General features: G+C 36.4%; 1 protein-coding gene across 11 annotated transcripts; it reads right to left on the bottom strand.

Annotated features, from left to right (window-relative positions):
* Nucleotides 1–11,843: 11,843 nt before the first annotated feature.
* On the bottom strand, nt 11,844–21,377 carry HEB1 (ARM repeat superfamily protein). Of its 11 annotated transcripts, XR_016068727.1 has the most exons (9): nt 21,158–21,377; nt 19,577–20,769; nt 17,543–18,007; nt 16,297–17,367; nt 15,894–16,002; nt 13,751–14,774; nt 13,500–13,594; nt 12,623–12,843; nt 11,844–12,523 (listed from the first exon to the last, which is right to left on the bottom strand). XR_016068727.1 is itself a non-coding variant. In XM_010242525.3 (7 exons), exons 2-6 carry the CDS (start codon nt 20,657–20,659, stop codon nt 13,789–13,791), a joined length of 3,714 nt encoding a protein of 1,237 aa, XP_010240827.1. In that variant the 5' UTR covers nt 20,660–20,769; nt 21,158–21,377; the 3' UTR covers nt 13,319–13,594; nt 13,751–13,788. The 11 variants fall into 11 exon arrangements, 3 of the variants coding, with proteins under 3 accessions (XP_010240827.1, XP_010240826.1, XP_010240828.1); XR_016068723.1 differs by having other exon boundaries at nt 13,500–14,774; XR_016068728.1 differs by lacking the exon at nt 12,623–12,843.
* Between the last annotated feature and the right edge of the window lie 39,571 nt (nt 21,378–60,948).

The following is a 60,948-nucleotide window of genomic DNA, read 5'->3' as shown; positions in this document are numbered from 1 at the left end:
CTACATGGATGATTTCAGCACGGGACAAGCACATCATGCACAACATCAAAGTAACACCAGAGAACAACAGATTTGGATGTGGCATCGCCGGTTAGGACATTCATCATTCGGTTACATGAAACACTTATTTCCGGAGTTATTTACAGATATATGGCCTCATGATTTTCAGTGTAACACTTGCATCTTAGCTAAGAGTCATAGAACTATTTATCCCTTAAGTATGAATAAGAGTAGAGTTCCATTTGCTTTGATTCACTCGGATGTGTGGGGGCCATCCCCGGTAACTACAGTGTCTGGATTTCGCTGGTTTGTAATCTTTGTTGACGATTGCACTCGCATGACACGGTTATATCTGCTGAAACATAAAGATGAAGTGTTGATTGTATTTCAATCTTTCCATATGATGGTAAAGACTCAGTTCACATCACAGATCCAGGTACTCAGGTCTGATAATGGCGGGGAATACATGAATCAACGGTTCCAAGATTATTTCAAGATTCATGGGTTACTTCATGAGACTTCATGCCCACAAACTCCACAGCAAAATGGCATTGCTAAGAGGAAGAACTGGCACATACTCGAAACTGCCCACCTTATGTTACTTGGAGCACATGTACCTAACCGACATTGGGCTGATGCTGTTGCTACCGCCGTGCACCTCCTTAACCGAATGCCATCACAGGTCTTATAGTTTAAAACACCATTACAAGTTCTTTCATCACATGTCTCATTGCCATCCATTTTGATGATTCCACCTTGAGTTTTTGGTTGTGTAGCGTTCGTGCATCTACATAAAAATCAACGCACAAAACTGGACCCACAAGTAGCTAGATGCTTATTTTTGGGGTATGCGCTACACCAGAAAGGGTACCGATGCTATGACCCAGTCACCTACCGCACCTATGTTACCATGGATGTTACCTTTCGAGAATCAGAAACATTCTACTCTCCTTCCAAAACCAATTCTTCTCTTCAGGGGGAGAATCAGAGTGAAGAACAGTAATTGGTTTTTTCCCGACTGGCTGAATACGAGTGCTTCAACAGAGACGGTGGTCAATGAAGCAACCGGTAAGACACCTACAAAGACAGCACCGGAGACATCTACAGAGACCCCAACATCTACATCACCTCTCCCAACAGAAGAAATAGAGACCCCAACCTCCCCAGTACCGGAAGGCCCATCTCTTGAGGATATCCCGAAAGCCATCCCTGAGGTAATCTCTCCTACCACACCTTCAAGCTCTAATGATATGAATACTTCGGCTGGTTACACTTTACCTTTCAGGCATAATCGTGGCAAACCGCCAAATAGATATTCTCCAGATGTCGAGGATCGGAGGTCAAAGTATCCAATTTCCAATTATGTATCAACAAGGAGACTCTCCAAACCTCTAAAAACATTTATGCAAGAATTGTCCTCAAATCATATCCCTACTAGTATTCAAGAAGCTTTAACAAACCCGAAATGGACTCAGGCCATACAAGAAGAGATGGAGGCACTATTGAAGAACAAAACATGGACTCTGGTTACCTTGCCTGAAGGGAAAAGACCTGTAGGGTGTAAGTGGGTATTTTTCGTTAAATACAAGGTGGACGGGACAATCGAGAGATACAAAGCGAGGCTGGTCGCAAAAGGTTATACCCAGACACAGGGCTTAGATTATCAAGAGACCTTCTCACCAGTGGCCAAGTTGAATACGGTCAGAGTTTTATTATCTCTTGCAGCAAACCTTGATTGGCCACTGCACCAGTTCGATGTAAAAAACGCCTTCCTCCATGGTGATCTTAAAGAGGAGGTATACATGGACATCCCACCTGGTTATACAGTGAATTCCAAGAACCAAGTTGTGTGTAAGCTACAGCGAGCACTATATGGACTGAAACAATCACTGCGGGCATGGTTTGGGCGGTTTAGTCTCGCGATGAGGAAATATGGCTTCTAACAAAGCAATTCAGACCATACACTATTTTTGAAACACCAACGAGGGAGGGTGACATCTCTAATAATATACGTGGATGATATGATTATCACAGGGAATGATTCAGGAGAAATAGCAACACTTCAAAAGCAATTGGCAACTGAGTTTGAAATGAAGAACTTAGGTGGGCTCAAGTATTTTCTAGGAATTGAAGTTGCTAGATCAAGGGAAGGTATATTTCTGTCTCAACGGAAATACACCTTGGATTTTCTCTCCGAAGTGGGACTGTTAGAGTGCAAGCCGACAGACACACCAATTGTTCAAAACCATAAACTTGGAGAATACCCAAACCAAGTACCTACCAATAAGGAGAGATATCAAAGGATGGTTGGTAAACTTATATACCTCTCACACACTTGTCCAGACATCGCCTACACTATCAGCGTAGTAAGTCAGTTCATGCATTGCCCAAGCGAAGATCACATGAATGCTATAATGTGAATTCTGCGATACTTGAAGTTCTCTCCTGGAAAAGGACTTATGTTCTCAAAAAATAATCATCTAAAAATAGAAGGCTATACAGATGCAGATTGGGCCGGAAATATCTCAGATAGAAAATCCACCTCGGGTACTTTATATTTGTCGGTGGGAATCTGGTCACGTGGAGGAGTAAAAAATAAAAGGTGGTGGCCCTATCAAGTGCTGAAGCTGAGTTTTGAGGAATGGCTAAAGGGCTTTGCGAGCTACTCTGGCTTAGAAGCTTGATGACTAAAATTGGTTTCCCCCCAACCTCTGAGATGGACCTAATCTGTGATAACAAGGCTGCCATAGACATCTCTCAGAATCCCGTCCAACATGATCGAACAAATCATGTGGAAGTGGACTGACATTTTATCAAACAAAATATCGAAGACAGAATCATTCGATTTCCCTTTGTCAAGTCTGAAGACCAGCTGGCAGATATACTTACAAAAGTTGTATCCAGTAAAAACTTCTACAACTCACTTGGCAAGTTGGGCATCCAAGATTGGTACGCGCCAATGTGCCAATGTGAGGGGGAGTATTGGCGTGAGTTGTAAACTAGGAGAGTATCCCTTAATTCTAGGATAACTCTTATCAAAATAATTTGTATGTAACTAGGAAAGGAAGAACAAGATGTTAGACAGTTTTGTATGCCCTTAGCTTCAATCAGAATAATGTACTTTATGAGTTTATTGTAAATGAATAAAGGTGCATATTTGATTCATGTTCCCTTGGTATGTTTCTGTGTAATACCCTTTAACTGGACACTTAATGAGACTCGTGTTAGTTTAGAATGTTCACAGCCAGTGGATCGGTCTGGGGAGACCTATCCTGACAAGGCTGACATTGTGGTGCCACCAAGTCGGTTGGGGTGGCCTGTCTCAGCTGCCAGGGTGAGACCCTAGGCACATACAGTGTAGGATTAATTGAATCTTTAAACTGGACCAGATTTCCAGTATTGCCCTGGACCTTGGAGATTGATGGGCAAAACTGGAAAGTTACACCCGACCCCTAGACTCGATTATGATACTACACTAGGTGTCGGATTGGGCTATCTTTGATGTACCAATCAGTGAGATCCTTAGCGAGGGTCAAAACCTGGGTATGTTGGGACAGTCCGAGAATTCATCTGAGTGGGTGATCATAGTGACAGGATCAGCCCCTTTGTCGGACAAAAGTAATGATCGGGGATGCACTCTCACTAATGGAAACCAAGACTGCCGGCAGCCGATTTCAACCGTTGAGATTTGTTTTGCAAAATATATTTTATATAAGATATAAAAGTATATATATTATGGTTTCTAAAATGTTTGCAAGAAGGTTTTAATTCCCGGGATCCATATGAGTGGAGAGTGCAACACTGTTCCTTGCAGCCGAGGGAGAGGTCCTCTCTTGTCGGGCAGTGTATGATCATTATGGGCTGAGAGGTTAAGTGTAAGACCATTGAGGATAATACCTGATGGGCTAATCTTGCATCTGCCCACAGTCCCTAGGTGTTACAAGGTGGCTTGGCCCAGGGACCTCTTAGGGTAAGTGTTGGGCCCGTAGAGCCCATTTTATGGGTTTCAGGGGGTGCATTGTCTTTAACAGTGTATTTGGCCAGGCCTTGTAACAAAGGCTGGGCCGAACCCATGTGGCTGATGTGTAGATCAATGCTTGGGTCCCACGCCATACAAGGAAGCCCAACTGGGCAGTAGTTAAGAGGGTTAAGTGAGCACATAAGCTTAATGGGCCTAAAGCCCAATTCAAACTGGGATGTTTATTTAGTTAATAAAGGAGCGAATTCTGAAGTGGATCAGCTAATAGGATTGGGCTTAAACCCTATCCACTTAAAGAGTCCAAGATCTGAATAAGATTTAGATCTGGAAACCTCCTAATTAGATTAGGAGATGACTGATTTGATCTCCAGATAAGATAAGGATTATCCCTTATCACTTAAAGGGACTTCTAACCCAAATGTGATTTGGATTAGCAACTCCTAATCTGATTAAGAGCTTATCCCTTTAAGATTATAAAAGAAGAAGGGGGCGACAACCTTTAGACAGATTATCAGGTTTTCTTTAGTTCTGAAAAGAAGAGAGAATTCTGCTCCCTACAAATACTCTCTTGCCGCCTCCCTGTTCTTGCTGCCCTGTTTGCCAGTTCGATCTCCAGTTGTGGGAGAAGTCAAGATTGGATCTTGACATCAGTTCTTTGAGAAATGATTGAAAGGAAGCTGTGCTCACGTGCCATCTTGTTGATTCTTACGAAGGACAGAGTTCTTGGAGAAGAACACTGCTAATTCTGCTCCACCTGCACTGCGCCATCTTCAGTGGGAGCAGTCTTTGGATCATTCCTTGGGCGTGAACACCTTCGTTGGGAGATTCTACTTCTCCGTATCAGGTATAATTCTCTCCTATTCCTTTTGGTTCAGATCTGGTTCAGTTTAAGGTCCAAGAATGATCCTTGAAAATATGATTTTCTAAATAGGGAATATGATTCCCAGTTGAAGGGAGAGAAAAATTTTTGAAATTCGCCCCTTATTCCGCAATCTTTGGGCGTCCATGGGATGGATCTTTCATCCCTTCACAAGATAGTTTGGGTGTAACTAGGAGATGTGTGTATATAACTCATTCATTGCAAAGGAAAAAATAAGAAATAAGAAGAGCTTTCTCCTTCTACTCGAGTTATTAGAGGTTGCCTGCTTACTTGCACCTAGGAAGGTGATGAGTTGATGGTATTGTTCAAGAGATAGTCCAAGAACAGGGGAAGTGCCACTACCAGCCCCAAGAGCGGGAACAGAGGATGTCTGATTCACAGAGTGTTTGGTGTCTTGGTCGTTATTTGCTCTATTTGCCTGTGATTTGCCTTTTTCCCATATTGGAGGGTACCCAACCAGTTCATAACACCGATCCTTGCTGTGACCCTATTTCTTGCAATGGTCACAACGAATCTTGGACCGTTCTTTCTGTCTTGTGGATGCATTCTTTGAACCAGAAGAAAAGAAAGTAGCAGCTTTGGAGGTTGGAAAGCAAGAAGTGAAGAACAATTAATGGTTCTCTTTTTGGGCAATCAATGCATAGACCTTGGTGACTGGTGGTAATGGCTCCATGCTCAGAATATTTGGTCGTATAATATTAAAATGATCTCCGAGGCCCATCAAGAATTGATAAACCTTTTCTTTTTCCTTTTTTTGCAATGAGATCCTTTGCTCCGCAACAGGCGTAGATTGAGATTGGGGTATAAATAGAGAGTTCATCCCAAATCCCTTTCATTTTGGTGTAGTATGATGTGACTGAGAGATTTTCTTGACACAGAACAACCAATTCGTGCTTCAAATGAAAAAACCATAAATCATTTCCCTAAGAAAATCTCTGCTCCAGGTCCAGCCAGATTTCTCGTGCGGTTTCAATGTAGGCAACACTTTAGTGTAGTTCTCATGCCAGGGCATTGAACAACCACGAGACCACCATGCAGTTGCATTTGGACCAAGCTCTCAATTCCATCGATCTGGTGAGGTCCGGCTTGCTTATCATACCATCCACAAATCCAATCTTATTCTTGGCGCTAAAAGCATTGATCATTGCACGTCTCCAGGTTGGATAGTTTTCTCCATTTAGCAAAAACAATACCGGTATTGTGCTGGGATTATCCGATGGATGGAGAAAATACGATGACAATGGATCTATGAATGAATTGTTGTCACCGCCATAACTCATTTCTATAATCATCTCTGATTATAGGAGGGAAATAAGAAAGGAATCTCAGTTGACTATGGGTGAGAAAGACAAGAAGGAAAAGAAAGATTGTCGGTCAGGGATGGAAAACCAGGTTTTACAATCCTGACACACTGATTGTGAAAAGATGATTTGACTCAAAAAGAAGGTGATTTATTTACTTGGAAAAAATAAATATATATAAACGATGGTACATATTGCAATGAAATTTCATCTGCGATGAGGTTACATTTGTGATGAAGGTTGGTAATTCTGTTGAACTTTCCAAAAGACTATGAACCTCCCAAAAGTTTGATTTTTTTTCCTTTCTCATACTTGGTCACTACTTAAATCCATCTATCTTTTTCCTCTTGTAATCTTTACAAGTGGTCAAACTGTCGACGTTGTTTTTCTTCAGGTAAGTGCTTTCACCAAGTTTAACCCTGGTAACCAATGTTGTTGAACCGTCGTTGACCCAGATGGTCGGATCGTTCGGCCCGAAAACTGTCCAAGCAATCGGTTCCGTTTTACCCCTAACCCATTCCTGGTTCAATAACCACTGACTTCGTCAGAAAACTGTTGGCCTAGATAGTCGAACCGTCAACTCATTTCACCTAGACAACGGTTCTGACCCATGAACTCTCTTCTTTATCAGAAAACATACGAACTCAGATCTGAGCTGATGTCTCAGTTGTCTCAGATCTGAGGAAGAAGAATTAGAGGGAAGAAGAAGATGAAGAAGAAGATCTAAGAACTCATATCTTAGATCTGAGAACTCAGATCTGTGTTTGTTGCCGCCTCCTTGCTGTCGCCATTATCGTTGCTGTGAGCGTCGAACCACCCTCCTCTTTCTTCTTCTTCCCTCCTTCCTTTCTCTTCTTTTCTTTTTTCCTTTCTCCTTTCTTTCTTTTCTTCTTTTTTTCTTTCTCGGCCGACAACATCTCTTCTCTCCTTTCTCAAATCTCATAACTCATATAAAATATTTGCCCTAATATGTAAACCGTCCAAACCATTCAATCCGAACGGTCAAACCGCTGACCCAAAAACCGGTAACTAGAACGGTTCTATTTCCGGTTCAGTTTTTAAAACCTTGCTAGTAACCTATGTCTTTTTTAGCTTTCGACACCTTTTCAAATTTTACCGCCAACTTACTGAAGCGGTGGTCTCTTTTTTATTCTACCTCTTCTTACCGGCTAACGACTTTACCTCTTACCTTCTCCCTTCTCCTTGTGCTGTTGTCCCTTCCTCTTTGAATCCATCTCCCCCTATTGGCCCATGCCCATCGACCTCCATATGTCCGCTTCATCAATCTGCCACCTCATCCCCTCCTTCCACGTGTGTTTTCTTTTTCAAAGATTCTGCCAGCTCATCTTCTTCTTTCTCTTCCCTACGACTCTTCGACTTCTTGGGATTTCCTACTCGTTTTTCCTACCCACTCTCTACCCGCCGTGAATTGGAGTCTCACATCTCTATTATGAATTAAGAGATGTGTGGATCATCCAATTCACAGGGGCGGGTAGAGAATGGGTAGGAAAAGTTTGTAGGAAATCTGGGCTCCTTCTTCTCTGGCTCCTCCCCTATTTTCCCGCCCAGCCTTTCTCCTTCCTCCTCCCTCCCCCTCCTTCTTCCCTACTTTTCTCGTACGCATCCACCTTCACCCCTTTTTCCTTCTCTGTACTGCAGTACATACCATTTGTTCCTTCAATGAACAGTTCGCCTGCAAATAGCAAAACCATCTACTTTGGAACATCCGACGGCTACTCTACTATTACTAGAATCCTTGCCATGTCCATTTTCTCCCATTTCTATTTCCTATCATCCGATTGTACGAGTCTTCCACAGGATTCTGCTATTTCCTCAAACGTGTTGATGCACCATGCCTGTAATGGAATCCCCACAATATCTATCCACACCACACATTTTTGTCCTTGTTCTACAATTTTTCTACTATGAAACATTATTAGTACTAGTTCTGCTTGCAGTTTCCTTGCTCCCAGGACCTTTTCTCTCCCCCATTCTAAGGTCGCCCAACTCTCAACTTCTCTCCAGACTACTCTACCTATCAAACCTGCTCAAAGAACATTCATTCTCTCTTCCAGCTTTCCTGATTATCTCACATCCACAACTACCTCCAGGTTGAACCAAGATTCCTAACCTCTTCTCTCTTCTTCTTCTCTATCAGTAAAAGAAAAATTGATCATGGGGGATTGTCACTCATTTCCATGCTTTATTTCATAGCTAAAGTCTTGATCATCTCCTCTTCTTCTCACATAACTTCTCAAATATTCCTCATTACTGGGTTTGAATTTCTATGATTTGGTTGGGTGATATTTTCTCTCTGTTATAAAAATCTTGGAGCTTAAACTTTTGATTTCCTTGGTTTCATGCTTTGTTTAAGAGGGATAGAAGAACAGGGGAAGAGCCCCTTGCTGTGATAAGCAAAGACTGGAGAAAGGGGCATGGTGGATGAGCGGATGGCCATTGGAACTGAGAAATGGTTTAAGGAACCCACGCTTGTAGCTACAATCGGTTTTCCTGCCAAAAACGTAGCTGTTATTGTTTAATTTTTATTTTCTTATTTATTGTTACTTTTAGATTTTTGAATATGTCCAAGTTTTAAATTTTTAGGGCTCGTTTGGTTCGCGATCGGAATCGGAATCTGAACGGCCTATTTCACTTGGTTGTTTGGTTCAGACCGGAATCTGAATTGAATTCTGATTTATGCTGTTTAGTTCATTAAGAGGCTGGAATTGGAATCAGCCATGATTTCCAATTTTGCCCTTAACAAAAATAAAAAAAGCAGAAAATGCATGAAAATACCAAAAAAATGTAGAAATTGTAGAAATTTTGTAGGAAATGTAAAAATTACAATAATTTTGTAGAAAATTCAGAAAAATGCATGAAAATACTCAAAATTTGCAGAAATTGCAAAAGAAAAATGTAGAAATTTTGCAAAAAAAATGCAGAAACACCATTTGCAGAAAATGCATAAAGAAATTCTATTAAGAGGTGTCTATTAAGTGGGGTCCATCTTGTCTCATAGTAAGTACCACGTGGTAAGTATTAACTCCAAGTGGGGAGAGGAATCGTTGGCTGTACAGGGTCCAATACCACCAGCTCTTTGCAACTACAAATGTCTTCAACATCTAGGCCCCGTTTGGTTTCTAAGAATAGGGGTTTGGAATTGAAATCGAAATGGGCTATTCCGATTCCTACTGTTGGGTTGGGCGGAATCGGAGTCCTATGCTCATTCCTGTTCGAATGACATTCCCTCATTTAAAGGAATGGCCATTCCCTGCCATTCTCTTGGGAATCCCATTCCTGTCTGAACCAAACAGACTATGGGAATAGACCATTCCGATTCCAATTCCGACTACGAACCAAAAGGTGATTGCGGGTGTGTATGACATTTTGGTAGCATGAAACACGACATGGGAATGGCACCCCCAGAATGGGAATGGCATTCCTTGGGGTGGGATCGAGATGGGGGAATGCCCATTCTGCCTAGAATGGAAATGGAATTCCCATTCCGTTTAATCAAACATCTAGAATGGGAATGAACCATTCCGATTCCGATTCCAGATTCCTATTCCTTCGAACCAAACAGACCCTTAGTTGTTGATGCTGGAGCGTACAATCTGTTGCTTTATTACCCTTGGGCATTATTCTAGATCCAAGCAATCATTTCTCTTCCACCAGAGTAAGCCAAATTCACAAGATTCAAGTAACAAACTGGAATATAGCTACCATGTTTCTGTTGGATTTAGGTAAAGAGGGGGTGGGGGAGCTTAAACATGAAAACATGAGGTTCTCATGCAGCTTAGATCTGTTTCAATATTCGATAATTTCCTTTTGTGCAAATCTGTTTCAATAGTTGCAATAGCATAAAGAAAACCATGTACCTTCATTCCTATGCACCAAAAAAGAATAATGCATTCTAGTTTCAATTCCTTATAAATATTGGGGCATATCAACCCTAGTGGAAGAATTGTACACCACAATTTGAATAAATTCATGCATGCTTATGACTAAATTACAACAATACAATGCAATTTGGATCATAGATGATTTTTGGATCTCTTTATGTCATGTTTCTCGTATGGTGTATCAGCAAAACTTCTGATGCAAGCCCTGCACAATGAAAATGTGGTAGGAGTTTCATTGGAGATGCAGAAACTATGAAACATAGATGGAACCAGCATCTTTTTTTTTTGAGCTAGCTGTATGCTTTCATAACTGGTTGGACATTATCTTCATCAACCTAAACTTGAGTGCTCATTCTTTTTACACTAAATGCTCTACATCTCCTAGTTCCACTTCACCTGCTTTGCTTTCTCCTTCATTCTGAAATAATAATTCTATCTCCTCTAAGAGACTTTCCCTTTGTTTCTGGAACAAATTTGCTAGCAAAGACAACAGAGAGAGCTGAAAGCATGGAAAAGATGAAGAAGATTCCCACCACTAACTACAATGGCATTGGAAATAAAGAGGAAGGACATGACAACAAAAAAAAAGGGGTCAAAGGGAAGTTATTAATGACGCACCTAATATAAAAAAAAAAAAATGTGAGGGAGAGAGAAATGTTTTAGCTTTTACCTTTATAATAATTAATAGATAAAATTAACTTACAAGTTAAGTAATTTTAGTTTTATAATTTAATGGCCTTCTTCACTAAAAAAATTAAGTAATTATGACTCTGATATTTAATACCGTTCTTGGAGGGAAAATTTTTCCATTTTGGATTTGGATAAGTCAAATATTTGTTGATTTTTAAATTTTATTGTTTTTCTAAAGGAAAAAATTATTTTCTTGTTAGATTAATTTTGAAAAGAAATCCAATTTTGCACAAGTTTGATTTTATTTATAAGGACATGTAAAATAAAATCGAAAAAATCTTATTTTACTTAATTTTCCGTTTTGCTAATTGTACAAAATTCTAATTCTAAAAGTTTTTTATAGCAAGTCATCCGGGAACAATATATCTTTGTCATTAGCCGCTGCGAAGCAAGGGCCCCCTTAGCTAGTATCATTAGAAAGAAAACATTAGAAGAGTTTTGAAAGCATGCCAAACAGAGCCTAAATAGCTGTGTAACAAACATGGAGAACTCCGGCCTTGACAATCAAGATGTCATCACTGCACTTAGAGGAGGAACATTGTGAGGTTGAACCAACATACAGGACCCCCAAATGGAGGGTATATTTGACAACTACTCTGTCAAGCACCAAATTATTACCCCAACACTAGTTATTGCTTCTCAATTGCTACGTGCTTATATTGCATATATTGTCTTTTGGGCTTTGGCTTGGGCTTTGACAAATCTTCGGTTCCTAGACCCTTTCAAAAGCGGAGTTTTGAAGTCCAACAAGTTTTATTGAATTTTTTATAGGGCAAATTTCTTAAAGTATCCTAAGATTTAACTAATTAATTAATTTTATCCTTATTGTTTGAGTATGTCAACTCTACCCTTATTGTGAACATTCATTAATATTCCATCAAAAACTATACTCGTGACATGTATAATTTTTTTAAAACTCAATTTTATCCTTCATCCCTTTCCCTCTCCTTTCTTCTTCTTCCTTTCAATAGCAAACCCAATGACGGTGATAACCCCCTCCACCGACGTTGTTTCCATTATAGTCGACCAAAGCAATGACCGTTAACCCAATTTCACCACTATTTTATAGAAGAAAACAAAACCAGACCAAATTACTTTGAATCTTGATTATCCCAACGATCGGAACCTAGTTTTCATAAATTTCAGTCAAAAACAGAGAACGTCAACCGTCAGACGAAAACCAGCCATGATGCAACGATTGGAAAGCTTTCTGTCTCTTCAATACAAGATCTCGGTTCATCGTCAGGCCACTGCAACTCCCTTCTCTGTCAACGAGAACAGGGGAGCTGTAGCAGCAGAGCTCTCCTCTTGATGGTGTAGTTGGAGAGAACGATTGTAGAGGCAGAAAACAACTGATTCCCGGAGCTATAGACAGGGTTCTCTAACGCTAACAGGGTATTATGTATCCCAGATTTTGGATTCTCCCTCACATTCACTCTTCCGCCAAGCCCTAGACCAAAGCACGCTTCTCGGCGATCGGCAACCCCATTGAATGCGAAAGCCACTGGCGGCGACACACTAAACCGAGCTCTTACTGATCCGAGCACCCATTGTTCCGAAGCCGACGACCAACAGCCAATGCTCAAAATGGACAACATTTCAAATCTCTAGCTCTTTGAACTGAGTACCAAAACAACTAGATTTATCTTTGAAAGTTGTGCAAACTCTTTGGATTCAAATCCTGGTGACCGATCTATGCATGGTTCCGTAATGCTTGTGATTAATTATTCAGACCCCTTTAACCACCTTACACTTAAACATGGACTTCGATCTGTCGATAAAAATGACAAAATGTAAAGATCAGTAGGGGCTCGGTTCAGTAATACAAAAAAGAAGAGGAAAGAACAATGGAAGAAGAAGAAGAACACACCAGAGTGTTGCAGCCGGTGGATTCTGTGTTCAATGGGGTCACTAGTCGCCAGAAAGCATGCTCTAGTCTAGGGCTTGGTAGAGGAGAGAGAATCCAAAATCTAAGGGATCGATAATACCAATAGTTATTGTGTCCGTTCAACCGGATTCTTTCACTAACAGCCCTCTATCTTGTTAATATTAGCGAAACCCGAGAACGTCGACATGGACGTTTTTGATAGCCTGTGAACCCACAGGAAGCAGAGGAGCTCAAAATCGAGAAAACGAAGGGGAAGATGGAGAGAAGGGGCCGGAAGTGGAGGGGTGAAGGTGCAGATGATGGATATAGCAATGGAGGTGGCGATGAAAATTTTTCAACAGTTAAGTTTTATTTTGAAATTTTGAAAAATAATGGAGGGCAAATTTAACATTATAGTTTTTTTCAATGGTGAGAATTGTCAGAAACAGTAGAAATAATACTAAAATAGTAAGAGTATAGTTGGTCAATTTCCTTTAGAGATTGTCTTCTTTATGCAGGTTGCCATGGGATTTTGAAGTGGCTGTACAATAAATATTCCTTGGTGTTGTCTTTTCAGAAGTATAACCTGCTTGTTTCACAAATCAGTGTGTGCAGCTTCTTGTGAGAGCCCCTCTTTCTATTTTTCCTGTGATCTTTGAACAAATTCCGACATCTGAGAGGTGGAAGCAAATAATGAAATTGTGAAAGGGTCAAATTAGTTTGCCGTCTTTTTTGCAATTTTGAAACGTCACTTTCAGCCCTATTATTCAAACACATTTTTGGTATTATAAGACAGCTAATTAAGGCAATTAGAATTTACAAATAAAAAGAAAAGGCATGGGCCATAGAGACGGCCACCATTGGTAAGTGGAGCGGTTACCGTGGGAGAAACGCTATTAAGCAACGCCAACCAAGTGATAATGAACTTGAGGTTGATTACTCTAGTGGATCCAAGTCGGCTCAACTTTCTCGTTTCTGCAACAATTGGAGTGACGAAGTTGTAAATGTTTGTAGATGGATGTATACTGAATAAGTGAATATCTTGTAAATCTCTTATATATGGGGACCTCTTCAAAAATAGATAGAAATAATCAGGGCTTTCCTTCTATATTTTATACTACGAGAACTTACTGATCAACAAACAGGCCTGAGCCCCATGAAGTTAGCATCTAATCTTCCACCATGCACCCATCATCATCTTCATAAATATAATTCCTCCAAACAGGTTCAAGTAACCTCATTGCACTCTCTAATTGTTGCCTCTCATCCTCGTTTATTCTTGGATTCCTAATGTGAGCATCTATTTGAGGGTAAAGCACTTGCAGACAAGCCAACATGAGCCCCAGTTCTTCCCACTCTCCATGGTCAATTCTGGCCAATTTAACACAAACAAAATGCACCAATCCCAGAACCAACCCAAAATCCTTCCTTTCAAGCCCAACTGCTGAACCAGTCAAGAATATAACCCCGACTGCATCCAGTACTTTTGGATTTTCTCTCAAAAGTAGAGCTACCTTTTCCATTAGTTTCTTGAAAACCACAAAATCCTCTGGTTCATGAACCTTTTCAGTCTCCTCATCTTGGTTAAAGTCAATTATTTCACAGAGCTCAACCTTACCCAAAATTGTGAGCCATGATGGGAAACGATGCTTAATGTGATCAGATGCACTGGAACAACCTCCTTCTTGTGGAGCCTTTGTCATAATGTGGTCAGATCCTAGTGCTAGGATTATATCAGGTATCCATGACTTCACTGTAGCAACAAGACGTGTGGCATGGCCCGAACCCAAGTATGATTCAGTTGAGGCAATCAAATCAAGCATGTCATTGGCAAGACCAGAGACCTCCAGTGGTGGTGGTGAAGAGTCATTGCAATTTGTGAGAACTATATTTAGCAACTTTATTGCATAGGTGAAGGAACTCCTGAGGCAAAAGAACACTTCTTTCAACTCGTCTTCTTTGAATTGTAGTTTATCATGGGAATGCTTCCTTAGAGTTGAGATGACATGTTGAACAAATGCTGAAGTGAACTGCAAGCACCTTTCTTGATTGTGAGAACCAACATGTATGGCCATGGCATCAACAATAGACTTGAGAACTGTGGTAACCATTTTCAACATATTTGATATCTTCCTTTGTTTGGGTAAACTGGATCCTGCGTGTAAGTTAAAGGAAAGAAATAAGAGAATGAAGAAAGATAAGTATATACTTCTGAACAGAGGAAAACATCCAGTTGGGTAGTGGAAATGTCCTTCACATACAGGGTGGTTCAGCACTCCCAAGTCCCAATTGAACTTTACTGCAATACACGTTTGTTTCTAATTATACAGGGTGCTTAAGTACTCAATTGAACTTTAATGCAATAATCATTTTCTTTTTCTAATTGCTGCTGAAAATAATACTGAGATTGAGGGTGTGCATGCATCCAATTGATATCGGGTTGAGAGATACAAATAATGAATCAGGAAAAACTAATCAAACTTGCTAGTCAAATCATTTAGTGAAGTCAAAATGACCCAGGAATCACACATGTGGCAACTTAGTTTGGCACCTAAAAGGACACCCCATCCCCCTTTTGGACCCAATATAAGTTGACCCATGGAAGTTTCCTGGGTTATTTTGGCTAGCTAACAAGACAATCCAACTAACAAAATCTTCCCATTGTGTGTTTGGGTGTATGATATTCTAGAATACTCTAGAATATCTTACTAAATAGATTAATCCCCCTAAAACAAATTTAGAAACCAAAAACAAATAAAAAACAACTCCCTAGATAAAATAAAAAATTTGGAAAAAGATTCAATTCCCAACATAGCCCAACTCCTTATTGGTAAAGTAGCCATAATTCTCTAAAAAATATGTAGGAATTTATAAAATCATAACTTTCATTAAATAGATAATTGTATAACCGTTTTAGATGCAGCCAGGTGTAAGTATCAAGTGTGGGTACTTACAGGAGTTGAACCCTATGACCTCAAAATTTTCAGATAGACGAACTTGGATAAAAGTAATCTGCTAATCAATATTAACATATGGACTCATGAACTGCATGATAAATATTTAATTTCCAGTGATGCCAGTAAGCTATGTACTCTTCAAATGCAATCCATAATTGACATCCAAAAAGTTAAAAATTATTGGTAACAAAAAACAGAAGCAATAACTCAGGCTGAAATATGAAAATTAAAATTCCAAAGTGCAATAGTGTAAAGAAAATCCACATTTTATGATGTCTAAAGGCCATTCTTGGTTTAGCATTATATATGCTCATCACCTTGCTTAGAATTTAAAGGCAGTGATCTACTTTCTCCAATGAGCCTTGCATCAATTAGCTTCTCTGCACAATTAAGCAGATGATTCACTGACTGGTCCAACTCTGTTAGCTGAAAAAGAAAATAGCAGTTAGAATAAATTCTGGAAATGTAAGATAATGCTTTGGTCAGAATCAAGCTGTGCTTCAAAACACAGACTAAAGTCAAAAATCAATACCAGAAGAAGGAAAGCAAGAAAGAATTACCAACTCCGTCAAAAGAGACACTGATTGGTTTTAACATTCAGATGTTGTTTCTTTGATATTAATTAAAATAAAACTTTAATTAGGCAATTGGCACTAAATAAAAACTGCTAGAAAAATTAATGCATTAACAGAAAGAAAATGAAGTTAAGAAGAGCAATACCTCCAACGATGTAGTATCCAACCCGTTGTTCTTCTTTTCATCAGGACTGGTTTTATTAGTTAACCCAATTTTTTGAAAAGTCATGTTCATGGCAAGAGCTGTGTATGCAAGAACTGGTGATGTTTCCAGGAAATCATAACGCATGCATTGTTCAATAATGACCTCAGAGATGATCATCAAAGCTGAAAATGCCAGTTCCAATGTCTTGGACTTTAGCATGGAATTTCGTGTATATACAGACATGAGCAAGTCTTTTATCTGCCATGCTGCTCCTGCAGCAATAAGGCAATCTTCCTCAAAACTGGAAGTATCTGAACTAGAAGATTTTTTTCTGCTGGCATTTTTCGCTGAGGTTTTCACAGAAAACTTAGTTTTTGTCTGTCTGGTAGATTGTACACTCTTAGCGGGGACTTCTTTTCCAAATCTAATACAAAATCCAGAGGCAATATTTTGCAAGAGGCTGGTTAAGGATGCAAACATGTCATCAAATCTACCACAGGATAGCAACAGCTTATGGACAGAACTTATCTCTGCCTGCCTTTCCACATTTTGAGATAAACCACTGCAATTCATGATAAGGCCCATGCATTCTTCAGAAAGGATAGCTACATCATCTGGAGATAAAACAGCAGCAATGCTGAACACAGATGTTCGAGCACGCCCAGATGCAGCAGAAGTAATCAAGGACTTCAGCTTTCCACCTGAAAACAATTCCTGTAAAGCAGCTTTACAAGATGACTCGGTAACAAGAATGTTGCAAAGGTTGGAAGCACCAACAAGTAAACCCTCAATTTGATCAGCATTTAGATCATCAGGTGACAGGGCCAAATTGATAAAGACTCTGGCAAGCTCCAAGAGAGACTTAACAGATGACCCTTCTGATAAAGCAAATTCACAGAGCCTTGCCCCAGCCATAGGATACCTTTTTATAAGTGTGAGACAACGATTACATGCCTCTTGTGATGTTACTTTTGCAGGAAAGTATGATGGCATAAGGAGCCTTGTGATTTTCTGAGCAACAGGTGGTTGATCATTGGCAAGGGCAGAGAGTATTATATCTAGGTCCACAACCTAGGAACAAGAAAATGAATCAACTACTTCAAGAATGAAAACCATCATGATAAATTTATATACAAAACTTCAACAATTTGTGAAATTATATAGAAAGACCAGAAATTTGAGGGGAGAATCTTTACACATAAGGACTACCCAGTACAAAGTCCAGATCTAGGAGAGCATCATGTACCTTATTAAATGGGAAAGCCCGAATACTTTTTACAGCAAGGAGGAGATCAGTAAAAGATTCTCGTACAGAAAGAACAGAATCATGGAATAGATGTCCCAATCTAGGAAGAAGCACTTTAAGAATTTCATGAGTTTGGGGATTTCCAATCAAATATATTATGCCACTCAATGTAGAGATTCTAACCTCGCTGCATATATCATGTGACATATCATCTACAACTTTTGTCATAATCTTTGTTATAGTTGAAGAAGGAATAACTTCCCAAAACAAATGAAGAATACGACATGAACCTTGTACAGCAACAACTCTCACAGCAGGGCAGTCATCTATGAGTAACCGTTCCAATAAGAAGAATTGTTTATCAAGTAAAGCATCCTTAACCTCTTTTGTAGCATCTGGATCTTCAAGGGGGAACATGTCAAGGAACAAATGCAATGCATTTTGACGAACATTAGAATTTGCAACCTGTCAAGCAACAACAAAAGATAGAACCATCATCTCATTAGGCCTTCTTATAATTAATTTTTCTAAAAGAATGAAACTGCTAATATCAAAATATATCTCAAGTAACCAAATTGAATCATGTTTTATATAACTAATATCTTCATATAATCGTCATCTGAGCAGGCCTTGTCATGATAGAGCTAAGTCCCTAATTTCCAAATATATTTCGACGAACCAAACTGGTTCATGTTCAATAACTAGCATTCTCTACCATTACTGACTAAGATGATCATATATTACACAACCTTATTAATTTAGCAATTTAAATTACTTAGTTAATGCATTATGGCATTCATATTAAAAGGCTAACTTACATCTAATTGAAAATATATGTAGGGGAGAAAATGAGGAACAACTAGCATCTTCAATCTCACCCAACACAATTAGTTAACTCCACCATAGTTTGTACATCACTTTGATCAGTTCCGGGCTCCCAGCAAACACCAATTTATCCACTAACATGAAGAAGGCTGTTCATGGGATGTTTATAATATAGGTTTTCTTACAACAAAAAAGATATAGCTGCATAGTCATAGATGCAGATCAAGACTAAATATAAACATATAATTGCAAACGATATTGTAAAGCACATGGAAAGCTATAAAGAAATGGTGTAAGCTGAGTTCAAATTGGTGATAAGATGAGTTTGATAGAACTATGAAGCATGAGCTTTGTTAAAAGTGAACTGCTACCTTTTCCCAAGAAAAGGAACAATGTTGTAAGAAACAGATCCTGATGTCATTTTGAAAGTCCAGGGCTCCATGCATCATAGGTCTATTAAATTCATCTTATCACCAATTTGAACTCAACTAACAGCATCTCTTTATAGCTTCCTATGTGCGTTACAGTATCATTTGAAACTATATGTTTGTATTTCATTCTTATCTGCATATATGACTATGCAACTAAATCTCTCTTGTTGTAAGAAAATTTAGGGCCTATACATTTCCTCTTAACTCTTATCTCTTAAGAGGAATCTTTTAACTTTAAGAGAAAAATTGTTGTTTGTTTCCTCTTATCTTTTATCTCTTAAAGTGCAATCATACAACTTTTTGTTTTCCAATAATACCCCGAAAAAGACAAACAAAAACTCTCATATATGGAGTCAAAATGGATATTTGATAATTTTCAGAATTCAGAACAACATTCTCTACATTCAAAGTTCAGAGGAAAGAAAAGTTCACCAATACCAATATACCTCTTAATGTAATTATTGCACTTTCAGATGTCAGACTTCAGAGAGCAAACGAACAGGCCCTTATATTATAAACATCCCATGAACAACCTCTTCCATGTTATTGGATAAAATGGTGTTTGATTGGGAAGCATTGACAAAGTACAAACCATTAAGAAAGGACACACACACACACACACTTCCAAAACAAAGAAGATAGTCCCATATCATGAGCAACTTGTAACCAGCTTCAAAAGGCAATGTAATGTTATGTTGCAGCGGGAGATCCTTAGCTCTTTACCAAATAAGGAATAACAAATTAATACAGGTACTCCATAGAAGCCAAAGACAAATACCTGAAGAGACCGGAACAGTACAGGCTCAGCAAGGCAGAAAAGAAGCTTCTCGACACCAGCAGTAGTCCGCTGATTAATAAACCCTCCTAAAACCCTTCTTATAGAGGCAGCAAATGGTCCAGAACTTGCATGAATGGCACCTTCAATCAAACCCTGAAGAAAACAACTTTCAATTTCATCACGTGAAGATCCTTCTGAGGCTTTCCAGGCCCTGAAAGCAATATCTGCATATGCCTCCAACATGGATTTCCTTCCGAAAGGAATCTGAGACCGAATTATAGCCAAGGCTTCTTTAACAAGCTGATTGGACAATCCAAACAAAAATGCCACAAAACGCCTTCCCTCCTCCGTCTTCAAGTACAAAGGTGTAATGATACAACGAACCAGCAGGAGCTTCAGATCCTCAATGCTCTCATCCTCAAAATCAAATAAAGAGAACGCCTCCCGGAGGGCATAAACCCTATGCAAGTATGATTTTTTCCGAATAGTCAGTGACATCGACAGCAGAAACGGAAGGGATTGGGAAATTAGTGTTTCTCTGCCCGGCAACTGCTCCTTCCACCATTTTTCGCACAAGTTAGCAATCTCACAAAGTAGGATTTGATCCGGTTCAAATAAGACTAAGTTATCATGTAACGCCTGAACAGAAGGTAAGAGATCCGAAGGAGAAAAGGGCTTCTTCGGATGAGATATGCAGAGATGAGCAATGTAAGCGTAGGCTTGAAGACTCTGGAGAAGAAGTTGCTTTGCAGAAGTGATTTTAGTACTAGAGTCCTCATCAGTCGATTCCTTTGTGTTCTTCCTTTGTCTGGACGATCTTCGGAGTCGCTTAGTTGGGGGAGAACGTGGAGAGATAGTGCAGTCACCACCATTCGGTTGAAGCAATTGCTTGAAGGATTCAATAGATCCAACGACAGACTGATGCAGAGCGAAAGGGAGAGAGGAACTGAGCTCTGAAGATGAGGTGATGTTCCAAATTAGGGCCTTCAAGGAGGGTTTGACAGACTTGAAACCGATTTTGGTTGCAGACAAGAGGAATTCTTCCGCGGAACTTTGGAGAGACGAACGAAGCCTCTTCTCCATGGAGACAAGAGAAAATCTTTCGAATTCTTGCTCTACTTCTAAAACTGGATTTCAGAACTCAGGAGCCTGAAAGGTGAGAAGTGAAAGGGATAGAGAGATGGAACGATTGGCTTTGCAAAAGAGGGAGATATACAAATTTATTAGCAAGCACCAACAATCCAACATGCCATGAAATTTACAACAATGTTCAAACTCAAAACTAGCAGCATGATAACTAGATTGAAGTTAACGGTCATGTTCATAATACTCCAAGTATATCGAGCTAAAGCTGGCTTAAAGACCGATGGGAATAAAGAGGAAATGCAATCTCAGGAAATCGTAGGGAGAAATTGAAGAAGATACAATTCAAATTCTCCACTAATTTTGAGGGTGAGATAATCCGTCCAGATGAAACCAAACAAAGCACATAAAACATAAAGCCCAATCTGGTCACGGACATAATATAAAAATAAAAATAATAATAAGAACAGAAGAAGAAGAAGAAGAAGAGGAATTTACCGTCGATTATCCGTTGATTTCTTGCCTTCGGACGTTGGTTGATGTCGGTCGCCGGTGATTTGGTAATGGGATAGTGTTCGGATGAGAGAGGGTGGGACTGTGGGAGGTGAATCCAAATGTGAGAGAGGGAAGGGAAAATTCAAATTTACATCTTGGTCCTCTTGGAAGCTTCAATAAGGGGGATTTTGGCTTTTTTGTGCCGGTTCAACCAGCCGAATGAATGTTAATGGCAAAGCCCAGCCCGTTTGGCGCGTCTTTCTGCGCGATCTTTCGGTTGTTTATAAGCCAGGAAAACCGATTTTTGGTCCATTCTTGTTTGTCTCGCGGAAGATCTAGTCGCTAAAAGACGCGAGAAGCCTATTTCGGATTGATTTTGGAAAGCTTAAAGTGAAGCTTTTTGTATCTTTTGCATTTTATTCTTATGCGGAAAGACACAGAAAGACATGTGTCTGCCAAACGTGCTTCAAGATAGGGGTGCAACTTGGGCAGGTCCAGACTGAGCCTGAACCGACCCAACCTGAAATTTTACATGGGCTGGGCTTGGATTTTCGGTCTTCAGGCCCAAGATGTTGGGCTTTTTTATTTTTCGGGTTGGGCTCAGGCCTAGCCGTAGCCCGAACCCAGCCCGAGCTTGGTCCAATTATATACATTTATACATATATATGTGTATATATGTAAATGTTACATACATATTTACATATGTATATATATATATATATATGTATACATATTTTCATAAATACATTTATAGATGTATAATTTTAGAGTGGGTTCATTTACCAACTCGAGCCCAACCTAAGTGCATCAAATTATAGGACGGGTTGGGCTCGAGTTGGGAAAATTGGGCTTGACCTCGAGCTTGGGTCGGGCTCGGGCCTTAAGCCCAAATTTTAGGGTCTGGCCTGGGTTGACCATAAACTTGACCCAACCCGCCCGACTTGCACCCTTACTTCGGGCTGCTCAGATCTTCATGCAAAAGCTCAATGCGTTTTTTGCATGTCAGAGCTACTAGAAGATCTTCCCAAAAAGACACGCCAAACGGGCCCAAACTAGTAGAGGGAGTGAGGGACCCTTGCATTGCATGGGCAAAACATGATGCATGTCAGAGCTACTAGAATATCTTCCCAAAAAGACAACGCCAAACGGTCCCAAACTACTAGAGGGAGTGAGGGACCCTTGCATTGCATGGGCAAAACATGATGCTTGTCAAAGGTAAATTGTTATATAAGAAACAAAATTTCTTAAAGGTAAATTTTTAATTAAAAATTTATTAGAAAACAAATATCTATTTAAAATAAAAAAAAAATTATGGATAATAATGTATTTAATTTAATAAATTAAATAAATAATCATGGCTACCAGGCAATAAAGTGAAAGAGGGAGAGATGACTTTTTTCATTGTATTTTTGTTTTATATAGTGGAATAATTGTAAATAGTTAAATAATAATTAATTTTATTTAATAAATAAACAAATTTATAAAATAAATGAGATAAATAGACAATCAAGTGAGAGAGAGTAAATGTATATAAATATATACACGATTCTATGTCTTACTTTGCTAGCAATAATAATTTGTTAGATTATTAAATTATTAGCTAATTAAATAATTTAGTAAAATAAGTAAATAAATAAATAAAACTTTATGTTTTGTCAACACAATATTGGTAAAGGATATCTCAAATTATTTAATTAATTAATTTAACGCTATTAATGGGTCAGACTTAACTACTGAGCTACCAAGCCCACGAACAAGCTTAGCCCGATTCGTGGCCCGACCTAGCCAAAGACTTTGCCCACAGACGAGCCTAGCCTATGATATGGCACGGACCCGTGCGGGCTTAAGCTAAAATAAAATTTTAAAATCTTCTTTATTGTCTATTTTAATATATGTTATATTATAATTATAATATTATATAATTATTGTGTATAATATTACAAATCAGGATAAGCCATGTTTTTTAAAAGTTTTGAAAAATAATGAAAAAATTAACATAAATTAAAATAATTAGAGAAAAAGTTAAAAAAAAAAGATCTTAAAATTTTATTTTATATGAATTTTAATGTATACAATTGAAAAAAAATTATATATATTATATAATTATTATCGGGCCACAAACTGGGGCTAAGCCATGTCTTATAAATTAAAAAATAGATAAAAAAATAAAAAAAAAAGATCTTAAAATTTTATTTTATATGAAATTTGATGTGTACAATTGTTTATATATGCACTAATAAAATTGAAAATAAAATTATATATACTAATATATTATATAATTATTGTATATAATATACGGCTTGAGCTCGTGTAGGCTTGTGTCGTGCCACAGGCTAGGTTGGTTCACAGGCCAAGTATTAGGCCAGGCTGGGCCACAAACTGGGCTAAGCCATGTTTTTTAAAAAAAATGAAAAAAAATAATGAAAATTTTAACATAAATTAAAATAAATAGACAAATAAATTAAAAAATATCTTAAAATTTTATTTTAATGAATTTTGGTGTACATAACTGAAAATAAAATTATATATTAATATATTATATAACTATTATCGCTTATATAATATATTAATCGATAATATATACACAGGCTCAGGCCATATATTATATACAATAATTATATTATATAATTTTATTTTCAATTTTATTATTGCATATATGAACAATTTTATACATCAAAATTCATATAAAATAAAATTTTAAGATATTTTTTTAATATATTTGTCTATTTATTTTAATTTATGTTAAAACTTTCATTATTGTTTTTCAAAATTTTTAAAAAACATGGCTTAGCCCCGTTCATGGTTTGGTCTGGCTTAAGACTTGGCCCACGGTGCGAAACGGGCCCACATAGGCTCAAGCCATATATTATATACAATAATTATATAATATATAGTTTTATTTTTATTTTAATATGTTAGAATTTTCATTATTTTTTCAAAAAATAAAAAAAAAGCATGGCTTAGGCCAGCTTGGCCTAAGACTTGGCCCACAATACAACATGGGCCCACATGAGCTTGGGCCATATATTATATACAATAATTATATAATATATAATTTTATTATATTATTTCATTTTATTATTGCATATATAAACAATTGTATACATCAAAATTCATATAAAATAAAATTGTAAGATCTTTTTAAATTTTCTATCTATTTTTTATTTATGTTAACTTTTCATTATTTTTTCAAAATTTTTAAAAAACATGGATTAGCCCAATTCGTGGCCCAACCTAGCCTAAGACTTGGCCCGTGGGCCCAAGGGCTATGTCGGGCCAACCCCCTAAAGTATCTCAAAGGAGGGAAGAACGGCCCAACACAGCCCGATTGTAAATAAAATGAGAGATAAAGACAATTTTTAACAAATATGAAATAGGTAGAAGTTTAGTGTCATTATTATAAATAATTACTTGTTTAGTATCAAATATGAAAGAGGAAAAGGAGAAAGGACACCCTAAGACTTGGCCCGTGGGCCCAAGGGCTATGTCGGGCCAACCCCCTAAAGTATCTCAAAGGAGGGAAGAACGGCCCAACACAGCCCGATTGTAAATAAAATGAGAGATAAAGACAATTTTTAACAAATATGAAGTAGGTAGAAGTTTAGTGGCATTATTATAAATAATTACTTGTTTAGTATCAAATATGAAAGAGGAAAAGGAGAAAGGACACGTTATAATTGTTTATTTTGTTTTATTCAATGGCATCATTGTAATTAATTAAATTTGTAACGGGAATCGTTAAGAGCATGAAAAGAGAAAGATTATAAGATTTCATTTAGGTTATATAAAAAAAGATTTCATTTGACAATTGTACAGCAATTGGCCATATGGCTTTTTACTTTTAGGTTATACTAGCGCCATGCCCCTGCTTTGCAAGGGCTAGTGAATAGACAATTTACCAGAAGAGCAAATTAAAAAAAAAAAACAAATTTTGAAGCTAACATCATGCAAGAATTTTAAAAGAAAATATATAAATCAAATTGATGCAAAAAATAATATTTATATGATTTAATATTATGAGAGAATAAAACCATTTCAAAAAACATATTACCTAATTACTTTATGGATATATAGAGCCACCATGGAACTATCCTACAAAAAATCAACTAAAAATACATGATTCAAACCATATCTATCTATCCATCTATCTATCTTTCTATATATATATACCAATACATTTATTATAGCCTATTTTGAGTTGGGGAACATTTTTTCCTTGAAAAGCTATTAACTAAATCCCATTAAATACCTACTTCCCCCCTCCCCCTCCCCTACAAGGGTATACACTTCTAAAATGTATGTTAAATTAATTTTACTTAATGTATTTTTAAAATAATTTATTAAATACCTTAGAATTATTAGTTGTAACTATAGTTTTTTCAATTTTGAGTAATTAATGTAGTTTAAGTATATAATTAGATTAATTAAATTAATAATCTATTTAATTTATCATTATTAAATCAAATAAATTAACTAAGATAGGTAATTAAATACTAAATTAATTTGCTTAACTTACCTAATTGAATATCTAAAAACATTTTTTAAGTTATAATTAGACAGTCTATAAACACTCTATGAAAATTGATGCAATATAGATTTTGCATTGTAAATATTATAATTGAAATCATATCACTTCTTCTTCTTCTTACATTAGACCCCATCAAGTTTGGTACAACCCCCAACTCTCTTGATATATCCCCCCCCCCATGCAACCCCTCACTTTCTCTCTCTTGACACTAGGACTCATCGGTTCATCGTGTCCCACATCCTCCCTCTCCCCCTCTTCCTCCCCCTAATTATGACACCGAGTGCCACATAACCCCTATCCCTTTCCCCCGACACGACACGACACCACACAAGCCACTCTCTCTGGTCTCTCCCCCTACGCAACCCCTCTCTTTCTCTCTCATGACACCACGCCCCATCGATTCATCGTGTCCCACATAACCTCCCTCTCTCTCCCCCTCCCCCCTACGTCCACATAACAACCTCTCTCTCTCTCCATTTTGATCAATGTGTACTATAAATTAATTAATTGATCTAAGCCCACTTGATTAAATTAAAGATATTTTAACAAAGGTAAGAAATAGAAAAAGTAATAGAAAATAATAAAAATATAAGAATTAAGTGATTAGTGATAGTAGAAATAATAATAAAAATATAAATTAAAAATATTCTAACAAATGTAAAATAAAAAAATAAAAAATCATGTTCATTTGCTTACATTAAAAAAAACAATAATAATCATAAAAATATGTTATGATGTTAGTATAACACTAAAAGTACAGAAAATAATGAAAAAAAAGTATAAAACAAAAATAATAAAGTTGTTAAATTAATAATGTTGAAGAATAGGTTATCGGCCTGTAGCCAAAAAAGATTGCATTTTCTGAACTAACTTATGTTAAAAGTTTTTTTTTTAACCACCACTTATGTTAAAGTTAAGTGAAATTAATTAATTAATTAATTAATATATTTAACTTAATTTAATATAAGGTTTAAATTATATTAAGATACTTAATTAAGCTTTAATGTAATGCAATATAATAATTTATCATGGTTGATTCGGATGCTGAGTTGGACTATTCCTTGCTAGAAGGTGACTCGTATGCCAAGATGAATAATGGCAAGATGTATAGTTTTCTAGGCAACCTACAGGGAGACAGTATTATAGTGCCTGGGTTGTTTTACCCGAGGTGGACACTCTGATGCTTAAGTCAATGAATTGGAGGTTTTAGAGAAAGATAGAATGCTAGATAACCAAAGTATGCGAGAGCTGAATTGCACATACCTTTTATGAGGGGAATGATGCCTTTATATAGGTATAAGGAACCGAAGGTCCCTTGTAAAGGGTCTGAGATTCCTGGGGAACCTCTCCCACTAAATTCGGAGAGGACATCTCGACCAATTATGCGATCTGCATAGAGGGCTAAGGTCCGTTCGATCAACTCTGATGCGAACAATGCGGGTAGGCAGGCTTAATGGTTGAGCGTCATTACCCTGGAGAAGTCGGTCTCGATAACAGGTTTAAGGAATAGGTTAGCGAGCACATCTCATAGTTTGTTGTGTGTACCCTAGTTAGCTCGACAGGTCCTCAAGGAGGTCGCTCCTCACATTGAGGTCCCTTAGATCGGCAAGGCCGAGGTACTATAGGTCTGCCCTGGATGAGGTGTTGCTAGCAACCCTGCTGAGGTGATCTTCTTACTTAGTGTTGAGATGTCATCTAGCTGTTCAGAAATGCCACATGTTGTGATGTCATTTGGACAACCAAATTACCCCTCATCAATCACCCCCACTCCTAAGTCGATGCTAGCTCGGCGAAGGGAGTAGCTCACAGTCGTTTTTCTTAGTCTAGTAATTTGTTTGGCCGATCCACAAATCGTGCGGCTCACTCACCAAACTCGGCTCAAAGACGATGAGACTATGGCGGAGTTTAAATTCAAATTAGCCCGCACGTAGTGTAGTTTCTTCGACAGTTGATTTGCCAATAAGGTGTCTTAGCCATTGATTTTCCTTGCTAGAAAGCTATAAATAGGGGGTCCCCACTCATACTATTATGAGATCTTCACCAAGGGAGAGGGGTGATCGATTGGAGAACTCTACCGGGGGATTGCTATTAGGTCGTTGAGTGAGCTTTGCCTGCCGCCGGTTTCTATTTCTCGAAAGCTGGTGAGTTCCTTTTCCATTCTCTAGTCATGTCTTCAAGCGGTTCTGAATGAGGGTCGTTATACTTTGATTGAGCCGAGGAGGGGACCTCACACAAGATCGGCGAGGTTCTCATCTTGGGGCCTCGACGTCTTAGCAAGAGCTAGAGGGTTCCCCATTTGGTCCCAGCAAGCTGAGTGGGGAAGAGATTGTTAGTTTAATTTCGACATTCCAAATTCCCATGGAGTTCAATTGCATCCAACACGACCCAGATCAATTCCCATGGAGCCATGACCGAGGTGAGGTTTACGTCTTTGAGGAGGCGTTGATCACCAACCTCCATTTTCCTTTGCACCCTTTCATTGCCGAGGTGTTTTCATTTTATGGTATTTCCTAGGGGCATTTCCATCCCAATGCTATCCGGACCCTTGTGGGAATGATTTCTTTGAGTCATCATCTAGATTTTCCTTTAGACATAGATATCTTCTCGGGGTTATGTAGTATAAAGAAGGTCTCCAATGTGCCCTTCTGCTTTTATTTGCCTTTTCATCACAATTATAAGATTCTAGAAGGCTTTCCTTCAAAAAATAAGGATTGGAAGGGTAGGTATTTCTTTCTTTCTCTGGATTTCAGCTAGCTCATGGATACCGTGTGGTGACATGATGCGAGAATGGTTCCTGAAATAGAGTTCAACGAAGAGTTGAGTCTTAAAGTTCAACGCCTTGTGCATCAGTGGTTACTAGTAGACTAGTTCCTAGCCGAACCTATGCTCATCCAAGCCAGCTTGAGTCTCATAGGTAGGTTGGCCGAATCATCCTTTGTATTTATTTCTAAAGTTGATTTTTAGCTTGACTAATCATTCTTTTGTTTTTTTTTTCAAAGATGGCGAGTACCGCTTTTTTCCTAGCAGCGGCGAAGAGATCTTCAAGGAAGAAGAGGAGGGCAGCCAATCGCGTGTTAATGGAGGGGATGCCGACCAATGCTGAGGTGAAGTCTGTAGCGCGTGTGCTCGAAGTCGTCAAACTCGAAAGGGGTGGTGATCCGATGTCTGTAAAGCCTGAACAGGCCGTCACAAACCCAGTCGCTTCCCCACTTCAGGTTGGCCAAGAGGAAAGCACTGCTGGCCCCTACCTTTCTGACATACCTCACTTTGTCCTCAATATTGATATTTCCATTGTCAACCGCCTTACCGACCCTTTAGTAGCTCTATGCATGGGGAGAGGTAATCTTCTTCCAGAGGGCATGCAATTCTATAGTGGGATGGACCCTTTTAAGGTCGACACTAGGATGGCTCGGTGCATGCTTCAAGTTTCATCTACATTCTTTGATGTTTTAGTTCTCCTTTCTTCTGAGATTTGCTTTGACTAGTTTTCTTTTTTCTTGTAGGCAAATACGATGGGCCAAGTATTGCTGAATTAGGTCGCCTTGTCCCGACAAGAGAGGTGTGAGATATAGGTGAACATAGAGGCTTTTCAGTGTCGAAGATGCTCACCTAGTGCTAAGGAGGACCACCAATGCTTTATCAACCTTAGTGCCGACATGTAGTGTGAGCTAGAGGAGGCTAGGGGGGGGGGGACCATCGCCACCTTGATCGATGAAGTGCAGACAAAGGATCGTCAATTGGAGGATCGGCGGACCAAGTATACTGAGGATATTCGATGTGATGAGGTCGCAGTTGTCAAACATTTCCGTAAGTTGCCCGAGTACGCCCAGGAGAAAATTGAGAATGCCCTTCCCTTAACGAAGAGGGGATTCAAGCTATGCCAACACTATCTTAAGTCCCTGCACACAAACTTCAACTTTGGCAATATGTCTGTTAGGTCAGTGCTAGACGAGTTGGTTGTGCAGGTCGATCAAGAGCCTTTGACTCCAGATGAGGAAGAAGAAGAGGTTGACGATGAGGTGAGCGATGTTAATGATGAGATACAAGACAACAAGGAAGAGTAATAGCCGGTCAAGATATTTTTGTTCATGCTTTTCTTGGAGTTTGTTGTTTCCTAGAGCTTGCGTGCTCCTAATGACTTTTTAGATTTTGTTGTTTCTTCTTGATGACTTTTTAGATTCTGTTGTTTCTTGGAGCCTGTGTGCTCCTGATGATTTTTCATTTTTGTTCTGTTTTTTTGCAATGCACTCATCAATCTTTAATGAAATAATATTTTAGTATATATTGACTTTCCTCCTTATCATATATTTTGACATGCTAGAAAATTGACTATTTCGAAATGTCCAATATTGTCGAGGTGACATGTCCAACACTGTCAAGGTGATGTGGTGCACGAATTGTCTCAGTACCAAAGCGATTGTAATCTTAATTTCAGCTAAGTCCAAATGTTGCCGAGGTATCAACTTGTTGACATGTCTTGAGGTCGGCATAGGGGGCCTTGGGGATAAATGCGATTTGGCTTCCCCTTGAGTTCATTTTGGCCAACGTGCTCGTAGGTTGGCAACTAGACTCGTAATTTTGGCTAAGTCAAAACGTCGCTGAGGTATCAACTTACCGATGTATCTCGAGGTCGACTTAGGGGGCCTTAGAGATAAAAGCGATTTTGCTTTCCCTTTGAGTTCATTTTAGCCGACATGCTCATAGGTTGGCTAGACTAGGTTGTTAAAGTGGGTGGTCATATTTTCATACTTGGTGAAATTTTGTAATTTTGGTGGACACAGTTTGATACTTCCGTTCTTCTTTACAGGTAATACCTCCTTGGGTTATCCATATTCCATGCATGGGGCACCTGCCTCCCTTTCAGTGTCTCGAGCTCGTACGCGCCTTCATTGATCACTTTGAGAAATGTACAGGAGCCTTCCTAGTTCGGGCCTAGATTTCGTAAGTCAGGATTAGGTACCATAATCTTCCTAAGTACTAGGTCACCAACTCTAAATTGTCATCTCTTAACTCGAGCATTATAGTACCGAGCTATTCGTTGCTTGTATGTTGCGGTCCAAATGTAGGCCAAGTCACTGACCATTTCTACTAGGTCGAGGTTAGTCCGTAACTCATCCACGTTAGCCTCCTCATTATACGTCTCGGAACGTAAGGTCAACACCTCAATCTTAGTTGGAATTACAACCCCAGTCCCATATGTTAGATTGAAAGGTGTTTCCCTAATCACCGTCTTGATAGTAGTTCGATAAGTCCATAGGACACTGGTCAGCTCATCCACCTACAAACCTTTAGCTTGGATAGTTGAGTTTTAAGCCCATGGGGTATTGCCTTGTTTGTCACTTCAACCTAACTGTTTGCTAGGGGATGGGCCACCGAGGTGAAGTTCTATTGTATACCCATCTTAGCGCATCAATTCTGGAACTTGATGTCCTCGAATTGTTTCTCGTTGTCTGAGATCAATACCTTACGGAGTCCAAATCTGTAGACGACCCTCTTCTAGAAAAAGTTCTGCACATTACGAGTTGTGATGGATACTAGTGGCTCAGCCTCCACCCACTTCATGAATTTATCATCCTCAACGACCAAGAACCTCCTCTACTTGCTCGCACTATCCCCATTGTGCAAAGGGCCATGGGCAAGTAAGGTACCTTAGGTTGGCAGTGGCTGGTGTAGTATGTTGGCATGCCACTGACACTTACCACACTTTTGAACCAACTCTAGTGCGTCGCTTTCAAAGTGAGCCAACAATAGCCTTGTCGCAACACTTTTTGGGCGAGCTCCCTGCTCCCTAGGTGTCCCCCATAGAGGCCTTCATGGATTTCCCAAAGCAACCAATTGGCTTCGGATCAACGCAAGTAGCGCATGTAGGTGAGTGTGAATGACCTACGATATAATTGCTCACTAATGATTACATGGCGAGCTAATTACAACTCTACCCTCCAAGCGTTACGCTTTAATGGTAGGGGTTCGTGATGTAGATAGTCAATGAGTGGATCCATCCATCTTGGCTCTACTACCAAAATAGGGGCGACCTCCTCTGCCACCCTTTCTATAATAGGGTATGGCATGTCTTCCATGTAGACCGTTCTCTTCGTGGAGTCTGTTGCACCAGCTTGCTCAAGAGCGCATCAGCCTCTGTCTTCTCGGACCTCAGGATCTGCTGGATGTACTAAGAGTGGAAGTTGGGAAGGAGCTCTCTAACCTTGGCCAGGTAGGCCGACATGATGGTCTCCCGAGCCTCATACTACCCATTCACTTGGTTGACGAGAAGCTGAGTCGCTGCATAATACGAGATGCTTTGCACCGACCTTCTTTGTAGTGAAAGCCCAACTATCAATGCCTCATATTCATTGTTCAAAGCTAGAAACACAAACCAGAGGGCGTACTCCAGCTTTACCTCGTTACATCCATAGAGGATCAATCCAGCCTTGCTTCTATGCTGGTCGGACAAGTCATCCACATGGAGGATCTAGGGTTCCTCGTCCTAGGTCGGGACATGTGTCATGTTAGTTGATGCCTCCGAGGTGGTCATGGGTTTGGCAACTTCAGGGGTTGGCGTGCTAAACATACACTCGGCGACAAAGTCAGCTAGGACTTGTGCCTTGATTGTTGGTCGCGGCTCCAACCGGATATCATACTCATTGAGCTCGATTGCCATTTTGTTAGTCTACCCGAGACCTCAGGCTTTTGAAGAATTTGCCTAAGAGATCGATCAGTTAAGACCATGATTGTGTGGGCCTAAAAATAAGGTCGTAGTTTATGGGTAGCTAACATCAGCGAGAAGACCAACTTCTCAATGTTTGGGTACTTAATCTCAGCAATGTACAAAATTTTACTTACATAATAAACAGGTACTTCTCGAAGAAGGACCGAGCTGACTACCTCATCACTCGTAGAGAGGTAAAGTTTGAGCTCATCTCCGGGTTCCAGCCTAGTTAACATAGGTGGCAAACTGAGGTATCTCTTGAGCTCGTCGAACGCGAGCTAACACTCTTTAGTCCACTCGAATTTTGGTTCTTCTTTTTGGCTTAAAGAATAGGAGGCATCGCCCATCTGACTTAGACATGAATTGGTTTAGGGTGGCGATTCGTCCTATTAATTTTTGTCTGAGTTGGCATCGATGCCACGTCGGCTCATTATGTACCTGAGGAATTTGCCCAATGTGACCCCGAAGATGCACTTGTTTGGGTTGAGTTTCATGTTATACTTCCTTAGAACGTTAAAACACAGTTCAGATCGTCAATTAAAGAGTTTGAAAATTGAGTTTTTACAACCATATCATCAACATAAGCTTCAATTTTATTTACAACAAAATCAAAGAAAATTTTATTTACAAGGCGCTGGAAGGTCGTCCCAACGTTTTTTAAAACAAAGGGCATAACTTTATAATAGTACAAGCCCATCTTAGTTATAAAGGCAGTTTTTTCTTCGTAAATCAGATCCATTAGGATTTGGTTGTAGCTGGAGTATGTGTCCATGATACTGAACAGCTTGAACCCCGAGGTTGTGTCTAACAGGTGGTCAATTCTAAGGAGTGGGAAGCTATGCTTTGGGAAGGCTCTATTGAGGTCAGTATAGTCGACACACATGCGCCACTTGCCATTAGCCTTCTTAATGAGCACTAGGTTTGCAGTCAAGCTCGGATATTGGACTTCTCTAACGAACTCTGCTACAGGGAGCTTCTCTACCTCCTCATCTACTATCTTCCATCTTTCTTGGGCAAGGTTCCTTTTCCTCTATCGGACTGGTCTAACTAAGGGGTCAACATTTAATTTCTGAGTTATGACAGAAGGGTCTATGCCGGACATTTTTACTGCCAACCAAGCAAGCACATTTAAATTTTCAATTAAGAAACTTACTAGGTCAGAGTGCAACGGTTTAGCAAGGCGAACCCTGATTTGCATTGTCTTCTCAGGCTCGGTATCTGAGACCGGCACTAGGATAGTGTCTTCTATGGGACGAGCTCGCTCATCAATGTTTTTTAAGGGCGGCTCTATGTCAATGTCGACAACATGTTTTACTTTGCCCTTAAGTGCGATCATGTAGCATTTGCAAGACTCAAGTTAATCGCCTCACATGACTTCTACTCCACAAGATGTTGGAAATTTCATTACTAAATGGTAGGTTAACACCACCAGGGCATGTGGTCGGCCTAGAATGGCATTGTAGGGTGAGGGGGTCACAACCACTAGGAAATTGTGATCGAATAGTATCGAGTTTGGCGCTGAGCCCGCCATCACTGGAACCCTCACCCTGCCTAGAGGTCGAACTACCTCTCCGTTGAAGCCAACCAAGGGGACGTCAACTGGCTATAGGTCTTTCTTGCTGAATTCCATCCGCTCAAATGCATCTAGGAAGATAATGTCGGCCAAGCTTCTAGAGTTGACAAGAGTTTGTTTTACTTCGAAGTCATTTATCATCAATTTAACCACGAGGGCATCATCATGCATCTAGGAAGCCAACCAAGGGAACTACCTCCTACACAGGGGCATTTTGGCAAGTTCTTGTTGTTGAAGATTAGTCAGTTTTATGATGTTTTTTTTTTTGAGAAAATGTTTTATGTTAGTTATTAGATAAGAGGTGGGGACCACAGTAGTTATGTGAGTCCAAATTTTATTATGTTTTTGAGTATTACATATGTTGTTTTATGTTTTGTCGCCCTATAAGGGCATAGTTGTCTTTTTACTGTTCTATTATTTTTAGTATAAATAATAAGTGAAGGGGGCGGCCAAATCATTACTCTCTTTTCTTTTTCACTTCTCTTATTTTCTTCTTCTCCTTCTCTCTTCCTTCCCTCTTCAAGAAACTACATTTCTTTCATATTTTTTAATTCAGCAGATTTCTACTTGGTATTAGAGCATCGACTAGGGTTTCTTGAAGCATTCTCATGTAGCCCTAGATCACTCAATTGCATGAAGTAGTAAAGGGTTGATCGATTTGCTATAGATTGCCTAGTTCTTGGATTTTTTGGTGGGATCTAGTTATCCGAAAGGTGATCTTCTGTTTGGCATCAAAATCAAGAACTGGACTACGGGGAAGAGTCCCAAAAAAGTTGAACTCTTTGTTTTTTATTTGATCTTGGGCGCCTAGGTATTGTTAGTTTTCTTTTGATTTTCTGAAGAGGGCGGTTTGGTTTTTGGAATTTTTTGAGCCTCCTGGAGTGATCGATTCACTATTTTCTCTATTGGGAGGCGTGGAGAGGAGAGGTATTTCTCTCCAGCTAGGGTTTTCTTCTTCCGGAAGGGTTGGTTTCTGTGTGTGTGATATTAAATTATTTTTTGAAGGTTTTCAATCTATTTCTTCTTATTGTTGAATTATTTGAAGTAAGATGGAGAGTTGGAGTACCGAGATGAAATCTATCAATATTGTGGGACTGGGTTTTGGAGGTAGTAGTGATATTTTTGGGTTTGAGATCATTACTACAGTAAAACTTGAAGGTACAAATTATTTGGAGTGGGCACAATCAACTACGATGGCTATTGATGCTCGTGGAAAATTAAGGTATCTCACTTGGGAGGAGAAGAAACCTGATACAGACTCTTCCCAATGGGTGCAGGAGAATTACATGGTAATGTCCTGCCTATGTAATTCTATGTTACCTCATATTGCAAAAAATATCCTATGGGCTAATATTGCTAAGGAGATTTGGGATGGAGTGACTGAAACTTGTTGGACAATTTTTTTATGCCCTTAGCTTCAATTAGTTTTGATGTACTTTTGATATTTAATGTAAATAAATGAAGTACATGTTTGATTCATGTTGTGTGGTATACTTCTGTGTAAGACCCTAAAACTGGACCCTTAATGAGACTTGTGTTGGTTTTGAATGTTCACAGCCGTTGGATAAGTCTGGGGAGATTTATCCTGCTAAGGCTGACACTATTGTGTTGCCAATTTTTGGGGTGGCTTGTCTCAGCCACCTGGGTGAGACCCAAGGCACATGCAGTGTAGGATTAATTGAACCCTTGAACCAGACCAGATTTCCAGTATTGCCCTGGACCTTGGAGATTGATGGACAAAACTGGAAAGTTACACCTGACCCCTAGGTGTCGAATTGGGCTGTCTTTGATATGCCAATCAGTGAGATCCTTAGCGGGGGTCAAAACTTGGGTATGTTGGGACAATCTGAGAATTCATCTGAGTGGGTGATCATAGTGACGGGATCAGCCCCTTTGCCGGACAAAGGTAATGATTGATGATGCACTCTTTCTGATGGAAACCAAACTACTGGCAGTTGATTTCAATCGTTGGAATTTTGTTTTGCAAAATGGTTTCAAAATGTTTGCAAATGGTTTTAATTCCCGGGATCCATGTAAGTGGAGAATGCAACACTGTTCCTTGCCGCCGAGGGAGAGGTCCTCTCTTGTCGAGCAGTGCTTGAACATTATGGGTTGAGAGGTTAAGTGTAAGGCCATTTGGGATGATACCTGATGGGCTAATCTTGCACCTGCCCACAGTCCCTGGGTTTTTATAAGATGGCTTGGCCCAGGAACCACTTAGTGTAAGTGTTGGGCCCATAGGGTCCATTTGATGGGCTCAGGGGGTTCAATGAGCTTTCTAGTGAATTCGGCCAGGCCTTGTAATAGAGGCTGGGCCGAACCCATGTGGCTGGTGTGTAGATCAATGCTTGGGTCCCACGCCATACAAAGAAGCCCAACTGGGCAGCAGTTTGTAAGACTTTTGAGCATATAACCTTATTGGGCCTAAAGCCCATTTCGAACTGGGCTGATTTGATCAGTCATTATTAAGGGGCGAATCTGAGATTATGATGAGCCCAAAAGCTTATCTAATCTGCAGATAGGATTAAGGAGAGTCCTAATCCAAGTACAGATTTGGATAAGGGACAACTCCTGATATGATCAAAAAATCCTTTCTTAATCATGAAGTATGGAGGAAACCCTAATTGATTTACATGAATTCGAACCCTAGGGAGACAGAACACTCTCTGTAGTTTTGTGAGATAGGATCTCAGAAACCCTAGAGAAAAGAAAAGCAGTTCGCCATCTATTTATCTAGCTTCCTCCGGTTGCAGCTACCATCCATCTGCTGAAGTTCGTTTTCTCTGCCACAGAAATATCAAGAAAAGTTCTTGATATCAGTCTTTTTGAAAGGCTGATTCGGTTTGGTGCTCATTGTCATCCAGAGGATTCTTGTGAAGGATTCAGTGTGCAGGACGCACCCTGCTGATTCTGTTCCACAGTTGCTGTGTCATATTCAGCAGGAGTAGATCTTGGTTCCTTCTTTGGGCGTGAACACCAACTTTGGGAGAAATCTTTTTCTCTGGATTAGGTATAATTACTCCCTTCACTTTTGGTTCAGATCTGATTCGGTTCTGGTTCAAGTAGGATCCTTGAATCTTGATTCTAAAATTAGGGAATGCGATTCCTAGTTGAAAGGTAGGTAGAAAATTTTTGAAATTCGCCCACCCATTCCGCAACTGTTTTAGTGTCCATACGATGGATTTTATCATCCTTTTCAAAACCTACTCTCATAAGCAAAATAAAGCCAGAGTCTATTAGTTAAGAAATCAGGTGATAAGTATGACATAGGGAGAAAAACCTCTTGCTATGTATTTCTCCAAGCTGAAAACCCTATGGCAGGAAATAGATCACTTAGAAACTGTGGTTTAGGAAAGTGTAAATGATGCAACAACTTATCACAGAATAGTAGAGAGGAATAGGATTTTTGAGTTCTTGGTAGGGCTGAACCCTGAATTTGGCATTGGTAGGCAACATATTCTTTGTAGGGAGGGTGTGACACTCTCTTACGCATATGCATTTGTCTCTAGAGAGGAGAGTAGGAGGAATGTAATGCTGAGACAACCTGAGATTGACCAGTCGGCTATGGTTGGTACAACAAAATCTAAGCCGAATGGAGACAGGGGGAGTAGTGAGACTAGAATGGAAGATAAAGAAGGACTTGGTGTGTGATTATTGCAAGAAGCTTAAGCATAATAGGGACATTTGTTGGAAGTTTCATCCAAATCTTATGCCTATTCAGATAAGGAACAAGAAGGAAAATGCAAATGTAGCTACTACAGGAGACTCATCGGCCCCTCTTTCCCAAATTGATTGGAAATCCATTGCAATAGCAGTAGTGAGAACATAACTGGAGAGGTTTGGACAACTTTTTGAATAAGAAAGATTCACCTAGCTCTAGCCTTCCAGATGGACAGCAGAATGCAGGAGCCAATTGCACCACTTTGTATATACAGTTAGTTCATATGCAATTGCAAATCTTGCATCCACTTTAGGTAAGGAGGGATCTCCCTAGATTATAGACTTAGGAGCATTTGAGCACCTGACTAATGCCCCTGCCCTTTTCAGTTCCTATCAATTGTGCTCTAGTAGAGACAGAGTCTCTACAATAGATGGTTCACATATGCCCATTGCTGGGAAGGAGACAGTTAGAGTGACCAATGATATAACTCTGTCTTCTGTTTTACATGTCCCTAGATTTCATACCAACCTACTATCTATTAGTTGTTTGACAACAATTTTGAATTGTTCCATGAATTTTCTTCCTGGTAATGTGTTTTGTAGGATCTGGAGTCAAAGAAGATGATTGGGAGTGGTCGTGAAATTAATGGAGTCTACCTTCTTGGTGAGATTCCGAGACATCAGGGTCATCATGTTAGCAGTAGCAGTAGTAGTGGGTCAAAATTAGTGAACCAAGTTATGCTTTGGCACAATCGCTTGGGACATCATTCTTTTAGTTCTTTGATATGTCTTTTCCCAAATTTGTTTGAGTCCGTTCAATTATCTACTTTGGAGTGTGAGAGTTGTCAGTTAGGAAAGCATTATAGATAATCTTTTAAACTAAGTAATAAAAGAAATACTTCTGTTTTTAATATTGTTCACATTGATGTATGGGGGCCATATCATATCCCTTCCATGGGATGATTCCGTTACTTTCTTTTGTTTGTGGATGATTATACACGATATTCTTGGATATATTTGACGAAATCATGTGATGAGGTTTCTAACTTGGTACAACACTTTCAATATATGGTTATCACACAATTCGGAGTGAGAACTAAGGCTTTTAGATCAGATAATTTAGAAAGTATTTTGAGAAGGACCTGACCACGTATCTATTAGAACATGGTATAGTTCATCAGAGCAGTTGTGCATATACATCACAACATAATGGAGTTGCTGAGAGGAAAAACAAACACATTGTGGAGGTGGCAAAGAGTCTTATGGTGTGTGCTTTAGTTCTTGTGCAGTTTTGGGGAGATGTAGTTCTTATAGCCGTGCATTTGATTAACTTTGTTCCTTTACGGACTTTAGGGTTTAAGGTGCCATTTAGTCTTCTTTTTCTAGATGGGGAGATATTTCATATACCTTTGAGGGTTTTTGGTTGTGATTCCTTTGTTTACATTCTTGGCCCTTATCGCCAAGAAATGTGTTTCCTTTTTCTAAGGCCAAGAAATGTGTTTTTCTTGGGTATGCTCAAAACTAAAAGGGGTATTGCTGTTATAACCCAATGTCGAAGTGTAGATTTGTCATTATGGATGTTACCTTCTTTGAATCCACCTTATTTGAACGGGCGGGGACTGAAATGGGATTGGAGGCCCACAAGACAAGATATGTCTCACTCTCAGCACTTACAGGCTTAGCGCTACAAAGCCCGCCCATGCCTTGTATCTATTTTGGGTTGGGAGTACTGTTAAAAATCAAGCCCGACCCATTAAAAATTTAAAATACCCAGCCTCTTATGTTATTATTGTTCAATTCGTTGAAATAAAAAATGAAGGCAAACAATATATAATGCTAATTATTAGTTGCATGCAGGGGTTGGATTCGAGCCAAGCTGAGTCAAATACTACCAGGCTCGAGCTTGGCTCGAGACTATTCTACAAGGTTTGAGCTTGAGTTCAGTTAGAGTCAGAACCTTGAACTCGAATTCGGTTCGAGCCAGAACCTTGAGTTCGAGCTCGGTTCGAGCCAGAACCTTGAGCTCGAGCTCAGTTCGAGTAAAAAATTCATAAGTTCGACCTCGGCTCGGATTGAGTTCGATTTTGAGAAAAAATATTTCATAAAAATAAAAATTTATATATAAAAATATTTTTTTATTTGATACTTAAAAAATTAAGAATTATAATAATTAATAATTATAATATTATATATATATATATATATATATATATTCGAGCTGGCTCGCAAGCCATATGAGGCAATCTCTAGTTGCCGAGCTCGAGCTGCTTGTGAAAAGCTCGACTCGTTGCCACCCCTAGTTGCACGGAAATGGTTTTCCGTAAACTAAGGTTTGTTTTCCAAATCCCAAGTTCAACCAAATACCAACAAACTTAAAAAACAATTCATTCATCCTATTGAATATCTTTTTTTTTTTTTTTTTCGTTTTCCTACATGCAACCAACCAACCCACCCTAATTACAACTTACAAAATGTCAAGCCAAAGTCGCCTTACCCAATCAAAATCAATACCCAAAAGGGTGTCCAAAAATTATTTGTTAATATCTCCCGCATATACCTTTATAAAATTGTACTAGCGGAGACCCGTGCGATGCACGGGAAAATCTAAAAAAATTAATAATTTTATTTATTATTAATTAATAATCAAAATTTATTGTTAATTAACTAAAAGTATTTAAAGTTATTGTTAATATCTAAAATTTTTATAATTGTATTTTTCATTTAATGTTGATTTACAGAAAATAATTATTGTTAATTTAATATGAATAAATTTAGTTTTATTAATAATTTGTAGTAATTTTAATAATTGTTATTATTTTTATTATTTTTAAATGAAATTGATTAACTTTGAATAAATAAAAAATAATTACAAAAACTAACATTTCATTAATTTCACTAATAATTAACAAATTATATAGGAATGACAACGGGGTGGGTTCATGGCGGGGCACTCCATCCTTGTCCCTACTCCATAGTTAAACACTCTACCCCACCCTCACCCCATCCCTAGTGTTGGCGGGTTCAGGGTAAGGTTACCACTCCTCAATGTTGGCGAGTTTAGGGGCAAGGCACCCCACTCCTCATCAAGGATGGGGAATTTTCGAATTTTCCCACCCTGTCTCCAATATTGAGTGGGTTTAGGTAGAGGTGTAAATCGGGTCGTGTTGGGCCGGCACAACACGACCTGCATGCGGCCCACACTGTGTCTTGTTGGCCCAAGGGCGTCTCGGGTTGTGCCTCCCTCCTCTGGGATAATTTGGGGGTCGGTTCGGCACAGCCCATAGCCCAAGCTTGCATGGGCCCATGCCGTGCCATGGGCTGAGCTGGTCCATGGCCTTGGGCTAGGCCAAGGGGCCAAGCTATGAAAGGTCCATTTTTTAAAAAAGGTTGAGAAAGATGTTTAAATTTTTATTTCATATGATTTTTTATATATACAAATTAGACCTATTCATGGGTTGGGTAACCCGATGGCCCTACCTGTTATTTTTCAGGCTTGGACAAAATTTTAGGCTCGTGGGCTCGAGCTCAAGCTTTCTGAAATAAACCCAGGCTGATACTATTACACATATAAAAAAGTACTTCTGTTATATATAATAAATAATATATATATATATATATATATGATTCTTAAATTATTAATAAATATCTATTTACTATTAGGAAATATAAATTAGTTTATTAAATTATTACTAAATTAATATAATATTAGTTTATAAAAATATGCTGAAAATAAGACATTTTGTGTATGAGCTTCAGGCTTAGGCTCGAGATCTAGGCCCGATGGTCAGGCCGGGCTCAAGCTCGGGCTTACACATTTTCTGTTGATAATGGGGCTCGTGTTAATTATAAAACTATGATTTTTTACAAATTAAATTTTTTATTTATTTCTAGTCTATTATAAAAATATATAAAATTTCTATGTATTAATATAAAATTTGTTATTTAAATATTATATAATAATATTTACCATATATGCATATAACTTCCAAGTTGAGTTTATTAGGGGTTGTTAATTACCTTGGGCACTATCCGCTAAAGCCATCATTGGACTCCAAAAGTTTGATACCCAATTACACTTTGAGTCTAATTATCCATTATAATGTGTGGGCATGGTGCATATCTCAACTAGCCCGAACTCCAAAGAAAATAGTTGCTTGAGCCTGCAAATTTATAGATCTAATCGGGTTAGTTTAAGTTATAAATGATTTCTTACTTTTTATTATTTATTATTAAAATACAGTAATTCTGGAAATTATCATATTTTCAGAAATATTGCTAATTTCTTGGTCAAAACTAATTAAATGTAATTTTCTACTATTTATAGCTTAAATCATAATTACTGTTAATTAATATTTAAAAATAATTATTGTTCATATTTTTAGATCTAATTGGGTTAGGTTAAGTTATTTTTAGACCTAACTCAAAAGAAAATAGTTGCTTGAGCCTTCAAATTTATAGATTCAATCGGCTTAGGTTAAGTTATAAATGATTTGTTACCTTTTATTATTAATTATTAAAATATTGTAATTATTAAATTACTGTATATTATCATATTTTCAGAAATATTGCTAATTTCTTGGCTAAAACTAATTAAATGTAATTTTCTACTATTTATAGCTTAAATTATAATTATTGTTGATTACAGTTTAAAAGTAATTATTGTTCAATATATTACTATTAATAATTAAAATACATTATTTTTTTTTCATTATTACTCAATATGTTTTTGCAATAAAATACATTTAATTTAATTTTTGAATTATTTTTAGTATTTTAATTAAGCTTTAGGCTTTTCAAAATTTTTAGATTTTTATTTAATTTTTGGTGTTTTTTCATTATTATTCAGTAATTTTTTCATATGAGTATTTTTCAATAATTTTCACTATTTTCAGCATTTATTTTTTGCATATTAGTCACTACAAAATTAATTTGCATTTGCTTTCAGTAAAAAATAAATTAAATAACTGAATAAATACCATAGTTAATAAAAAAATTCATCGAAGTTTCAATATTTTTCAAAAACTTCTAGCTTGGGTATTTTTTAATAATTTTTGGTACATTTTAATAATAAAATACTATTAATTGTACTTTAATTATTTTCAATAAATACCCTTATGAATATAAAATATTGTTAATTTTTCAATATTTTTAGTATTTTAATTATGTTTATGTTTTTCAGAATTTTTCGGATTTTTAATTAATTGCTGGTATTTTTTCAGTATTATTTAGTAATTTTTGCAATAAAATACTATTAATAAATAGGTTCTGCATTTTAAAATTTCATTAATTTTTATCATTTTTAATGAGTTCATTATGCACAATAATGGTCTCAACTAATAAGTTATCTAATAATATTATTAAAACTATCAATTAATATTTTTATATTTAAATTTCTTATTTTTATTAGCGTTTATTAAGTTTGATTTTTAAGTGGAATTGAAATACATTTTTAATGTTTGCTAAGTTTTGTTAATGTTAATATTTATTGATTTTTATTTAGCTAAAATGTTTTTATTTAATATTTTTAGTTATTGAAATATTTAAATAATGTTTTATTTTTTAATGTTAAATTTTTATTATTTGTATAACATTTAAATTGAATAATTCGTAAAATTATAATTTATATTGTTATTACATAATTTCATGATGAATTTTGTAAAAATATTGAAATTATCAATAATATAAATTTTATTAAATCTATTATTTTTTTGTGTTTTGAATAAATATTTTAAATTTACTGTATAATTTTGTTATAACATTTAAATTATTCTGATTTTTTTTTAATTAAAATTTCTTTAGATAGATATAGATAAAAAGTGGGGGAGAGGATAAATAGGAATTAAAGATAGTTTAGGAGAGAGTCTCTCTACTAAAGTAGAGATAATTTAAGAGATAAATAGGAGTTAGAGATAATTTAGGAGATAAATAGGAATTAAAGACAATTTAGGAGGAAGTGGGGGAAAGTGGTGCCACTTGGATAAACATTAGAAAAGCAAATCCCTCTTTTTTTATGGTTGTTAGAAATAGTTATGCATATGTTATTTTCTTATTGGTTTAATGGGTAATTATGTGGAATTAAAATAATAAAAAATAGAAAATTAGGAAGGGGGTTTGAAGCAAGGATAGGTTTGGTGACGTGAACAGACCAATTTTAATATATATATATATATATATAGATTATAGATTATACGGAGTCTTGTTTTTTATTTTATTTTCTAATGTAGCGCTTACAAGAAAGAAAAATTGATGTGTGGAAGTGAGTCTGGCAATTGACAAAACTCGGATGGGCAGAACAGTCCAACCATTCGGACCACGACCCATTCTCAAAACCATTTACTTGAATACAAGTAATATTTTTTGCTTTAACTTTTGTTTTTCCTTCCAGCAATTCAGGTTGTTGACCTGGACAGTTGGACCATACGACTTGTGAGCCAGATTTGATATATTGAGTGGCACTCAAACCAGTTTTGGAAAGAGAAGGTCAAGACCAAAAGACATTTGCATTTATATATCATTTAGACTAGGCTATTGGAATTAGAAGAAATCCCTTAGGCTGCACTTTTGCCTTTGGGATACTGGGCCTGGATCTACATGAACCATGGAATGATATAGAGCACAAATAACTTTCCGCGTGTCTTATAATTGGCTATTTGTAGGATAGTGAGGGGAAAGCACAAATAACTTTCCACGTGTCTTATAATTGGCTATGGATCACAAATTGACAATGTGATAAGGGAAAAAAAAGTTGAAGTTGCAATTCCTTGCCAGATTTCAAGACAATTCAGTGGACCGTCCAATCAAAGTATACTTAATAAGCATCATCTCTCAAATGAAATTTCGATACACAAAGATTTTGAGCTCATCCCGTAATCAACTGAAAAATCCCTTTCCATTTCATTCCACAAACAATGCACTGAGTTTCGTGACCCCAACACAGGCTAGTTCGCAGTAAAAAGTAGGGCCGTCCTCCCAAAAGGCGCCCCCTAGCATTCAAATAAATCCAATGACATGATGGCCAACAAGCAACACAAATGCATCAAATCAGTTCTCTTCCCTTCATTTTATTATAACTTTAATGTTAGCTTTAATGGCTACTAAAATCCCTATAATTGTGTATTTTATCCATCTCTAATGGTAAGGTTGAAAATGTAACTTCAATTATTACTTCCTGTTAGGCAAGTTGACAAGTCAGTCCAAGATCGTGTTATCCAGGCTCATGTATCATAGTCCAAGTCTACTTACACACCTATGCACACGGATAAGGAGAACAAGTTAAAAAGATAATGTATCTCTACTTTAAATTTTAAAAGAATTTCACTTCTATTGTACTTATCACTACAGTTGTAACTTTTAAGAAATTATAAATACATATAACTGACGCATTATACACCTGGGTTTTATGGGAAACTGCCCTAATTCTTGATTAACAGAAAGATTTGTGATGAGAGATGCTTAATTGAAGAAGGTTTAGAACAAAATCCCTCATCGCCAGCCAATCAGATCTATCCTATGCTAAATTACCAATTTTTAAAGGATCGATGAGGACTTGGTGAATGGGACTAAACGTGGTCTAGGACATGGGATTTGAAATGAAGGGTGAATGGCTCAAAAATATATTTTTGACTGAAAATTAGATGCAAAACCTTTATGCAGGGCTGCTATTTCTCTTCATCCTCATTTTTGTTTATTTTCTCTTCTTCCTTTTTCTTCATTTTTCTCTCTTTTTTTTTACATAGCCTTCAAATCTTCCAATATGAACTATGTTTCTTCACTGGTCATGGTGGACTTTACATGTTAAAGAACCGACAGACAAATACTCAAGCCAATTGATTCTAAAATGATTGAAACATATATTTGCCCCACTTTTTTAACCTTCTTCAAATATTTCTCTATCATTCTCCCCCACTTTTTATCTGTCCCAAATTTACTAGTTTGATCTCCTTTGACTACCATTCCCTTCAAGCTTTCCCATTTTTCAATATCCGTTGGTCATTCTTCCATACTAAGTTGCCCCAGTTTTTTCTTCATTATTCATTGCTCATTCTTCTTTTTTTCTTCACTTTTTCTTTTTCTCTTTTTTCTTCACTTTTTTATTTATTTTCTTTTTTTTTTGGCCCTACAAAAGGTACACTAGGAATTTAACTAGTTCGCCATAGAAAATGTATTTATGCATGGCTCAATCGGGCTAACTAGCAAATTTTGAGAGATAATAAGGTCACTTGAGGATTGACACAGTTAGAGGTGGCCTCCAGTCCTTTCCTCTATCAATTGGTGAAACACTAGGTCATGATGATATCCTTACTCTGTGCTAGCTTTGGGGAAATTGGTAGAGGATACATATTTAAATTGTCAAAACTGCCCTAGGATACTTGGGTGTTCCTAGAAATAAAGGTTGGGATTTATGCTCAAGGCTATTTGAAATGTTCAATGAGGTGGGTAAGGGTGGGCATCGGTATTTTTATTCATTGGACTATCCCCTTTATCGAGTGTTTCCAGATGCAAGTCAATGATTGTCAACTAGCATTTTACGAAGACATGACTTTTGAGATTCATTGCAAATCCCTGATTTTTTAGGCTTCAATTATGCAACTTTCTTAGAAAGGGGAATCTTCATCTTCTTCTAAGAGTAATGAGACCCAATGAGATTTATAGTTCCATCATGAATAAGTGATTAAAGGAAAAACAAATGATAGAAAATGATGGAAAAAACTAGCAATTTATTGAAGGAAGAGGTCAGACTTGTGAGATGACCTACTCTATGTACCCCTATGAAAGGGATCAGACTAAATGTAGTTTAGTGTGTGTTTTTGAATGGCACAGAAAGAGAAAGGGATAGGGACTATATACAACGACGCAAAGATGCTCTCAATGAATGTGGAAATAGGGTAGAGAGCATTGTCTCCCTACTTTGGAAGTTACATATAAACTAGCAAAGGAGCCCCAATATCAGAGGCGACAAATATTCTCAACTCCTAATAGACCATTTGTAGTTGAAATGGTATTTTGTAGTCGAAATAAGTATTTTGTTCTATGACCCAAAAGAATAAAAAGTATTTTGTAGTCGAAATGCCTGTTTTTTAGAAGAATATTACATTCTGAACAATCACCGTTAGGAAATTGTTTTTGATGAGGAGAGCTCAGGAGTAATGGGAGATGTCCCACAGGTTCCAGATAATACCCAACTTAGATGATCAGTGAGGAAGATTCTATGACTTATGCGGAAGCTATGTTAGACATAGATTCCTTGAAGTGGGTAGATGCCTTGAGAGCTGATATGGACTCAATGGAAACCAACGGAGTCTGGACTCTCGTAAACCCACCCCTGGGGTTAAAGTAATTGGTTGCAAATGGATCTACAAGAGGAAGAGGGGCCCTGATGGGAAGGTTGAGACCTATAAAGCTCGTATTGCAGCGAAAGGGTATACTTAGAACGAGGGAATCGATTATGAGGAAACCTATAAAGCTCGCCAGTGGCCATGCTTAAATCCATACGGATCCTGCTAACTGTAGCAACACACTATGACTATGAGATTTGGCATATGGATGTCAAAACTACATTCTTGAATGAAGATCTTACTGAAGATATCTATGCAGCAACCACAAGGTTTTATTGTTGCTGGTCAGAAACACATGGTGTGTAAGCTTAATCGATCCATTTATGGACTTAAGCAAGTTTCATGAAATTGGAACATCCAATTTGACCCTATCGTCAAACAGTTTGACTTTGAGCACAATATGGATGAGCCTTGTGTTTACAAGAAATCAGTAGGAGATAAGGTTACGTTCCTGGTTCTGTATGTAGACGATATTCTACTCATTGGGAATGATATATGAATGTTCACTATGGTGAAAGTATGATTATTGCAACAATTCTACATGAAAGATCTTGGAGAAGCCTCCTACATCTTGGGACTTCAATTCTATAGAGATAGATAAAATAGGATAATAGGATTATTCCAATCTACTTACATTAACAAGATCGTCAACATATTCAACATGGAGAACTCCAATAAGGGATTTGTCCCTTTTAGACTCGGTCACTCTCTCTAGGGTATGTCTCCCAAGACTCCCAAGGAGATTGAGGGCATGAGGGAGGTTCCCTATGCCTCTGCCGTAGGGAGCATCACGTATGCCATGTTGTGCACTCGACTAGACATTGCTCAGGATGTAAGTGTAGTAAGTAAAAACCAGTCAAACCCAAGACAGGAGCTTTGGACTGTTGCAAATAACATATTCAAATACTTTTGGAGGACAAAAGAGTTCTGTCTAGTCTTTAGTGGTAGTTCACTATAGATCTTCGGGTATACTGATGCCAATTTCCAGTCAGACCCAAATGATGTAAAGTCTACATCTGGTTACATTTTCGTAATGGGGTCCTATGTAGTAAGAAAAATAGTCCACGACCCAAGCCAAGCACATTGCCGTAAGTGAGGCTGCCTAATGGATGAAGTTGTTCATCCTAGAATTTTGGAATCCTACCATATCACCCATTTCACTGTTGTGTTATAGCACTGGATCTACGGGAGATTATTGGTAGAGGGGATGTCTAAATTCAGAAGGTAGCATCAGTGGAGAATGTGGCGGACCCATTGACTAAGCCACTCACACAGAAAGTGTTTGAGAAATATGTGGACAGTATGAGACTCCGGCTTGTACCTGGTTGGACCTAAATGCAAGTGGGAACTGTTAGATAGCGAATGCTCTTAGCTCCAATCAGATTGATGTACTAATGTATTTAGTGTAAATGAGTAAAAGTACATAATTGATTCATGTTATAATTGGTGTGTTTCTATGTAATTACCCTTAAACTGGACACTATGAGATTTGTGTTAGTTTAGAATGTTCTCAGCGGTTGGATGGACTTGGGGAAGTTTATCCTGCCAAGGCTGACACTAATGTGCTACCAAGTAGGTTGAGGTAGCTTGTCTCAACTGCCAAGGTTAGACCCAAAGCATGTGTAGTGTGTGTTTGTTTGAAACACTAAACCTAGACCATTTTCTACTTATGCCCTGGACTTTGGAGACTGGTGGGCAAAACTGGAAAGTTACACCTAACCCTTAGACTAGATTATGGTACTGCATTGGGTGTCGGATTGGACTGTCTTTGATATGCCACTCAGTGAGATCCTTTGGGGCTCAAAACCTAGGTATGTTGGGGTAGTCTGAGAATTCACTCGAGTGGGTGATCATAGTGATAGGATTAGCCCCTTTGTCAGACAAAGTGAATGATCGGGACTGCACTCTCTCTGATGGAAACCAAAACTGTTGGCGGACGATTTCAAACTTGTTTGAGATTCGTTTTTGCAAAATATATATTATCATTGTTGGAAACCAAAACTCTCTGATGGAAACCAACAACTATTCATTGTTGGGGTCCTACACCATACAAAGAGAGTTAAATTGGTCAACAACTAAAAGGGGACGTGAACCACTTGCTTAATGGGCCTAAAACCCGTAATTAATTGGATTAATTAAAAAGTCTCATGACAACTTAAGCAGTCATGTGACTTGGGCAAATATGGGTTTGGATAAGTCTTTATGGTAAGAGGATAGGTCTTATTCACTAAAAGAGTCCAAATCCAAATAAAGATTTTGATTAGGAAGCTCTTAATTTGATTAAGACAGCTAATTTTTAAGGCTTATAAATAGAGGAGGGCGAACTGCTCTAAATTACACTACTCTTAGCTCTCTCCCTCCTTCTGCTCTTGCTGCCATATTAACCCAATTCGTTCCTTAGTTCTTGGACTGATAGAGATCAGTTCTCACTTCCGATTTTGCAAGAAAAATCAAAATAATTCCATACTCACCTCCCCTGCTCGATCCGAGTTGTTGGATTACAGTTCTTGCAGAAGGACTGTGTTGCTAAAACGGCTTCAACCTAAGTTGCACCATCTTCAGTGGAAGTTGGTTTTGGTACCCTCTTTGGGTGTGAACACCCACTTTGGGAACTACACGTGTGGAATCTGTATCACATATTTTCTCCATTTCTTTTGGTTTCAGATATGATCCAATTTCGGTGCAAGAACAATCTTTGAAAAATGTAGTCTTGAAATTTCGCCCTACTATCCAGCATGGGTCGGCCATCCATATGATGGATTTCCCTTCCTTCATTAAATACATTAAAGTTTTTCTGGATTTCCAAATCATGAACTCAAGTTAAAAGTTGGAGTTCCAATCATTCTCCTTTGAAATTAAAATCGAAGTGATGGGTTATGCAATGAAACAAGGTAGATTGTTACTCAGTTAGAAATAAGAGTAATAAAAATTGAAATAATTACAGGAAATAATATGAGTAAAAAGGTTTTCATTCCAACGATAGTGATGTCTCCAACATATTCAAATTGGTCATTTCTATTTAGACAAAGTCAATTTCTTTTGAAGGTCTGTTTTGCAATGACAATAAATAAAAGTCAATGACAAACTTTAAATTATGTTGGAATTTACTTGTCGTGGCCTGTTTTTATTTATGGACAATTATATGTAGTAACCTTTAGTGAAATATCAAATTATGGGTTAAACATTTTGATTGAAAAAAGGACAATGAATCATAATGATATACACAAAACATTGTCTACCATGAAGTCTCTAATAGTTTGTATTCAGGTATATTGGTTATCAAGAGTTCTTTCTTAAAATTTTATATACATTTTGTCTAATATATTTTTCAAAATAATGAATTGGTGAGTGAAGATATCTCTTCAAGGTATTATTAATATCTCAATAAAATACAATCAGATTCAGATTCTTAGAAGATTAAAGTACGAGTGTCATGTTTATAGAAGGTATAGGATTTTAAAAATAACGATAAGCCATGGAGTTTGTATATGTTATTAATTGATAAAAATGTAAGTATACATATTATCATATGCTATATTTTTCATGAATTTTCAATTTATTAATAAAATTTTATTTGTTTAAATCTTTTGTGTGGAGAACAAATACATGCTATTATATGGAAGGGTTTCTATTATAAATTTGAAAAATTATTGTGCAATGGTGCTTTATATTTTTTCATTTAATGTTGTTTAATGTAAGGGTCCATAGAGATATAAAACATGTCTTTTCCATATATTTTAAATGGCTTACTCCGGTTGAACCGATACTAAATTAAATTGCATAAATTCCAAAACACATGTTTGAACTTATTGATTTTAATAACATCACCATAAATGAAAATAATACATATGTTACTTCTGGTCAGTAAGTTTTAATATTTTTTGTATATATATACTTTATATTTGTTGATATTGTAAATGTAACTGGAAAAGTTAATGCCATATCTGGTGAGGAATGTATTTGTAAACAAAATTGAGAAATAGTGAACCAGAAGAGTATTGTTTTGGAAAAAAACAGATAATCTTCAACTCTTTATCTATTGTTAACATAATTATAAATATTGAATTAAATTATTACAAAGGAAAATGTATTAAGGTCCCTTTATGAAGTAAGATAAAGAATTTAATTGAGAAAGATTTAATTGAAAATAAATCGAGTGCAAATATTACGATCGTCATTTCAACTATAGTAAAGAAATATCAAAGTATGTTTAACCATTGTCTTTTAAATTTTCTCTATTTTATTATATTATATTATAGTGTTGAATGTTAAATATGTGTGAGTATTATATATCTCATCAACAAATGCAACAAAGTTATACTTAAATTTGAAAAATGAATGTGTAAATAATTTATGGCAAGATATGAATTGTATATGTTATAAAATATTTCTATTACTATTATTGTTTAAATTATCTAGTTTATTTGAAATTTTTCTGAACTATTTGATAGTATTGGATCAAATTCATTATCAACAATTGGAGAAATAGATATAGCGGAGAATTATTCTTTACCGTTAGAGGAGAGAATTTTAAAAAATAGGAGGAAAATTTCTAAATTGTTTGAATTAAAGACAAATAACACACCTCTGAGGTTTGCACGAATATTGAATAACAATAATGAACTAAAAATTATAAATATTTATTTTATTATTTATTAATAAAATATATTTATTGTCATAAGTTATTATTTATACTTGCAAAGTATCCAGACACAAGGTAATATGCGAATGTGGATGATATTATATTGTATGTACTAAGTGTGCAAAAAAATTATAAGACTCTACATCACATTGCAACATGTGTAATATTGATGTTCTTTATCCTGAAGTAATGTAAATATTTATTGTTTTAACTATAATGTTATAATTTGTAATTTGTAATCAATTTTTTTATATTTTTAGATTCAGGATGAAGGTGGAGGTGAAAGATGGCACAAGTTTTGCAACCTTTGTGTTATTTAAAAAAGAAGAAGAATTTTTAATTAAATATCCAATATCACATTTGATAGATGTTTCATTTAAGACATTATTTTTACATTTTTTTGAATTCGATGTTATCGTATTATAAGAAATTTATTAAAATTTTAATTGATTACAGGAGAATGGGGATGAATTATTAAGTGCAATTTTTGATGGAGTGATTGGATCGATTATTATATTTTAAATCAAAATTTGTTCATATGATTTGCAATATTAATATGTAGACCTCACACTGTCCAAAGTTTTCGTAGTTAACAACGGAGTTGACATGAAACATAGCACCAGTGAATCCTTAGTTACTGGATCAACAAATACAATTGAAAGTTCTCCAAGAAAAATATTTATCTAGGATTAGATTCTGAGGTAAGTTGCTACATGCTAATGATATTACTTATAATTTTTTATATAAATTATGAATATAATTATATATATATAACTACATCAATTTTTATTAGGATATTGGAAACAACCAAAATTTGAAAAGTGCAAAAATTTTAACATTAAGGCTGCTGCGAATGGATTAAAAAGTTATTACGATTGTTAAATCACTTAAAAGGTTATTATTACTTTGATTTTATTATTGTTTATATGACTTTCATTAGACTTTTACCTTTATTAGAAGTTCGTTATTGTTAATAAAATTATTAATTGTCTAATGAAGACTATGAATTCATATAACTGAAATTATCAAATAATTTCAAAATAAAAAACTTAGTCAATTCAAAAAACTAATTTTCAATATATACACACACATAAAATTAATTTCCCTGTACTTAGTATGGGGTCATTCACGTGTATATATATTAAAGGAAGGTCATCAGGCTAGAGTTCTCCTCATTCAGACACATGACATCCTATTAATTCAAGAAATAGGATTCAAAAAGTGGGTAGTTTCACTTTTAAACATTTTCAATAGATAGTAATTTATTAACTTAATACATGTTTATCCATAAAATTTAATTAAACAACATCCTAGAAGTGGGCTCATCCACTCCTAAAAAACTCTCAAAGTGGTTACTTTTAATTATGTAAATTACTAGAATTTAGCGTAATTAGAAAATCTATAACATTTATATATATGTATATTTATTTATTTATTTATTAAAATTGAACAGTCTATGTCAGTATGTCTCTCCTTTAAGAGAAGCTATTTATCTATTTTTTTCCATTTTTTCTTATTTTCTTTTGTTTTAAAAATTAAAATAGTAATCATTGCTTATCTTGATTAGATTAATAAAGTTGCACACTATTAGAGAGAGACCTTTGGATTTTTCAAGGCCTTTTATTTTAATGTATGCTATTATTACATTTAAGAGAGAGAGAGAGAGAGTAATAATATAAATCAAGGTTTTTAAAACCGAACTGAACAATGAACCGATTAGAGGTCCGATTCTCAGGTCGAACGGTCAGACCGTTCGAACCAAACGGATGACCCATTTTGACAAAGAAAATGGTCAAAATTGTTTGATAGTTCAAACAGTTTGACCGCCTGGGTTAGCGGTTTGCTGACCAAATCAACGGTTTTTGGCCAAATAACGGTCATGGGGTAAAACAATCAAAAAATTATTAATTTAAAAATCTACTAAACTTTCACTAAAAATAAATATTAACAAAACTTAGTAACTATTAACAATCAAAAAATTATTAATAAACGCTAATAAAAATAAGAAATTTAAATATAAAAATATTATTTGATAGTTTTAATTGAAAGAATGGTAGGATCCATCTAATGGACGCCAAGAAGGTTGCGGAATGGGTGGGCGAATTTCAAAAATTTTCCTACCTTCTTCCAATTGGGAATCATATTCCCTAAATTTAGAATACAATATTCAAGGATCCTACTTAAACCATAATCAAACCAGATCTGAACCAAAAAGAAAATGGAGGAATATACCTGATCCGGAGAAGCAGTATCTCCCAAAGTTGGTGTTCACGCCCAAAGAAGACACCAAGATCCGCTCCTGCTGAAGATGACACAATTGTGGGTGGAACGGAACCAGCAAAGTGCGTCCTACACACTGGATCCTTCGCAAGAATCCTCTGGAAACTCTGAACACCGAATCTTTTTCAGTCTTTTCTGCAAGACTGATGTCAAGAACTGATTTCTTGACTTCTTTCTTCTTCAAAGATCAAATCTTGCAAGAAGGAATGCGGCGGCTGGAGGAGAACTCCAAGGACAAAGATGGCTGAATTGCTTCTCTTCTCTCTGGAGTGTGAATGAGATCTAATCTCAGTTCGCAGGAAGCTTTCTTGCTTTTTCAAAACCCTTTGTTCGAAATCTAATATTTTTTTTAGGGTTTTCCCTCTCCTTTCTTCTTGATTAAGAAATCTCCTAATTAGGAGTTATCCCAATCCAAATCAGTATTTGGATAGGGGATGATCTTAATCCTATCTGTAGATTAAGTTAGCTTACTCCTGATCTTATCAGGAGGTTACCAGATTCAAATCTGATTTGAATTTGGTCTCCTAGAGTGGATAAGGTTAAAAGGCTCTATCCTTTTGCTAACATTAATCTCAGATTTGCCTCATAGATGGGTGATCATATCAGCCCAACTCGAAATGGGCTTTTGGCTCATTAAATGTTCAGTGCTTAACTAGTTTCCAATCTGCTGCCCAGTTGGGCTTCTTTGTATGGCGTGGGACCCAAGCATTGATCTACACACCAGCCACATGGGTTCGGCCCAGCCTTTATTACAAGGCCTAGCCAAATTCACTGAAAAGCTCAGTGAACCCCTGAGCCCATCATATGGACCCTATGGGCCCAACGCTTACATTAAGTGGTTCCTGGGCCAAGCCATCTTATAAAAAACCCAGGGACTGTGGATAGGTGCAAGATTAGCCCATCAGGTACTATCCTAAATGGCACTTAACCTCTTAGCCCTTAATGATCAAGCATTGCCCGACAAGAGAGGACCTCTCCCTCGGCTGCAAGGAACAGTGCCGCACTCTCCACTCACATGGATCCCAGGAATTAAAACCATTTGCAAACATTTCGAAACCGTATATATATATATATATAACATTGCAAAACAAAATTCCAACGATTGAAATCAACTGTCGGCAGTTTGGTTTCCATCAGAGAGAGTGCATTCCCGATCATTACCTTTGTCCGACAAAGGGGCTGATCCTGTCACTATGATCATCTACTCAGATGAATTCTCAGACTGTCCGACAAAGGATCTCACTATGATCACCCACTTATTAGTTGAGACCTTAATAAATACTAATAAAAAATATTAATTGATAGTTTTAAAATACCAACAATTAATTAAAAATCTGAAAAATTTTGAAAAACCTAAACGTAATGAAAATGCTAAAAATAATTAAAAGATATTGAAAATTAATGATATTTTATATTAATAAGGGTATTTATTGAAAATAGTTAAAAAGTACAATTAATAGTATTTTCTTATTAAAAACTACAAAAAATTATTGACAAATTACCCAACTAGAAATTATTGAAAATATTGGAAATTATCTATATTTTTTTATTAACTATGGTATTTATTTAGTTATTTAATTTATTTTTACTAAAAGCAAATGCAAATTAATTTTGTAGTGACTAATATTGAAAAATAAATGATGAAAATACTAAAAATTATTAAAAAAAATACTCATATGCAAAAATTACTGATTAATAATGAAAAAACCAAAAATTAATTAAAAATCCAAAAATTCTGAAAAACCTAAAGCTTAATTAAAAAACTAAAAATACTTAAAAAATTGAATTAATTATATTTTCTTGCAAAAAACATTGAATAATAATGAAAAAATAATGTATTTTAATTGTTAATAGTAATATAATTAACAATAATTATAATTTAAGCTATAAATAGTAGAAAATTACATATAATTTCCAAAAAGTTATATTTAATTACTAGAAAATTACATTTAATTAGTTTTAGCCAAGAAATTAGCAATATTTCTGAAAATATGACAATTTATAGAAATTTCTATATTTTAAATAAATACAGTAATTTAATAATTATAATATTTTAATAATTAATAATAAAAAGTAACAAATCGCTTATAATTTAACCTAACCCGATTATATATATAAATTTGCAAGATCAAGCAACTATTTTCTTTTGAGTTAGGTCTAGTTGAGATATTCACCATGCCCACACATTATTAGGGATAATCGAATCTAAAGTCTAATTGGGCTTCAAACTTTTGGAGTCCAATGATGGCTTTAGCGGATAGAGACCAAGCTAAACAATCGTTAATAAGCTCAACTTGAATGTTATATGCATATATAGTAAATATTATTATATAATATTTAAATAACAATTTTATATTAATATATAGAAATGTTGTATATTTTTTATAATAGACTAGAATTAAATAAAAATTTTAATTTGTAAAAAACCATAGTTTTATAATTAACATGGGCCTCTTTATCAATAGAAAATGTGCAAGCTCAAGCCTAGCCCGACCATCAAGCCTAGATCTTGAGCTCGAGTCCAGCCCTTATATAAAGCCTGAAGCTTGAACTCGAGCCCAAAGCCCTTATCTGTACACAAAGTGTCTTATTTTCAATATACTTTTATAAACTAATATTATATTAATTTGGTAATAATTTAATAAACTAATTTGTATTTCCTAATAGTAAATTGATATTTATTAATAATTTATGAAGCATATATATTATATTTATTATATATAAGTACTTTTTTATATATGTAATAGTATTGGGTCGGGCATATTTGAGAAAGCCCGAGCTTAAGCCCATGAGCCTAAAATTTTGTCCATGCCTGAAAAATAACGGGTCAGGCCAAGCCGGGCCATCAGGCTACCTGACCCATGAATAGTCTAATTGTATATATAAACAATTGTATACATAAAAAATCATATGAAATAAAAATTTAAACATCTTTTTCATTTGTTTTTAAATGGACCTCTCATAGCTTGGCCTGGTCCACAGCTTGGCTTGGCCCAAGGCTCGGCCCAGCATGACCTGATTTACAGTTCTACTTGAACCCGTCCAATACTAGGGATGGGGCAGGGAAATTCGAGGATTCCCCATCCTTGATGAGGGGTGGAGTACCATACCCTTGAACTCGCCCAACATTGAGGAGTTGTTGCCTTGTCTTGAACCCGCCTGACATTGGGGACGGGGCGGGGATGGGGTAGAGTGTCTTGACTATGGGGCAGGGACAAGGATGGGGTGCCCCACCCTGAATCCACCCTGTCGTCATTCCTATATAATTGTTAATTATTAGTGAAATTAATAAAAACGTTAGCTTTTGTAATTATTTTTATTTATTTAAAGTTAATCAAAAATTCATTTAAAAATAATAAAAATAATAACAATTATTAAAATTACTATAAATTATTAATAAAACTAAATTGATTAAAAAATATTTGGTCATATTAAATTAACAATAATTATTTTTTATAAATCAACATTAAATGAAAATATAATTATTAACATTTTAGATATTAACAATAACTTAGAATACTTTTAGTTAATTAACAACAAATTTTGATTATTAATTTAATATTAATTAATAGTAAATAAAATTATTAAATCTTTTTGATATATATATATATATATATATATAAACAACCCCCACCCTTCATACACGTGGCATTGTAAAATTTCAATAGATAGAATCTTAGAAGAAGTTCAACTCTCACTCTTAAAAAAGCATATAAACTCACAAAAAAGTGATAACCCCACTTTCTTAAAATTCACACACGTTGAATCCTAATCCCTAAAAAGTGGCCACTTCAAATGTTATAGTAGTAGCTGAATTTTATTCAAGCACAACCATTTCAAAAGTAATGATTAAACAATTAATTTAACTTAAAAATATTCAAAATATTAAATGGATAAAAATAAAAATAAAAATAAATGAAAATCATAAAAATGACTAAACAATTAATACAAATGGCGTGTTTTTCATTATTTTAAATGAAATAGTTTATTAATTGCAAGCTAGATTTAACTATCTTTTGGAAGCATAACCTAATTTAGCTTTTAAAAATAAATTTATCAAATAAATAGTAAATGCCACTTAAAGTGGGTTACTACTTACAAATAAGACATCATTTAATCTCTTATAGGACTGTCAATTGGACTGGATTTGGTCCAATCCGGTCCAACCCAATATTGGTCCATTTACAAATGGACTGAACCAAATCCAGTCCAAATCCATACAAACCAAGTCTAGTGCAGTTCAAATAAAATGCAAATGGACCAGATTGGGTTCAATTCGGTCCGAATTGAATCAAACATCAAAATAACATTAGAAATCTAAAAAATATATGAAAAAACTACAACACTTGCTACATTCCAATTCCATCCAATTAGAATGCAAACGGATGAGATTGGGTCCAATCCAATCCAAAGTGAATGAATAAAAGTACTTTAACAAAAGTTCTTTCATAAAAGTATTTATAAAAATACTTTCATAAATGTATTTTGATAAAAGTACTTTTGTAAAAATGTTTCACAAGAGTTTTTATAAAAGTACTTTCATAAAGGTGCTTAATGGTCCAAATCAAAATCATTTTGGATGGATGGGATGAACCAATACGACATATTGAACCGGACTAGTCCAAACATAATGGTCCAAAGTATTTATTGGATTGGACCTGGTCGGTCAGTAATGGATTTATAGTGGATTGAATCGGAATGAACCAATATCCGGTCCATTGATAGAAGAAAAGAATATAGGTGTCAATGGACCAAGTTAGGGTTGGAACTGATCTAAATTAAAATCAATTTAACAGATTGGACAGTTCAAGCATTGAATTGGACCAATCCAAAATGGTCCAAAATGACTCATATTGGACCAGATTGGGTTGGACCAAATCTGATCCAATTAACACTACTAACAAATAATAGAAAATACAAAAAAATACGAGAGATCTAAAAAAAAGGAAAGTGGATAAAAACAAGAACATTCAAATTGGACCGAATTTGTTCCAATCTGATCCAATCTAACATAGGTCCATTCACAAATGAATTGGATCCAATCCAATTCAAATCCATACAGACCAAGTTCAAAGTGGTCCAATTGAAATGCAAATGGACCGAATTGGGTCCAATCCAATCCAAATTGAATGAAATTTAAAAAATTACATGAAAACCGCAGAAATTATAAAAATCTACAAAAATATATAACTAATTCACAAAATAAAAAAATGCAGAAATATGGCTGCAAAAGATACACATAGTTTATCCAAACAAAAATATAAATATTAAAAAAATTATTGAAAAATGCAAGTATTAATAAAAACACCAAAATTTCAAAAAAATAATGAAAGCGTTGTTTTAAAAAGTAGTAATTGAAAGAAATACCTAAATTGAAAAAAATAAAGTGATTACATTTCAACACAAAACTTGTGGAAGAATAAAAAATGACGAAATTCAAGAAAAGTAATTTTCGAATAAGAAAATAAAAATGTATAAAAACACAAAAAAAAAACAGAAAAACATAAATTATAAAAAATGGAAAACAGAAATTAAAAATTGCAAAAAAAATTATAGAAGTTGCAAAAAATTACAAAAAAAGTAATAATAGAAATTATAAGAAATTTCATAAAAAATAATGAAATTATAAAAAACAACAAAAAATATAGAAAAAACAAAAATTACAAATAAAAATACATGAAATTGTATAAATTGCAAAAAAAAAAAATAATAATGCAAATGGTGCTCTACAATGGTGGAAACACCAGAGAACGGATTGAGAAATGGTGCCTAGTGAGAAGGTTTGGGAGAACATACATTCGGGTTCGCACCGGATCTTGAACCTCCGTTGCCGGCTGTCGCTGCAATTATGAAAAAACAAACAAAATATCATTTGTGTTCTGTAATGGCAGAAAGACCAGACAGGCAACATGAACCCAATATTAGTGATTGGTTGTTGTTGCAGTGGTAAAAAAAAATCTCTGTCCTTGTTTTGCAGTGTCGGAAAGACAGATCTACTCTGTTTCCATTAGAGGTGAAGAAAAAAACAATGCAAGCAACATTGGAGCTATTGGAACCAATGTTTGTCAATCACCGGCTGCCGCTGCGTCTCATCTCTTTCCATTGGTGATGAAGAAAAGCTTTGCCCCAGCTGAAACAAATAGTGAGGAACAACTATTGGATGTGGGAAAAAGTGATTCCGCAGCAGAGCTTGTAGAGAGAGTGGTTGGACGCTCCAGGGAGATAAAAACTCAAAACATCGCCGGTCGCCAGAGAAATACCCCTTAATGGGCTATTCGCTAGAGAGAGACGAGAGAAAACAACTGGAGAGATACCACCGCCGGAGAGAAACCTTCTTCTTCGTTCAATTGCGTAAGGGAGCGGTGGAGGCGTACAGCGCCGCTAGCTAGGTCTTTGAAGAAAATTTTGGAGAAAACTTCAAATGAATGAACGGACCATTCATTCAGCGGTTTTGTCCAAATTCGGTCTGCATTATATATGGACCACTTAAATTTGGACTGGTCCGAGTCCGTACAATTGTTTAGACCATCCGGTCCGTCCATAATACCTTCGGATTGAATGGGGTCCAACCCGAAACCGGTCTATTAACACCCCTAATCTCTTAAACCATATTAAAAACAACATAAATCAATAGTGGTTTTCAAATGAAGTAGGTCAGAATAGATTGCCAATTACAATGATGTAAAACCTATGTTATTTTTTCTAATTTAATTTTTTATAGTTAAATAATAAAATTCAAATTAAATAATATTATAGTTATCTCTTAATATGGGGTCATTTTCTAGATAAAACATAATAAATCTCTTAAGTCAAATAAAAATCTTAACTTAAATGTCTAATATAAATAATTTTAAAAATTGAAATAATTCAAATTAATGATTTCGTACTTGGTACGGCGTCATTTAAGTCAAAAAAGGTGAAGTACAACCAAGTATATGGACCCATTTCCACAAATAAACATCGAATTGTCCAACGAAGGATCTAGACGACCGAAGAGGCGAAGAATCTCACATGTGGTAGCTCAGGTGCCGGGCCAAAAGGAATCCATATATTTATCAAATGACCTACGG

Source organism: Nelumbo nucifera, chromosome 4 (genome assembly GCF_055504915.1).
Source record: "Nelumbo nucifera cultivar China Antique chromosome 4, China Antique-T2T, whole genome shotgun sequence".
Taxonomy (NCBI): Eukaryota; Viridiplantae; Streptophyta; class Magnoliopsida; order Proteales; family Nelumbonaceae; genus Nelumbo; species Nelumbo nucifera.
The sequence above is the reverse complement of the archived record's forward strand: the minus strand, read 5'-3'. Positions and strand labels throughout refer to the sequence as shown.

What these genes read in the sequence shown, in the direction of transcription:
- HEB1 (XM_010242524.3), bottom strand. Translation starts at nt 20,659, where the DNA reads ATGGAGAAGAGGCTTCGTTCGTCTCTCCAAAGTTCCGCGGAAGAATTC. An exon ending in TACTGTTCCGGTCTCTTCAG is followed by an intron (nt 18,008 to 19,576) that starts GTATTTGTCTTT and finishes GTTGCTTGACAG; the next exon opens with GTTGCAAATTCTAATGTTCG. An exon ending in GCCTTTAAATTCTAAGCAAG is followed by an intron (nt 14,775 to 15,893) that starts GTGATGAGCATA and finishes ACTTACACGCAG; the next exon opens with GATCCAGTTTACCCAAACAA.